Source organism: Thunnus thynnus, chromosome 23 (assembly GCF_963924715.1).
Source record: "Thunnus thynnus chromosome 23, fThuThy2.1, whole genome shotgun sequence".
Lineage (NCBI taxonomy): Eukaryota > Metazoa > Chordata > Actinopteri > Scombriformes > Scombridae > Thunnus > Thunnus thynnus.
Window position 1 is genome coordinate 10,574,598 of NC_089539.1, and position 60,948 is coordinate 10,635,545.

The 60,948-nt window shown below is 40.6% G+C and overlaps 3 protein-coding genes across 6 annotated transcripts; 1 reads left to right on the forward strand and 2 right to left on the reverse strand.

Annotated features, from left to right (window-relative positions):
* Positions 1-26,617: 26,617 nt before the first annotated feature.
* LOC137175595 (DENN domain-containing protein 2A-like) lies at positions 26,618-37,857 on the reverse strand. 3 transcript variants are annotated; one of them, XM_067581363.1, is made up of 20 exons: positions 37,696-37,857; positions 35,228-35,299; positions 33,642-34,754; positions 33,449-33,540; positions 33,087-33,181; positions 32,791-33,003; positions 32,373-32,466; positions 32,221-32,271; positions 31,946-32,139; positions 31,510-31,619; positions 31,083-31,152; positions 30,629-30,706; positions 30,377-30,517; positions 29,105-29,253; positions 28,200-28,377; positions 28,033-28,074; positions 27,790-27,898; positions 27,407-27,676; positions 27,235-27,321; positions 26,618-27,142 (listed from the first exon to the last, which is right to left on the reverse strand). In XM_067581363.1, the coding sequence occupies exons 2-20, from the start codon at positions 35,284-35,286 to the stop codon at positions 27,111-27,113; spliced, it is 3,177 nt and encodes a 1,058-aa protein (XP_067437464.1). In that variant the 5' UTR covers positions 35,287-35,299; positions 37,696-37,857; the 3' UTR covers positions 26,618-27,110. The 3 variants fall into 3 exon arrangements, with proteins under 3 accessions (XP_067437464.1, XP_067437463.1, XP_067437462.1); XM_067581362.1 differs by lacking the exon at positions 37,696-37,857 and adding an exon at positions 36,889-36,999; XM_067581361.1 differs by lacking the exon at positions 37,696-37,857 and adding an exon at positions 36,463-36,804.
* Positions 37,858-37,947: 90 nt separating this feature from the next.
* Positions 37,948-47,531, forward strand: slc37a3 (solute carrier family 37 member 3). Its single transcript, XM_067581365.1, has 14 exons — positions 37,948-38,067; positions 40,730-40,949; positions 42,023-42,137; positions 42,564-42,656; positions 42,888-42,971; positions 43,284-43,429; positions 43,892-43,988; positions 44,081-44,165; positions 44,369-44,577; positions 44,743-44,884; positions 45,122-45,223; positions 45,344-45,543; positions 45,661-45,726; positions 45,939-47,531. The coding sequence occupies exons 2-14, from the start codon at positions 40,873-40,875 to the stop codon at positions 46,029-46,031; spliced, it is 1,509 nt and encodes a 502-aa protein (XP_067437466.1). The 5' UTR covers positions 37,948-38,067; positions 40,730-40,872; the 3' UTR covers positions 46,032-47,531.
* A 289-nt stretch (positions 47,532-47,820) lies between these two features.
* On the reverse strand, positions 47,821-55,020 carry cdkn1d (cyclin-dependent kinase inhibitor 1D). Of its 2 annotated transcripts, none has more exons than XM_067581254.1 (3): positions 54,861-55,020; positions 51,061-51,557; positions 47,821-50,970 (listed from the first exon to the last, which is right to left on the reverse strand). In XM_067581254.1, exons 1-3 carry the CDS (start codon positions 54,869-54,871, stop codon positions 50,912-50,914), a joined length of 567 nt encoding a protein of 188 aa, XP_067437355.1. In that variant the 5' UTR covers positions 54,872-55,020; the 3' UTR covers positions 47,821-50,911. The 2 variants fall into 2 exon arrangements, with proteins under 2 accessions (XP_067437355.1, XP_067437357.1); XM_067581256.1 differs by lacking the exon at positions 54,861-55,020 and adding an exon at positions 54,412-54,589.
* Positions 55,021-60,948: the final 5,928 nt, after the last annotated feature.

A 60,948-nucleotide genomic window follows, 5' to 3' on the forward strand; every position in this document is an offset into this window, starting at 1 on the left:
CAGCTCATGAGCTGCCCAGCACAATGATAATAGCCTGATATTTTTAGTTCTGTAGTTCACTCTGAGGCCAGCAGTCGGTTAATTTAGCTGACAAGGCATTTCTAAGAAAACTGACATATCATGTTAATAAAACTAAACTACACAAGTGCACATCAATACTGAAAAGTATCTAAATGTCCACAATAACTTCATGCAGAAAATGTCGTAGTTTTGCTGACACTTGTTCACACCCTGAGTGGGTTGTGTTTGTTCAACAGAGGGGGTGGTGTGGATACAGAAAGAGATAGACTGTTGATAACTGCTGTCTGGTGTAGCAAACCGCACAGGCCTGTGAAACCACTGTTGAGGTCTGAATAATGAGGAACTGTAACTGTCAAGCCCCGACCCCCAGCACACAAACACAAAATCTAAAACCCTAAACAGCATAGAATATGTAAAATATATCGTCGGTTGGTATTAGGTAAAATCCCTTAGCAGCAACATGTAGATTAAAAAAAAAAGAGAATGCTTTGAACTAAAAGTTGGACAAGAAAATCCAGAAAGAGACAGAAGCATGAGGGGCATTGCATCATTCAGCTTGTCCTGAACAGCCCTTTCTACATCAGCCACAGACACCTGATCAATACTACACACACACACACACATCCTGCATGCTTGAGTGCACTCCAACACATGACTCAGTGCAAACGCTCACATGCTAAGGCCTATTATTAAAAGTGGGTACATGATGGACATGTGGTGAAAGAAATGGCAAGAGCGTGAAGGAAGAGGAGGAGAAGAAGAAGGAGGATGTCAAGGTCAATGGGTTCTTCCATGCTTCGCTTACTGGTCATACCACAGAATCACTTCTAGCTTCTCCTCCTCCTCCTCCTCGTTCTGTCTCTTCCCAACAGACATGCGGCCTTACCACACACTAACGGTCTGAGTCAGAGAGTGGGCCGCTTATGAAATCCAGGTTTGCCACATCGCCCCTCACTCGGTTAGATAAAAAGAGACATAAGTCATCTCCGTCTTTCAGCACTCATCCAAACTGCAGCACGGAGCCCAGTCATTGCCATTCTGTCAGTTCCTGCATGACAAAAAACAGACACAGGTGATGTGTGTGTGTGTGTGTGTGTGTGTGTGTACAGTATTCATGCTTGTGTGCATTGATGCGGGCCTGCATGCTTGTGGCCTACTTGTTGATACATGGACCATTTAATTTTCATGGTTCAGTTTGGTCACAACAAGCCAGTCGAACGACATGAAGCGCTTGGCAGATGTTCAAAAGCAATATGGGCTGACCTATATTATAAACATAAATGTGGCAGCACATATTACCACTCAGATCAAATGTTAAGCCAGGAATCTATGGTGGGAGAAGACATTGTTGGTAAGAAGGAAAAAAAATACCAGTGATCCAAATGTTTTACACAGAGACATGCAAGTAGTCCGTGCACAAAGTGGCGCATAGGGGGATATCATAGAACATAATCCAAAGCTTGAAGGAACATAGCACTGCTTTACACAAATAAAATAAACCAACCGCACAATTAGAGTCTAGCTTTTTGGGTTTCCTTTCAGTTAAATAAACACAGAAGAGTAACAGAGCAATGTAGCGGGCATAATTACACACAATTAGTTTCTTCAGAGTTTACATGTTGGTGTAGTAAAAGTTTCCCATCATCTTCAACATCCCCATTTTCCATTAGAGAAGGAAATCGAAGCCTGAGATTTACAACTGTGGTGTAAAGACATTGTTTGCAAATGAATTGAACAAGATGGCAATAAATAAAATACATAAGTCGCCACTGAGTCCCTGACACTGTTTAAAGATATTGCCTATGATTAACATACTGCTTAGGCATGCATGTATGTAGCAGACAGTTACCAGATGTATTTTAAATTTTGCCTTGAAAACTATAGCAGGGTCACATTACTTTGTTCACATGGGTCAAGACCAAAACAAAGTTGAATCAACACACTTTTATTGAGGAATTATATTAAAACCCCCAAATACAAAGTATAATGTGAGTATTTGTCAGTTAAACCCATATTATAACCCATTTTATACTCATATCATATTAAGTTTTATTAAGTTGTAGTTAATACACTTATTGACACATCTCAAAGCAACCAGTTGTCTTGGCGTCACACCAGCTCAAACAGTCCTCTAATTGATATGTGCTTTCTCCACCCACCACATCCCACTGCTCTTTTGACCTTTGCCCTCACAGAGGACAAGACACTAATGGCAAATGATAGAGGTGATCAGTTGCAGCTGAGTTTGAAAGGCTCTTTCAATGTGCATGTATGTTAACAGCATAGATTTTTGTGTCTGAACGCAGTGTACAAAGTACATGCAAATGTGCATGCAAGAAAGCACAAACAATCGAAATACAGTACATTATTTCCCAAAGGTTTCCTTTATGAGATTTTTAAAATTTCCATGAAGGAAACACAGGAACAGGGGAAATGAAAAAAGATAAAGGCAATAAGAGCCAGGCTTGCACCCTTTACTTCTGGTTTCTTGTAATTTTTTGGGATGCAGGAAGTGAAGCTTATTCCCCTGTTGCACAGACTGTAAGCTATGCTTTTACTCTCTATCGGATAAAAACAATATTATAACTAACTGTGAAATTAAATGACCTTTAACTTGTATGAACTCACTGTCCTAAGGGCAAGCGATGCTATATTCACTTCCAGCTTACTGACTGAAATGATTCAGCAGAACAAGACAAGGAAAGTTATTGATGTGAGGTTGCCTTGGGCTGAATGACTGACAGCTGGCACAACAACTAGCAAGTGCTACAACCAAACAACAATTAATGGTTTCTTTCACACTTTCTTTCTCTTTCAATGTCCTTACTCAGCACAGTTAAATACACAAAACAGGTACGGTAGGCCCGGTAGACTCTGTTTTTTGGGGGGGTTTTTTTGGTCTACTACAGCATACATATCTGTGATGTAAATCACTTGCCCTGTGTTCTCCTTTGAGAAAAGAAAACAGAAACCAAAAGGGAGAAATTTAAAATTTAAATTCTTTGGTTTCATGATTGTGCTTCCCAATTTGACATTATTTCGATAATGTGGCATTCAACCATAGACAGAGCACACAGTCACACTGAGCCTGATAGCAACCTGCTACACAGCACAAGAGCCACACTCTGAACAACAACCACAATAGCTCTCCTGCTTAAGTCTCCTTCTTATCTAACTTACAAACATGAACACACATCTTGTCCTGCACATTAGCTTGTTGAACGAGCCACCAGACAAACATTCACTGGGGAAAAGTGCACTGCTAACATCAGTTAGCAGGCTAGTTAGCAAATTAGCTGCTCAGCTGCAGTACATTGAACAGCATGTTCACACATGCACATGTCACTTTTGGACCCGTTAGATGCTGGTTTTGACATTGCTCTTCAAAATCCCTGTTAGCGACACAGTCCATGACTTATAGCTACAGCAGTTATTTTATTTGTCTCTGTTCCATACGGCATAACCTGCCAGCTAATGTCAATCAAACAAGCCTCCAACAAACCCCTCCAGCCTGCTGAGACAAAAAGGAGCATTTCTGATATTTCCCCAAATACTTCCTTATTCTAATAATACAAAACTATTAATAATACATTTTAAAAACAACAACAACAAAAAAAAAAAAACATGTTGACATTATTTGTGACTGCAAAGAGGGATGATTAAATGTGATTTCAGTTAGAAAGGCAACTGGCAATCAAAATTGTGATGCATGAATTTACAAAGTAGCATGAGACAACTTACAGAGTTACAAATCACTCCACACAGCAGGATAATTAATTAAATGAAAAGATTATTGACATGAGAAGGTTAACAGTCTCTGAAATAATGACAACAAAGGCCAAACACAGACACAGTCTTAAATACTTATTTATTTTATGACTGTGAGGTCTCAGTTTCAGGAAAACCAACAAAAATTGAGTTCAGGTTCAATGAAATATTGAACAGTGAAAGTGGGAAATGGTGTTTGTCTCAGCTAAATCCTCTCTTTTCTCAAGAAACCACTTCCCTGTTAGTTTTTTTACATTGCCAACATCATTTCCTTGTGGAGATGTAGTCAGGATTGGCAGGAAAAGCCTCATATGCTTTCAGATTGTGACAGGTTTACCGACTGACGGATATGTGGATAACAAGGCCTGACTAGCACCACCCAGCCACATCAAAACTACATCTGAGTACATGCACATTCATTTTTTTTTTCCAGAGAGGAAAGCGAAAAACACAAGGATCTTCTATCGCTGTCTCGCGGCCAGTAATTTTCCTTCAGGGCACCCGTGGGAGCCATACATTTTCACATATGGCAGGCTGAGCCTGGATTTTATGGGGTGAATTGTTTTGGGATTCTGTGAGAAGAGAAGGAGTAAAATTTTAACTGTCTGCGGCAAGACAGAGAGGGAGAGAGAGAGAGATGTTTTGATTCTGCAATTCTTCTGTTGTGACATGAAAAACTACTCAAAGTTATGGGCTATCTTTTAAATACACTTTGAGATGTAAAACTGTTATGAAAGAGAATACTCTATACTTTGATTAGAGTTTTTTCAGACTGATTGTGCAGCTCATTTCCAGAGAGCGTTCCACCCAAACACAAGTACAGTCCCGCACACACACACTTGGCATCACCGGAGGGTTGTCCCATTTAAATTCAGAGTTGCACTATGACTAAGGGTAAGCTCAGTTCACGGCTCCTGTTTGCAGAGACAACATAATCTCTCTCTCTAATCGTCACAATTTGATGCAATCTTTACAAACTGATTCCAGGAAAACAAATTGGTCCATTTGATTACAGAACATTTGAAAAAAAAAAACTCCTTGAAAGGCATGAATAACTCAAAAAATATATAGGATCAGTTCTTATCAAAGGTACTGATGGATAAGAAAGAGTCATAAATTAAAATAAACTTCCCTTGTCCACTTGAGAAAGTAGATGTTATGTCATTTTTCTTCAAATAGTGAGTTGAGGCCTTTTGACTTGACCTCAGTAGCTGTTCACCAAGCAGACAGGCTGGAATACACTGCCCCCTGTTGGACCTTCAACGGGTGGTTTAAACACTTTCTCTAATTTATCTTCAATGTGAGTTTTAAGGAGAGATTTCCTTGGAAGACTTAAATTTCCATGTAAAGACTGGAAGCCAATGTGTCCATTCATTTGGTAATCAATGACAGCAAAATAAACAGCAGAACACAGTGACAGTCACATTTGCTTGCACAAAATTCTCTCTCACACAAAGGCAAACAGAGTGAAAGATAAGCTAGATTTATTTGTCTTTACCTAGAATGACCTTGTGATAATGAAATCATAAATGCATTTCAAGGACAAGCTGGATAACATGCATATAGTGAAAAAATCCTGGCTAGTGAACAGCATAAAGATGTGAAAAAAGAGAGACAAAAGGGAAAATCTTCACTTCTGATTATTCTCCCAAAATTTCCTACATGACAGAAACAGTCAATATGCAATATTGGCTGCAACATGTGTCACCCCAGGGTTCAGTGTCTGAACTTTTTATCCAAACCTTGAGGTTCCTTCAACAACATGTGGAACTGGGCCTGGAACTGAGATGCTATGCTCGATGCCTCTCATGTTCCACACCCATGTCATATCCAGATCTGAACCGCCTCATTAAGAGTGCCATCTGTATCCAGACACTGTGAATCAGATAAGGCCTCAGGTTAACAAGACAACCTGCCCTGGTGGACAAGTTCTCTCGTGTGCCATGGCTAAGGCAGCTGCTCCATGCACAATGCACCCACCTTGGCCAGACCTGTTTCAGGTGAACTAAATTCCAGTTCTGGGATAGCATTGCTTCTCAGAAATAGCATTTTGGGAAGTAATGCTATCCCAGGGGTCATTGGTTCGCAGAATGCTGGGAAGCAATGACCCAGAATTCTCATAATCAGTCTGAAGTCTTGGAGTAATAATAGAGGCAGTCAATTGGAATGCCAGACTACATCCTGGAACAGGACTTTTGAAGGCCATAAATGTCAACACTTGCCAACACAATTGTTAAGTCACCGGTATCGATCAACAACCCTATCAGCACCCTGCAGGTCATATTATGTTCATTTCTCGCTATGGAGCCATAAAAATTGGACTTACTGCCCCTTTAACAGCTCTTAAGGAAGTTACTTAAGAATAAGTTTCTATTAATTGTGTCATTCTCTTCCAATAAAACCACACCTATGTATGGGAGAATAACGTCCTCTACTTCCCACTCACCCTCCTGCTTCCACACTCTGCTTCTTTGAAATCAAAATTAGATGTCCTCTGTCTTTAATGCTTCTCCCTAACTCTTTTGGTATATTGCTATGGAGACTGCTATTATGGGACCCAACAAAATGAAGGTTAAATGAAATAAGGTTCTACTCCCCCGTTCCTTCCCATCCGCCCTAAACAACCTGTAAACCTCTGATTTATTGTTATTACAGCTGAGCTGAATCAAAGGGTGGCAGGGGCACAGACAGGAAAGGCAGTGAGGAGGGAGGGACGAGGCCCAAGGCTACGATCCACAGACAGTACACGGACTTTTAAATGGAGTAGGCCGATATGGCATTTTAACATGTCTGTCGCAGCAACCTCCATTTCCTCATGTGGGCCGGTTGTCGTCTGGTAGGAAATCAAACTCATTTCAGAGGGTCAAGGACAAAGTTGGTATGTGCTGTGATAGGGATCCCTGCATGGGTTTGATTATGACAAAAAATATGAATGGTAATATAGAAAACAATCAGAGGGTTAAAGGAAGTTAAGTCTTTTGTAGAGGATTCAACAAACTTCTGGTACGTTCTTGATGTGATAGACCCTGTGTTCACCTGGACTTCCCTGTTTGCTCCAAAAATCCTCTTTTATTTATTATATTTATATTTTATTTTATTCTACTCTGCCTGTCAAAAAATGCCAAAAAACTAAGACTACTTCTGATGGATTTTGTCAGAAAGTCACAAGCAGTGAAGCCCAGACTATAACCATGCGTAATCATGTTTTTGTCTTTTTTTTTTTCCACATGGAACCTTTAGACCACTAGGTCGAGACCGATGGCACAGGCATCTCCGTGCCAAAGTCACATGATTGTTGTTCAAAAAGCCTGGAGAGCAGTAATTATCCAGATGTTTCATAGTTTTGACTCTCTTTCAACATGATACAGCTGTATACAGCCTTGCTGATTGACTGACTAATTCACTCAACAAAAACCTGCTGGGAATATGTTTGCAATCAAAATGTGTAATCTTTTCAATATGGAGAAGAAGGGATCAGTGATGTTTTGTGGCAATAACCCATAAGTTTGTATTTTGTTCACAGATGTAAAAGTTCATCAGTAAAGAGCAGTTAAGAATTTACTTATTCATGCTGAAAAGGCTTGAAAAGTTAGTTTTTTAGCCTTTGATTAATATAAATCGATACAGTTAGAGGTTTTATGTTTCCTGTAGTACTGTAGGCAGGTTAGTGTTCGGGTATAGGTTCTGTTTTGCCTGTGATATAGAGCTAAACAACCTTTGAGTTATGAAATAATGAAACAATTAAACTGCTAAAATGCTTCACACCATTTTGTCCAATGTTACACTACATCGGTTGGAATGCTCTCTTCTTGTAGGTGAATGTGCACAGGGGTCATGTTCATGTGGCTGATCTTTTATACTTGTACATAGTATAATTTACAACTTGCATAACGATATATAGTATTTTTTTTTTTCTATTTTCAAACCCAACTCCTGGCAGGATTTGGACCAGCTTTCTTGACAAGTTGTTATGATGTTGCATGTAAGCTCATTTGCAAGAATCTGCCACTTAAGATTACGTATTTTCTCAGCATAAGTTCACAGAGACGTTTATACGTATCTTAGCAGAAGCATAATTCCAGCCTAAACCAACAGAACTATAATAGACTACCATCAAATAGTGAAATATCTCTGATTGGCAAAGCTCTAAGAACCTCTTGAAAATATTTTTAGCTATGCTAGCCTAGCATGGTTCTTGGAGTGGCAATGTCAGTCAAATTTGGTCAGGTCTGTGAACCACTTTGGTTGAGATTGAAATGCCTCCACAACTAATAAAGAAGGATTGCCATGATATTGGTATAAAAATTCATGTCCTCCTCAGGAGGAACTGTAATGACTTTGATCTCTTAACTTTTCATATAGCAATTTGTCCACTTTGACTAAAGTACAGCCTCAGTCATACTTTGTGTTTAGGGCTAATTAGCAAATGTTAGCATTGTAACACACTATCCTAATCCTTCAGTATGTTAGCATTGTCACTGCGAGCATGTTAACACGCTGATGTCAGCATTTAGCTCAGAGCATTGCTGCGGCTATCTATAGACTCTCACTCTCGGTATAGATTTAAAATACATTAGAGCAGGAACTACTCGTGATTTGGCTGCACAGATACGAAGGCTGGTTAAACCGTTTCATGCATATCAGTAGTGTGTCACCGCTGATAAATAACTTGTCTCCAAAAATGGTTTAATGTACTAATAAAGTTGTCGCTATTCTTTTCATACTTGCATTCTGGAAATTACAGCCTGTGTAAAGACACAGGCTGTAATGACTTTCAATCAGGTGTGAATTATAAATCTTACTCAGCATACAGAGGAACATGTCATCTTTCAAGTCAGTGAGAAAATTAAAATCACAGCAGATGTGTTGAGTGTAACACTTGTACTGTGGCCCTCGACCTGCTGTTTCCTGCTTCCTATGCCCACAGTTTCACACGCTACGTTCCCACCATCAAGCCTCCATGTATCCCCCCACTACTTTTCCTCTCCTTTTCTTCCACTTACTGCCTCCTTACACACCTAAATCCCTCTTCTCCCCTCTTACCACCTTAACCCCCTCCTCCATCACGTCTTCCTAACGTATTCCCGGCTTTCACTTTCTCAGCTCTCTGCTCTTTCTCATCACAGTTGTTTCCCTCTTTGCTTTGGCCAGCTCTCCTCTCTCCCTTCCCTAATTCCTCCTGTTCTTTCTCCTCTTCATCTGGCATTTCCCACTGTACGCTTCTCATCTCTCTGACACCATATCTACCTTCCACCCTCCTCCTCAACCGTGAAATCCATGTCCAGCTGAGTTCTGCTGGGAGCCAGGGCTACCAGATGGCACCAGGCAGAACCCAAACATCTGCTGTAACCCTCTCAGCCCAAACTGGGCTCTGAAGAAAACTGTATACACAGCTTGTGTGTAAAAATGCAAGCAATGAGCCAAGCACAGGGGTCCTCACCAGGTCGCTTTGAAAAGAAATATTATTAATAATGATAATAATGACAGAGGAAATACCTTAGCTTGAGACGTGACCATGTGGCTGTGTGACAGTGGGGCATGGGAAAGATGACAGAGGCCTCGGGCTAAGATTAGTTATAGTAAACACACAAAAATATGCAAGGTTGAGTAAGTTATATTAAAAACATATTCTATTGCAGTTTTAGTTACATACAGTATAAGCACTTCTACAAACAATACTTAGAGGAGTAGTTTCATTTTTTTTTTTGAGGATTGAGGATTTCTTGCTGTGACTTACATGAGAAGATGGATACCGCTCTCAAAGTAAATTTGAAGCCACAGCTAAAAGGCAATTAGCTTAGCATAAAGACAGGGTGGAACAACTAGCTGGCTCTGTCAAAACATCACAAAATCCACCTACCAGCACCTGGAGTTTTATTGTCACCATGAGGTAGCCAAGCAACCAGCAGAGACTCCAGGAAGTCACTGTGCCCAGTCAAGAAATAGTCTGACACATAATTCACCGTAAAGGCACAATTTGTCACTTTTCAACTTCGATTTTTTAACTTAAAGAAAAAGCCAGACTGGCTGTTTCCCCTGCTTTCCAGGCTTTGTGCTAAGCTAAGCTAACTGGCTGCTGGATACAGCTTCATCTTAACATAAAAACATGAGAGTGGTATCTATTTTCTCATACAATTCTCTTCCAGAAGGCAAAAAAAGCCTATTTCCCAAAAATGTCAAATTATTCTGATCAAGATACAGACAAGAAAAACAATTTAAAAAAAAAAAAAGAATGTTGATGTTGAATCTAACTGGCCTTCTGAGAATTCCCTGAAGTACTTTTGTAATTTGCCATAGATAAATATCTGCAATCAGAATAATATTTTCAGGCAGAATGACAAAATTCTGGTTCTTGTTTTGCATTTAAAGTATGCAAAACTATTCATGCACAGATAGAATATGATGCCTCTCAAACTTTCTTAAGTGAAACTATGTATGGTATGAAAACTATTAGACCTGCACGGGCACACACACGTAAAGTACCAAAAAGTCCCCTCTGGTGAAAGTTGAAGCGAACACAAAGGCCAGGATGTAGTGCGACAATGGGGCAGCACACAGTACATAAACGACTAAGCCGAGCTAGATGAGTTTGGGCTAAACTAGGATTACCTACATGTAGACCGTAACACAAGTAACTACTCATACACGCCCTATCAAAATTCAACAATGGCCTGATCTGTCTTATGTCTGTTCAGTGTGAGTTATACATTTTGAAGAAACACAGATTTGGGAACTTCTGTGTTTGTGTGTGTTGAGTGGATTATAATATCTTATCTCACGGGGAGCCATTGGCCTATTCTCTTTTGCCTCAATCTCCAAAACAACACTCAGGCCCACTTGAGAGTACTCTGAGCTTGGATGAGCTTTGCCTCTGGCACAGAGTCACCAGCTCAAGAATCTGGCTGCTCTCCAAACACAATATTTGTCAGAGTAGCCTTGTTTCAAACCTTTACTGTTTATTACATTCTGCAGCCTGCACTTTAAAAAAAAAAAAAAAAAGAGATGGGGTTTCAGATTCAACCTTAAGATTCTGGTGAAAAGCCGTTTCATGTTTTTAATCACTCTAAAAATGTTCAAAGGGTAAATGTTTTTAATCAGTCTGCACAGCTGCACAGAGAGTGAAAAAAAAAAAACGTATTAATTTTTCATTCGCATCATATGGTTCAAATAATTTTCTCAGTATTCTTTGAGACTGTGACTTGAAGAGCTTCCACTTTGCATGTCAGCATAGTGGACAGGAAAGATGTGAGCAATCTGGATTTCAGAACAATTATGGACCACACTGAACTAAATCAACATCTCAACCAGTCAGTGAATGTCTTACGTTACGCCAGCTGGATGAAAAAAGTTCACTTGATTTGATTGAAACTCCAGATTTGGTCCACTTTTCAAGTTATGAATAATATAGAGCAGTCATTTGCTTTTATCAAAATCAATTCAACGTTTTTGGAAGTACTTTTATAGAATAAAGATGCAAAATTAATCTGAAGGGAAGAGCAGTCTTTTAGAATTGATAATGAAATAATCTGAACTCTCTGACCCTTGCTGCTGTTTGGTTGCACAGACATTTGGCTGGTGGAAGTAATTGGCTCCCGTTCAAATGAACAGGAATTCTTAAAAACTTCACAGACAATGCAAAAGGCTTTTAAGTCAACACTTTGGGTCGAGTATCAAAAGGCAGCATGCGATAGACCCAAATGTGCCCAGTGTTTAGAGCTGTCAGCTTCCTGCACCTGCAGGCCCAGCATATGGCAGAAGTCTGGACCTCCCGTGACAAGTAGGTCACAATATTGCAAAAAATACACTTCCCTAAAGTGTGTGTGAGTGCGTGTGTGTGTGTGTGTGTGAGTGTATGAAAGAGAAAGAGAGCATTTTGCTGCTCTTTGAGCTGCACTGAAACTACTTGACTGGGTTCCACACGTAATTTCAGAAGTCTCACCACAAATTTCAATGGAAATTTTAGCTGTTAAGTTTACAAGCAGTATTTTCTTGAAAATGAAGATTAATGGTATAACTGCAGTGAACTCTTCTTAAATTTTCTTTTTTGCTTTTGTAGCCATCTTCACTGTGAAAATAGGCACCCTCTAATTGATAAAACACACCACAGGACCAGATTATTCCGTCTTTTCACCAAGGACATCAAACTGCTTCGGAGATCAAAGTGGCGTGTGTGCCTTCACATCTGAGCGTGTGCCCTCGCATTTCTGCTTCAGTGCCAGTTCCTTCCTCTTAACTACGGCCTGTACATTGCGGATGGCAGGCAGCCATGGCTCAGGTTCTCCATCATAAAGCAACGGAAACCCCTTCTGTCCATTGTTTGAAAGCTCTCCCGATGGCACACCAACCACAGCTCTCAACAGCGCAGATTTGCAAATGTTCTGTGTAACGTTAATAGAAAATGAGTGCCGAGGTCTCCCTTGAATGACTTTCCAGCACATTAGTGCCAGGAAGCCGTTCATTTTAATGTCAGTGGTGTATTAGCGCTGCTATATAGTGTTTTGACTGTAACTATCCCAGCATTTACTCTAAATATACACATGGCATTCTTCTTCTGCCGAGCGTATCTTTAAGGCATAGTTAAGTAATTACTGGAGATTTTAAAATAAACACATCCGGTGCACAGACTCGGTTTTGTTAACAGGACGACGGTTACCACCCTTTCATGGTGTAGATCCAGCACTGTATAACACTTGAGTGGATGCCCGGAGAACATGACACATGAGCTCTCTCCAGAATGAGGTGGAGTGCTGCTCTGGGCTTCTGTCCTGCATCTCGGCTCTGGAGTATCCTTCATATTTCACCCTGTCTCAGTTTAAGAACTTCACATTTTTAAGGCCCTGGTGCCTGGTTACTCAAGCAGGCTGGCATGCATGGTATGTGACCACAGTGCTGTGCATTTAAATCTGGCCTATTTCATGTCCTTCCATTTTCTTCTCTTCCTGTGTCTCTTTAGTGCATGGATACATTAATAAAAAAAAATCTCTTTGGAAAAAGATCAGCAGACCTCAGCAGATCAATAAAAATGAAAAATTGCAGAAAAAAAGGGAGGAAACGCTGCATGCAGTAAATGTACTGAATTTCTTGGAGGGAACACCTGAAACAGACTATACCAGTGGGAAGTCTTTGTAAATATAGTAAAATCCAGATGTGATTAGAAGCAGTAGTTAAAATAAAAACAAAAAAAAAACTGATACATTAGCATCCACTAATATTCCACTAATTCACAGGAGCCTGTCAGGCCTAATTTGGCAAAACTGTACAGCAAATTAAAAAGGCGTATGTTGCATTTCTTTGAATTTTATGTTTGTCATATAACTACAAAACTGACCTGGCACTTAAGTTTTGTGTCTCTTTTTTTGGGTTAATTTTAGATCAGATTACCTCAACTCATTTTAAGGCTTTTGTCTAAATTACCTTTTGTCTATGTTACCGGCTCTGTACTGAAGCACAGCAGTGTTTTGAGCTAACTGCTAACATCAGCATGCTAACATGCTCACAATAAAAATATACTGGTGTTTAGTTTAGCATCTTAGCATGCTAACATTTTGAAATTAGCACTAAGCACAAAGTCGAGGCTGATGGGAATGTCATTAGTTTTGTGGGTATATGGTCATAAACAAAAATATTGGACAAATTAAAATTTTGACCTGATGATGGTGCTAGATGAAAAGTCAGAGGGTCACCAAAGTTACTAAATCTCAGTCTGAGGGAACATGAATATATGTATCAAATTACATGACAATCTGTCCAATAGTTGTCAGTGCATTTCACTCTGAACCATAACTGTCAACCTCATGGTGGCGCTAGAGGAAAAATAAGGGAATTACCAAAGTCATTAGGATTCATCATCTGGGGTCCATGACTATGTAAACAAAATTTAATTTAGTTTTTAAGATATTTCAGTGTTGACCAAAGTGGTGAACAGACCAACTGACAGACATTAAGTGTGGCTCTCTGGATGGCAAAAAGGGGGGAGTGGGAACCAAATAGCCCCTGGTAGAGTTAACATAGTATGAATTCTTTTCATAGGGTTGGGGTGTATATCGACAAAAATGATCCAACTGTTGGTCTATTCTGACAGGACAAAAGTTTCAGGCCCCCAGCTGCATAAGGTTTAATTACATTTATGATTTAATGCTGTATCTCCTTTGAAAAGATGGATTTTCAAGAGTTCATTGGTATCTGTTAAAGCCATTGTTTCCTCAGTCTGCATCGTCTGTAAATTCACTGTCTTGGTATTCAGCCTGGCTTCCACTGCACTCCAGCTATCATCGAGGCCAATCCCCACAGTCTGGCACCAGTCAAAGGTATTACAGTAACATCCTGTCCTCTCTTCACAAAGAATGCTTGTTTTGGCACAATTTTGGATGTGCTCTCCATTAGGGGCTTTAACACTCTCAGTCACTGCATTATCTGCACTCATTAATGACTGTCAAAACACAGGGGGGAGGTTACATTGCCAGACATAGAGCAGGATACTTGACACCACTTCTAATCTTTGCTTGCCTGAAATACCAAGCAGAAGTAGGTGAACAGAAGTACAGACAGAGAGGCAGATTGTTGAAATGATGATGATTGATGGCAGTGGTTTCAGTGCAACTTGTCGAGGAGTGAAATGGGGCCTGTGTAACCAGTCTGTGCGAGTTAAATCTGTATAGTCTACTTATATCTCTTCCTACCTTGGCCTAAAAATCCTAAAATAATTGTATTAATTGCTATTTTGTTCAGTGTTCTTTAAAAGAATAGTTGGCTTTGTTGCTGACAGTTAGATGAGAAGATATCACTCATGTCTGTACGCTGAATTTGAAGCTACAGCCATAACAGCCAGGAGGCGATTAGCTTAGCTTAGCATAAAGACTGGGAACAGGGGGAATCAACTCGCCTGCTAGTTCCCTAATTAACATGCTGTATCTGGTTTGTTTAATCCGTACAAAAAGGAAGTGTAAAAAAAAGTAAGCCTGTAGGCTAGCTTCTTCCCCCTGTTTCCAGTTGTTATGCTAAACTAAGCTAAGCTAAGCCAAGATAAGCTACCGGCTGTAGCTTCATATTTACAGACATGGGGATGGTATCAATCTTTTCCTCTACCTCTCAAAGTATTTTCCAAAATATTGACCTATATCTATAAAGCACTTTTTGCTGAAAGTATTTAGCAAGTCATTGGGAAGAAGATTTATCTCCTTCCAGGGTAGTCATTGTTTTTTAAACCCTACACTAGTTAGTACAATAACAACCAAAACTCAAAGGTGATGTGTTTAGGCAATATGAAATGAACACCACTTGGATGTTTCAACTAAAGCAGAACACAGTAAAAGTTAATACCTGTTCAGCTTTTTATGGAATTAACTTTATAAACTTGAGCACTTCGGCGTGTAATTTTGCCAAGAAGTGGTGAAGCACCCTGATTAAAAGACTCTGGAAAATGTGAGGACTAGGCCTCCCAGGCATTTCCTCTCAAACACCTGTGTTAAAATCTGTTCTTGATCAGGTCAGGTTAATTTGACCACACTCCCCCCTCCTAACATATGCTGCAGGTCCTTCCAGATCCACTATAACTGCCTATGATAGGTGAGGGGCGGAGCATGACATTAGCTGGGAAGTAGAGTGGTTGGGAGGGCGCATGGGGGCAGCTAACCACTAATTCTGATGGTAATAACCTGTAGCACCCTATGGCATATTCTAGCCTTTTGAAGTGTGTCTATACAAACTGTAAGGTCAGGCATTTCCTCAAATTCAATGTGAAGCTCTTTTGTTTTGAGACAAACTACCATAGCAGATGATACTGATTGGAGGCACACTGCATTATTACAATTCATTCTGCGAGCTCTGTTTTCTGTTGCCTTTATAATGAGCTGGTCCAGGGCCCAAACCCTTGGGAGCAGTATAATCACAGTTTAATGAGCTGTATCAGGACCAGCACCGAGAGCGGAGGGATTTGGAGAGTTCCTGATGAGGCTACAGGCCCTACCTGTTACCCCAAATGCTCCCATAACCAACATCTGGATTTAATGGCAATAAAACACAATTTGTGTGACCGTTATTTACGCCTCTATGAGGTTTGGCCAATCCAGCTCATATTTATTAGCAAATTTCTTCCAGTGCAATAAGGACCACTGTTCGATTGCTTAATTTATCTTTTGCAGCAGTTCTTCAACTGAACAAGCAACCAGGTATACAGCATTATGTAAAGTTTAATATTGTGGCATTCAATTACAAATAAGGATTGTTTTCATTATTAAATTGCCTTTTTACCCCCCCTCCCCCATTATTTTCTTTTCTTTAAAATGCAAATAGTCCAACTTTTCCCATGCATTGACTGCATACTTCTGTTGTATCAGATGTGTGCATAGTGCTGAGAAATAAGGTATTTTGTCGTGGTTGAAAAAGCAGACAAAACAGGACAACAGCTCCAACCAATCAGATACACCTCTTGACACTGAAGAGTTACGGTCACCAACTCTTGCTCCACAGTGTAGGCTGATACAATGCTACTAGCAATGTAAAGCAAGGTACAAGGTAATGTGATCAGGTTGACATAGCTGAGATGGCACTCAACAACTAAGCATGTGGTCTTAAAAGATTTTCTCTTAAAGTAAACTCGAAAATCTCAAGCAGCTCTATATCTTGACAACCTGTGCAACTCCAGTTCCCAAAGCAAAACAAAGCAAAGCACAGACACATACTGTATTATGTGTGCAGAGACACAGCTGGACTTGGTGACTCGGTCCCAATAAGAGTGACTTCTATAATGATCGACGTGGCAGATGATGCTGATAGGCTGCTACTAGAATGCATTAACATAAGCAGATGCTTTTCACAACAATTTAATTTGACCACAAATGTTGCTAGCTTTGCCAATGTGCTTGTCTACTGTACGTCTGGTATGATTTTGGGCGTGACAACAACAACAAAAATATGTCAGAATTTGTACAGATGATGTCAAGGCGATGACAAGTCCACAAGTGTTGTAGATATACAGATTAATGAGGTTGCCTAAAATACGATGTGGACACATTGCACCATCCTTGGCAACCTGTGTTGAACTCTGCTACCCAAGTTGTTCATTCTGCTTGACCAGTTAAACTGAACGTTCTCAATGTGTTTTTCAGTGAAACAGGCAGTGAAGATGTCCAACTGTTGCTATTTACCAGAGTCAGATGATTATCATTAGCTAAAGCTCTTAGTCTGACAAGATCACTGCCATAATAGTAGAGGTAAAAGCAATGGATAAATCTGCTTTAACAAACTAAAGAACCATCTGCACAAACACAACACTTTCAATATTGTGTACGACTTGTTCCTGGAAGAACATGGCAGCTGAAAGAACTGGAACAGAAGTTACCCGGTAGACCAATAACTGGGAGTGCATGAAAACTGGAAGAACTACAACATCTTTTAACTGGATCTTTTTTTTTACTAAGTATTTTCCAGTTGTGGTCACACCAAAGTGGACAAGGAACTCCCTTAATGCTTTGTCTCACACACAAAAATATAACAGGATCTGAACTGTGCCAATCAGAAGTTGGTGAACTTGTCACCAGATGAGACGTTGGTTTGAGAACGGAAACTGGGTACAAAGTCAAAATGAATATCCAGCCCTCTCATTAATAGCTTAGGCAGATATAGATGCTCTTTGCTACCACCTATCTTTGTTTGTCTGCTCTGATTGCAATCAAGACAAAACAACACTGCAGAATGGAGGCTGAAGCTAAGGTCAGATGAGATTAGGTCAAATTATACGAGTGAGACATTGGGTGACATTTTTGTTTGGAGGCTGTATAGCATTTCAGATTAAAAAAACCTTCACTTTTTCCTGCTTAACAGTTACACAATTCCCCTTAATTCATATAAATTCCTTCCCTTGTGAATCTGTCTCTCTTACATACACATAGTCTGAAATGTCACGCTCTCCGTGGCCAGGTCAGGATGTATTATGGTTCCTTCTGACTGGAAACTGACTGGAAGGAGACCCTTCCCCGGAGGCAGTTCTCTGAGAGACCGACAGCCAAGATGTATAAAAAGGACAGAGTCTGTGTTTGTACAAGTGTTTCACATAGGACCGGTCCCAGACATATTTCTGAATGAGGCTACGTGACGGACGATTTTCGGAATCACAACTTTTTCCTCTCTGAAGGGTCCAGTCAGATTCCAGGGTCTACAGACGCCTGCCTCATTTCTCAGGAATTCCTCTGCAGGCCTACTGTGCTACACCTGTGTCTTTGCCCACAGGTCTATTTGAAATTTCAACTCCTCACTGATTATAAAAGATATTGGAATGTAAGTTACTTTACTGGAGGTGGGGTCAGATTCTTCTGTTTACTACTGTTTACTTCTCTACATATCTTTGGGTTTGGAAGTGACAAGACAGAGAGCTATGAGCAATCCACTCCAGCACGTAGAGGATCTACTAATTGATAACATGTGTATGAGGAGGTAATTTGATACTAACCTAGCGTATGACCCAAACACAGGCCACCTGCTGCAATTTGGGAAAGAGCTGAGTTTATCTCCCACCACAGCAGAGGCCGTTCTGATTCAGACAGTTCAAATGAGGACACACTGGCCAGAGTCCATAAGTCAATCAATCAGCTTGTTCACTCTAAAGTCTAAAGTTGAAAAGGTTTGGCCAGACAGGGACTGTTGCCTTTGCAGCAGTAGAAAATGAAGAGCCCACTTTCAAGATGTCACATATTTATTTTACAAAGGAAAAAGACTTTTGGGGAAGGTCATCAATCACTGCTTCTAAAATAAAGGGAATCCAACATGTGAAAGTGTTTTGTCAATGGAGGAGTCAAGTTTTTTCACAATTTCATTGTGTGCTGTTTGGCAAGACAAAGTTTCACCTTTTTCCAATAATGGATATCTCATTTTGGCACAAAATGTTCAAATATTCAAGGGTTATTGCAGCCAAATTGACCCATATGTCATTTAGAGGATTTCATTAAATGTCTCTGGCCTCTAGTCATTTAATGTCTTCAGTTTGCTCTTTGGCCAAATGCAAGCTCATGAGCTGAGTGTAATTATACTGTACTTTCCTTTACAACATCTTTTCTCTCTCTGGACAGTTTTGTACATATCGCCTCATAGTACAGTTGAACATCCTGAGTAGAATAAGTTAAAACCTCTGCACTGTCTCTCAGACTCCCTCTGTTGTATAGAGAGACAGGCCTGAAGTCGCTGCCAGCTACCACACACACACAACTGTGCTTGTCACTCCCAGGACACGGCACAGTCAGTGGCTTGGACGGTACACAGATAAGATAACACAGAGCGCAGCCACTTCCCCCTTTCCCACATTTATCAAAATGAGGTCCAGTTACCTCATGTGAACTGTACGTACAAAACAGTGTGTCTACCGTGATGTCTGTCATCAGCCAAAAATGGCGTTATTGTTATCTGTAAATTTCCATGCACCTGAAACGTGATTATTTTCTATTAGAATCACTAACCTCAAAAACAAAGAGAAAAAAAAAACAGAGAAAAAATAGATTCAATATAGTTTTTCAACTGTTTTATTAAGTTTCAGAGACTTACTTAAACTGGTACTTAATCCTCAGAGTTCAGTTTGATGCAGGATTACACACATGCACCTGTGTAGTGAGTGAGTGTCTGTGTGTTTAGTATCACATTTCTGTGAGTAAATGTCCAAATCATCATAGCAAAAGTCATTTTCCGAAACTCAGCAGTAGATGAGACCTGGAATTTGATCAGAATTGCATTCAAAAGTGGCACAAACACACACACACACACACACACACACACACACACACACACACACACACACATACACACACACCTCCTCTTTATTACTGTACACTTCAATGGATTTGACATGTGCTTGGGAGCTGTCCTTGCCAAAGTTTTACTGTTCCTCCCTCTCTCTTTTCTGAACTTGTCAAATCAGCTAAAGTGAATACTTGTCACATATATTTAGTCCTTCGTTTTTTAAAATAATGGATTTTCAGCATTTAAAGCGTCGGTCGGAATCAAGTCACATAGCAACGGTGTCGTAAAAAAGTATACTTTAACGCGTAATAACTTATTCAATACCATCCACACTCTGCACTGTTGGAAAAAGTCCCCCATAACCTTTTCCAGAACTTTCCAGACTTATATCGGTTAAAAACCTACAGGAGCACAAATCACTATGAGGACTGACTGAAGTAGAAAACAAAGAGGACCCAAAATAAAGATGTTTTTTTCATCGCAGCATGTTTTCTATTACTGTCATCTTAAGTGGAGCACAGCATGCAGCCAAAGCATTACAGTAAAGATACAACATTTGGAGCAAAGCAATATACTGCATATCTTAAGAGACTTGATAGTATCTTGGCAGGATGTGCGAGAAACCTGTGGAAAGTTTCAAGGTTGCTTGGACAAAATGTACAGGGGGTATTAGCAGCTCAAAATGCAAGTCAAATACTGTTGAATAGTGGCCTCCTTTCAAGTCATTATCACTTCAAATCAGAAGGGAGGAAGATTTAAAGCATACAAAGAAGCAAAATAGGTAAATAATAAAAATCCTACACCTGAGTGGAGGTGTAGATCATTCTGGACGCACACGGAGACAGCAGCTAAAAGCACTCTTGTGACAGCTCTAGAGGAAAATAAACACGGCCACCAAGAGATAAGCATTTCTAATCCCCAGGAATAAATACACAGGGTGATGAATGGCTGAGTGACAGCTTAAAGACAGAGCTTATTTGTATGGGCGTACTTCCTCATGGCAACATTACTCACAGGCAGCATGTACAGTTGTCAGGCAATTTTCTCTCTCTGCAAATAGCACCGCTCTCTCAACACACTCAGTATGCTCCGCATGCCTGCAAATTAGATTGTTTTTAAGAACACCCTCAATTACTGCATTTGAAATCACAGTCAACATAACAGAGGTTAAGATAAATTGGATTATACTGCGTAAATAGGTGGATAATGTTAAGTGCGATGCTACCACAAGTGGCAAAATAATCCCCCAATTTCATTGATGCATACACACACAAAAACACATAAAACACAAACTCAAACAAAGGCCTGATGTTAATGTGAAAACCACGTGTTACTGTACTGTATATTCTCTGACTTTACAGCAAGCAGTAATTGTCAGTCAAGCTGTTTTATGTCATGCTGGCCACTGTAAAACTACAAGTGTGCCGGCGTGAGCGCCATCGCAGGTATCAAATTTCAGCCAGAATGTCATTTTTTGCAGATGGCAGACTTTGCAGGAAAAGATATTTTGATTGTTGTGGACTCTGACTGGCAGTCACTTTGTTAATGTTGGCAAGCTACAGCGGGCGGGACGCTGAGAAGGGAGGTGAAAGGTGAAGAAGGAGAGTGCGTGGAAAGAAATGTGTGCAAAGAAGGTACCTGTGTGCACATGCATGTATAGTAATGCATGTGCATACAAAACCAAACAAGCGTGTCTTTTTAGCCATGCTAGCAGTGTGGCTGGAGGGATGATAATGTTGTTTGGTCCATCTATCACTTAGGCCCAGACTGAAATATTGTAAAACTGTCTAATGGCATGCCAATACGCTAAACTAAGAGGGGGAGCCTGTTAAACATTAGCATGTTAGCATTGTCATTGGGAGCATGTTAGCATGCAGACATTAGCATTTAGCTCATAGAACCAATGTTTTCAACTACAGCCTCACACGGAGCTACATGCGTGACTGTAGACTCTTTTATGATGCAACCTCTTTCTTGAGTTGCAAATTTTCTGGTTAAATACTAAAAATAAAGTTTTCTGTCTGCCTGTTTAGTGCATTGTGCACCAGACTGAAAAGGATGACATATTAGAGTTGTAGGACACACACAACGTCCACATACACTAACCACATGAAGAGAGATGAGTCTGACACTTACAGACCAGACCACCCTGGAATTATTCTGACAAAGAGTCCCCTGCGTCTGGTCTATGTGTGCGAGAGTGTGTGTTTTGTAGTGTGTATGCATACGTGTGTGTCCACTCCACAGGCTCCAGACAGACTCCCCTTCATGCTCAACACAGACACAAAAAGCGAGAGGATGTAAGGTGAGATAGGAAAATGTTGAAAATTATGGGGTATGACCTTTTAAAAGGTCCAATTGAGCTGAATGAGTGAGAGACAAAGACAGCAAGAAAGAGAGAAGGATTTTAACCCTTGTCATCAGATGCCATGACTAATGGTGGCGTAATAGTGGTGTGGATAAACTTGGACACATACAGCAGACCACATGCAGACAGGCCTGACTGACGCACCCTCAGGCCTGGAAAGCTATGTGTGTGGCCTGAACTCCCACCCCCACCCACCACCACCACCACCCGCACCCCTTTTTCTCTCAAAGTTTGCCATTAAAGGCGGAGAGACAAGCCACAAAAAAAGGGTCAAACTCACAACCCACAATGGTTTTGCTCCCCTCAAACTACCCTTACTCTCCATGTCCACTACCCTTCCACTTCCTCCACCCTCTTTGCTGGCAAAAAAAGAGAAGGCTTTTCTTTAACATGTTTATACAGCAGGGACATGGGAATTCACTCTCCTTCTCTCCTCTACACTTCATACCACTTCACTTCTTTCCCTGTCCAATTCACCTCTCCTCTCCTCTCCCACCTCCTCCTGCTTGCTGTTATGTTCTCCATATGCTTTGATGGCTCCTACTCTAAGCAGGGGAAATGATTCAGGCCGCTGGCATGCATGGCAGGGCTGCAGCTGGACACTGCACCTGCAACTGTGAAAAACAAGCTGACGGGTGCATGTTCGGGAACCTTTCGGCGGGTTTGTGTGTGTGTGTGTGCGTGCGTGTGTGTGTGTGTGTGTGTGTGTGTGTGTGTGTGTGTGTGTGTGTGTGTGTGTACTGTACACGCACATGCATTTTAGTGTGTACACGTCAAGCATTTTTCTCATACATAAAACTCCCGCTCTTTTCTGTACCCTTCTTCTCAGTCTCCCCCTCTGTTTTACTTTCATGCTTTTTCTCCTTTGTTATTTCTTACACTTCTGCTCTCACACAGGCAGCTTCAGGCAACTTAAAATCAGTGTGAGATGGCCTTTAGAGGAACAGTGGACTCAATTATGGCCCCTAGGGTTCCCAAGTTCACATCCGCCAGGCACAAACGGCCTCTATGGGAACCTGTGGATACAGTATTTGTGTTTTGATGACAAAAATACCAAAGCACACTAGCATAATTCATATGAAATCGCATACAGCACCTGGGAGTTACAACCTCTATGACCCCCAAAGCTTGTTAGTAGATTAAACTTAGTGTAGAGCCTCGCCAAAATAGCCCTTTTGATTGAGGGGTGAGGGAGAAAAGGTATGAAAAATGACGGAAAATGACATTACACTTTTCATTTTGATTGATGGCAAGAGGCTGTTTAGTTACCGCACCTCCCTGCCTCCATAAATTACTCCATAAATCATGTAATTAGCAGAGGCAAAGTCAGGAGAGTCTCAAATGCAGTTCACAAGGCTTAAAATGAGGTCAGTAAATCTCTGGAGTGATTTTATAATTGAATTGGTGGTTGGTTTTAATGGACCATGATGTTTGTATGATTCTATTTCTGCTGAGAATAAGAGGCATAACTGCATGCATGCATTGCACTACCGAGCACTGCAGCAGGTTCTCACTTGTAGGTAACGTTTTTTCAATTACCTGCATAATGCGGTATCACTGCATAGCATTGCTTTAAAGGTGGAATCCAGTCAGGTAATAGGGACCTGTGAAAGGCACTTTGCAGAGAAGATTGGAGTTTCAACAAGCTATTGTTGTTTCTAAGAGGCAGATAAGAGTGCTCTCTCTCCCTGACTGGAAACACATGACATTTGTGTTTGCAGTGGTGAGAGATATTCCACAGAGGCTTGCTGTGGAAATACACCAGTGCAGAAGCCTCTGGGGGTCAACCCCCGCTGACTGGAATTAATCTAAACCATAATTACCTCCGCACTAACGAGTCAGTTGTCTTGAGCTGCAGCCAGGTGTTTAGCAGGAAACAGTATGTGACAATTTGGGTTTGGTGTTCACCCATCTGCACACACACACACACATAAACACACACGCACACACACAAACACACACACACACATACACTCAGGCTCAAAAACCTGCAGTAAGTGAGCAAACATTTCAGCGGCCGTCAGTGCTCGTCTTTCACCACATCCATCCATCTTCCTGAGACGCCTCCTGTCCCACAGCACCACAGCTTTCCCACCTTGGGAGCCAGATAGGAAGCTGCGGTAAGTTTTTCACATTTGTTACTCTGTGACAGCTTTACTGAACATGTGTGTTTTAGAGCAGTGGCTCCCAACTTTTTTCATCTGATGCACCCCACCAGACCTGTCAGATGAGCTCAGGTACCCCCTCCATCAATGCCACGCGTCATGCACCAAATGCGTTCATTTGAATTGATTGTAAACTGACTGTTATTTAACATTGCCAATTATTCAACACTGGATATTGTTCCAATATTTTTTTCATACAATTGAACTGTCAATTTTAGTTTAGGGTGGCTTGAAGTTTGCGTACTACGTTGGTGGCTGTATCATTTAGCTAATTTAACAGTGTATCTGTTACTTTTAGCTAACTATTTCAACTGTTTATTCATTACTTTTAGCTATTTGTTTACTTTTTGCTGTCTATTTATTCATTAACTATTTTTTTTAAATTCTTTTTAGCAACTGTTCATCCGTTACTTTTAGCTAATTACTTCAACTGGTTATTCATTACTTTTAGCTAACTGTTTCAGCTGTTCAACTGTTACTTTTAGCTATCTGTTTCAAATGTGTATCCATTACTTTAAAGGACAAGTGTGTAATATTTAGTGGCATTTAGCGGTGAGGTGAACCAACTGAATACCCCTCCCCCTCCCCTTCCAAGTGCGTAGGAGAACCTAAGGTGGCCACAACACGCGAAAGGCCCTCTCTAGAGCCAGTGTTTGGTTCGTCCATTCTGGGCTACTGTCGAAACATAGTGGTGCAACATGGCGGGCTCTGTGGAAGAGGACCTGCTCCTTATGTAGATATAAAGGGCTCATTCTAAAAGCCGAAATGCACTAAAAGCGATAATTGACACACCTCATTTGATGCGTGTCATTTGATGCTCTTATGGCACGCTGCAGGCATCAGATTTGAAATACCAACACCACAGTACCAACACAGATTTATCCTTTTGTTCTCTGTATTAACTGCTGCATTAGTTGGATGCAATGAATGAATTAAAAGGAGAAATGCAGAGGAGGAAAAACAAACTGAGAGCGTCTGTTTCTACAGTAAATCATCTGTTGAGTGTTTATTTCATGGCAGTTACGTTGTACAGCACAAATAAATAACCATCAATCAGAATATAACATTTTATTTCTCTCAGTGACTGGCTTTGTTCTCAGTACTGCTCACTCTCCATGCTCGACCACTGCTGCGCTGTCTGTCTCTCTCTCTCTTACTTGCTTACTTTTGTCGCTGGGTCCTCATTTGACACTCCGAAATCGAAAGACGGTTGGAGTTGGGGTGTCAAGGCAGTTTGATGCGCCTCATAATGCTTTCAGTGTGCGTTCAGCCTTTTAAAACAATAGGTGTACTTCAAAACCCGCCTGTCAGACGCTTTCAGTGCGTTTGGGCCTTTAGGTAACTAAAACACAACAATTCTTATTTTCATGGGATTATACACTATTTACAACATACTTACAAATATTGTATTCAATTTCTGCAAAGTCTGTTCCGAGTTCTGGATGCCACTAAATTCTACACACTGCACCTTTAAGCTACCTATTTCAACCATTTATCTATTAGCCTACTTTAAGCTATTTTAATAATCCAGTTATTAGGAGCCATAATCAGTTACTTTTAGCTAACTATTTATTATTTACACACATTTACTATTTCCATTAATATCCATTATTTTTAGCTAACCTTTTAAAATGTCTCTGTTCACTTCACAAGTTTTCACACACTCGCAATTGCAATACATGAGCTAGTGTTCAGGTGTTACTGCTGACTTGGTATGTGGATATGCGCTATATATTTAATTTTTTAATCAAATAATTTTTTAAAAATTAGTTTAGCTACTCCACAATCTGTCCACATACCAACAATTGCAAGCTCCCCTTGGGCTAGCAGTATCCCTGGTTGGGAATCACTGTTTTCTGCATGTGCAATGTGTTTGTGTTTTGTATGCTGTGCCTCCTTGTATATGCATCAACATCTGTGTCAGCAGGTGTGTGTGAACTTGCCACTAACAGGGTGACAGGTTCGGTACAGTGGGATGCCCTGGGGCCCACAAGCTTGCTCAGCAGACACAAACTGAGCTCACTATTCCTCAGACAATACACTACTATGCTCTGCTCTGCACCTGTGTTATCTTTTCATGCTGACAAAGATGTGCTCTCCTCTTTGTGGGCTAAAGATCTGCTTTGTTTCCATGACTCAGAGACTAAAATAGTAAAGCTGCCACCAACTTTGAACCGAGGTTCTTTGTAGTAAAAAGGGCAAATAACTAAGAACACACAAACACAGCAGTGAATGGTTAGCAAATGGGTGGTATGCGGATTACTCACTGTGTAAAACTGGCACACAAATGCTGAGTGAACACGATTCCCTTGGCTTTGATTTGCCTCTTAGGAGTTTCCAGTGTGTAACAAAAATCATATTGTAAAATGTGCAAAGTGTTATTGGATACATCATGTGTTTACCATAAAGTAATCTCGTCATTCATAATCTGCAAACTGTAGGATGATGATTTGCAAACTTTACAATAATGACTTAAACATGTAAAGCAATGATTGTATGAAATGTGGGCATTTGTTTTGATGAAGAAAAAAAAAACATGACAAGATGAAGACAATAACTCACAGCTTCAAAACAGGAAACAGAGAATATTTATTTACTTGTTAAACAATTGTGATGCTGTCACTGTTATGATGCATTATATGTCATTTTTGGTCAGTGATTGTCAGTGCCAAGATCATCCCATCAGAGAAAATATACTACTGCCCCCTAGTGGATTCAGAAAATACTGTGACCATGAACTTTCAAGTGAAATTACAGATTTACAGAAAAACTTTATTACACCTTTTGAGATCTGGTGACAGTGAAGGCCATAGTGTATGATTCACATCATTGTCATACTCATCAAACCACTCAGTGACCTAGAGGGAATGTCCCAAATGTCTTCATGTGAAATACAGCAGCATCTTCCTCTGAACTTATGATTCATTGCAGCCACCCCATGTCCTAACTAAAACCCTCAGTTTCACTCACTGGTGAGTAAAAAATGCTTCAAATGTTAATTTGGTAATCAGTCTTTGCTTATTTCAGTGCTTCTATTTGTCTCCTTTTATGCAATTCTAGAGGCATTATTTCTTTGACAGAAATTTCATTTTGCTTCCTGTAGAAAAGAAAGAGGATGACAGTGAGTAGAGAGCTTGCTTCATTATAATTAAGAATTTATGGCTTAGAATAACTGAGAAACATCCTTACCTAGGCCTTTGAGAAACCTGTTAACCCGCCGGTGTTCATTCTCATGGATGGAGTCTAGATACTCCTGCACCCTCACTTCAAACAGCCCTGAGGAGAGAAAAAGATTCATGAACCATGATTCATGATTATATCCCTGTAGCCGAACCCCTGCTTTCCACTGCCCCTCTTTTACCTCGCAGGGCCTGCTTGTGGAGCTCTCTCTCCTGGATGAACCAGCCAAACATCTGGGTCTCCATGAAGACCTCCAGGAAGCGACGCACAGTCTTAGACGGGATTGCTTTGCGAAAACCCTCATGCTGGAAGGAGCAGGGGACAGGGGAGGAGGACGAGGAAGAGTAGCCATCCTCCCGTTCGCTGATAATGAAGAGCGGATAGTGGCCAACCAGCTCCACGAAGAAACGGACGAAGGCCTCAGACACAACAGTGCTGAGATGGCCAGAGTCTAATGAGAGGAGAAGTCAAATTTGTCAGTTGCCTTTGCTCAAAGTTATGTAGAGTTAAAAGAGCTACAACCAGAAACTCTCATAGTATATTAAAGTCCTCGTTATGACTCACCACTGGGTGTATCTCCTCCTCTTTCATTAGCGAGCTCTCTTCTCCTCTCCAGAACGTTCTCTAGGGCTGATTGAAGCTTAGAGGGTAAGATGGAGTCCTCATCATCCAACTAAAAGTGACAGGACAGAAAATTCATATGTGGGTAGGAAACAGCTTAAACATTCTCTCCACATCCACACAGATCTTGTAGATCATGCACAACTGTGAAAAAAATAAATAAATACACTTTTATGAATGGCCTACCTGTCTAAGAAATCGACTACTTCCAAGATCCACAACCAGAACCTGTCCAAGAACATTGAAAATTCATAACGTACAACTTTATGGTATTGATCTTGGTGAACCAATTTACTAAATTCCAGTTACAATCCATCATTGCTATGTGTTAATGTGCAGCTCCTCTCACTGACCTCCTCCAAGGGCAGCTCAGTGAGCTGGGGCAGCGAGCTGGAAAGCAGGCCAACGATGAACGGGGTCGGGGTGCAGACAATGTCGAGCATCTCTGAGGGTAGTACAGGGATGTAGGTGTGCTGCCATACAAACGGGTAAAGTAGCGCCACTACTGCATGGCAGCATTGGGACAGAGTACTGCAAGGAGAGACGCAATCAAAAGCTATGAAATTACACCAAGGTTGAAGCTGCTTAACAATGATTTGTCACTTTTTTCTTGAGAGATGAGGCCAGAGGAGGAGACAAAAATGAAAAAAAGATGGAGAGACATGTGAAAAGAGAAGAAAAGACGGAGTTTGAAAAGAGAGAAAGATAAGCAAAGAGGAGAAAAAAGAAGACAAAAACACATTAATGGAATGGCTCCCTCGTTCTCGCCACGTGAGGGTGCTATGGTTTAAAATACAGGCTAAACACAGAGACTACTCCCTTAAGTAAGAGCATTTCCCAGAGAGAAAAGCAAAGCTGCATACTTCTTTCATTCACGTCACTGGACTTTGCATTCCAGTCGTCTACTACTCTCTCTGACCGCTGTTTCTGACTCCCACTGGCATTTTCTTGCAGAACAAACAAACACGGCCCCAGCACAACAATTCAACAGGCTGTACTCAAAATATCTCTCTGGATGTTCCCTGAATAAAATTGGGGCTGCCTTAAATTTATTTGGACCTGGACCACCCACATTTCTTTAATAATGAAAACATCCCTGATGTTTTCACCCAATATCTACAGATTCCATAATTACATAAACAGTTGAGGAAAGATATTTAAGACAATCTCGTGTTTTAAGAGCAATCAAAAGAGCTGTCACATAGAGAAGGTGCAGATTTCATTGTTTATTGTAAGTGTGAGGGGTAATTGGCTTTACCTGAGTTTGTCAGCAGTGAAGATAACCCTTCGCTCCAGCAGCAGAGAGCCAAACACCCTGAGAAGCAGCCGCAGACTCAGACAGGAGAACAGACACTCAAAGTCCACATGCTCCAGGCGGGAGTCAGAGGGACGACAGAGCTCCATCACCTGGGAAAGGGATGAACAAAAGGTATAAAACATCGACAGAGGTAAAGAACAGCATTACACTGAAGCTTTGGCAAAATAATGTTATTCCAAGCACAAGAACGAACATTCATGTAGTTTATTGGTTTTAAATAGACATTTAATATACTTTGTTCCATAATTACCTTTATTGGAAACCAGAAAGTTTGCAATAACTTACTAGTAATACACACTAAAAACTGTTTTAAAGTGCTAATTATCTTAATTAGATTTGAAAAAACAAACTTTTTTCCCTTTTTTTAACTTTCTGCTTAATACTCTTGAAAACGCTGAGGGCCTGAAAATTACAGTTGAAGGATACAGTATAAAGATGAATTTAAAAGGTCAAAGAAAAAATAGTGTCATGTTCCAGCTGAACATATTAAGGCAATTAAGTCTGAACAAGCAAGTTCTAATGGAATTGAACTTTGGTCAAAGCAGGCCATTTCCTGTCTTTAAAGGTTAAGGCTAGTGATTTTCTATATTTTTCTTATTGTCAGCAAATCTCATGTGCACAGCCAAACCATTGATGAATCAATCTTTTTTTTTTATTAGTATTGTGTGTGTATCCAAAGCCTGATATATGTTATTCCTCTGCGCCATAGACCTCGTTAATGTATTGAAAACACGTCATTTAGCCACACCGCTGCACTGGGTGACATGTTCCTTCACCACAAAGATTACCGTCACGTCAGTTTGTTTAGAAATGGCTCCAAAGACGAATAACATTTTCAGTCTATGGAGAGTAGTTCCATGTATGGTAAACGTCACTGCGCATGTGAATGAACCAATGTGTTTATTTGTGGTGAAGGAACACATCACCCAGCAGTGTGACTCATTGACGTTGACATAGTTTTTGGACAACAATGGAGGTTTATGGCACAGAGGAATAGATATATCAGGCTTTGGATACACACCTAATACTTGTAAGTAGATCAGTTCATTGTTGGTTTGGCTCTGCACATGAGATTTGTTGACAAGAAGAAAAATATAACAAATCGCCAGCCACATCCTTTACGCTTACTTTATGTTCTTCTTCTCAACAACCATAATATTTTTGGTGCCTACAGTAACATTTGCCTCATCTTGGTGCTCCAGTGTCACTCACCTCAGTGCCTGAGCCGGGGAGGAAGGTTTTGACGGTGATGGTTCTGCCCGGAGCTGGAAACTGGGCCTCCATGATGGCTCTCATGAACGGCTGCACCAGAGCAGGAGACAGAGCCCTTCGCCTCTCCACCTCATCCAACACCTACAGTACGCACATATACACAGACACAAAGAACTTAAAAAAATAAATACAGTTGCTGAATGACTTTAACGTCAATCAAATTATCAGTGAGGACTGGTGAGAGTGGTTTACCTTGGAGAACAGGTTGAAGCAGCCGAGGTGACTGACAATACAATAGACTTCTGGCAGACGTTTGCCTTTTCCACTGGGCTGAGAAAAAAAAAGACCAAGGTTAACTTTTTAGTAGCTTGAGAAATATAATGTAACAGGTGGTTTTAAAAGTGTTTTATAGGTCTAAAGATAGCAGAATTTCCCTAAACTCATGGAAAAGATAGAAGAAATATAAATCATTACTTATCAGTGTATTTCTGGTCATATTCATATACACTCATAATGCGCGCACACACAAACACATATACACACTTTCCCATTCTCACACACTTCCTCCCCAGACTCTGAGATGGACTGTTTTCCCACAGGCACGCCGACTATTTTGGCACGCTTATTTACTCAGCCGTCATTGTGGTATTTAGCCACTTCCTGTCCAGTAGCTGCGCACTTATTTATTATAGTCATTTCTATTTACCAGTAAACGCCGGCAGTATCCGAACCTCCTGCTCCCGTCCTCTCCAGTCAAAACAAAGGAGAACATCTCACTGGGAGGATATGAGTCACAACAAATACACAAATAAACCGGTGATTAGCATATTTTGAATGTACATATGAAAATACACATAAATGATTACTGTATATTGACATTTATTCTTTTTATATGCAGCTTACAGTACATGGACTTCCATGATGCATTCATATGTCATGTTACAGCCATGTTTACTGTAGGCTATACAGCAACTTTTCTAGTGTTTCTAGGATTGAATTTTCAGTTACAGCTATATTGAGTTGCTCTGGGAGACAAATAGCTCTGGGGAGAGTGCTCAAAATCATTTTCAGTTGTTAAAGTTACCTGTAATACATGTCACACAGTGGACCCCTGTGATGTGATGTGACCTCACCTTGGGTATTTCTCCACGGGCTCCCAGTCTTTAGCATCAGGGAAACAGAATTGAGGAATGATCCTCAGCTGATCTTCCGTCTCCCTCATGAACTTGAAGCTCCGCTCCAGCTGCAGCACAACAAAACAAGTGACACAAGTGGACCAAACTTTAGTAGCTACTTTCATGTATTCCCCTTTAACTTTGTAATATTTCATACATTTTACTTTAATCAAGAGGCAGAAGTTTGCATGTCAATATGTGTTCACATGAACAAATATCAGATTACTGTTTTGAATTAGATTAAAACTTATAAATAAAAACTTGCTTTTTTAGTTTCTTAGAATTCATCAATTTGTCCCAAATTTCCTGTTTTTGAGGCATTTGGTCACAAATTTAAGATCAAGATCACCACAAAAAATCTAGTAATGATTCCAGCAACTCCTCTACTCCTGACCTTAGGGGGGAACTGCTGTGTGACCTCCGGCAGATAGTGACCGCCAGCCTTCGACTTCTGCAGCGACACCACCAGGAAATATTCAAACAGCTGACGCTGTTCCAGGGACCTACTTCTGGTGTTGGTACCATTGTACTGAGTCTGGCTCGGCTGGCTCAGTATGGACTGGACTGACACCAACCGCTGACGATGAGCTGGAAGACAGGAAAGGAAGTGTGGTTATAAATTGAAAATGTCAGAAGAAGCAAAAACCTGAGGTGCTCTGCGGTAATTACCTTTTGCTCTTTCTTCCACCTCACTCTCAGAGTCACTGTTTTCATCTGTCACTGCAAAAAGAAGTCAAAAATCCACACTTGCATTTTAGATATTATGAAAAACAGCAGAATACAGTTTTGCTTCTAGGAGACCAACATTTCAACATCATCACCTCTCCCTGAGCTTGTCTCAGCATAATGATAGATCCGCCTTAGATGTTTCTTCCCGATCCGAGCTTCAAAGACGCTGTTGATCCTCAGAACAACCTGTTGGAAGAAAAAGCAGGAATGTGACTTAGTGGACAGAAATGCTACAGCATAATGTCTTTCACCAGGGATAAGAACAAAACTCCTATTAATAATGTTTTGGCAGCTATAATAGAACCAGGCAGCCAAACTGGATTCAAATTAAAGCAGAACTTAATCTTTAAATGTGATTAAAGATCTATCTAATGATGTCTTGGCAGTACAAAACGAGTATGGTAAGCATCAGGGGGTGAAGGATGAAAGATCAGTTCAAGGTTTTGGGATGGTGCATCAGAAAACACTTTTGCTTATACATGTACTGCTCTAACACAAACATACACACACCGTTGGTATCCTACGGCAGGTGCGGCTGTAGGGATCCCCAGTGAGCCATGGTGTGTGTTCAGGCCCAGTTGGGGTGGTGGGAGGGCTGAGCTGGGGTGGAGATGAAACACCAGCACCGCTGCCGGTGCGGTGGATCTGCTGGTTGGTTCTCCGCAGGTCCAGCAGCTTGAAGCTCCTACCTGAATTCTGCCTGAAGAAGCCGGGTCTCGAGACCTGTAGGCAGAAAATTCATAATTTTTCATAATTATCTAAATCAGAAGTTTTGTCTCTGTAAATTTTGTTTGTACTGCAGGAACCTTGGTAGTATCAGCGCCAGGAGAGGAAGGCAAAGACTGCTGGGAGCACTGACTCTCCACCTCGATGTCCTCATATGGGTTCTCCTTGGACGAGTCTGCAGGGTAACCAAAAATGGCAACGTTCAACACATGTTCATTAGCAATTTTCCTACTTTTATACATTAAAAATGATATTGGTTTACATTTAATATGATGTAACACACTAATTACACAAAATGTAACTCTTGGCAAGAAAGTGTATTTCCCATTTGTCATGCTGTTCCTTTAAAACAACTTCCTCTCTATTTAAACCTGATTTGTTTTATGTACATTTCTTCCTTTGGACTAGCACAGAGAATAAAGGAAGCATAGAGGTTTCTGACCCAGGATGTCTTCATAGTGATGCTCCTGAGACAGCGATCGAGAGAAGAGTGGGCTATTTGACCCTGGAATGTCTTCAAACTCAAAGGATTTCCTGTCAAGGTGAACAGAAAAGTACAAATTACACCTAAAGTATAACTTAATTTATTTGAGAGTTGGATACCTCATTCATTTTCTCTCTCTCTTTCTTTATACCTATTGATGTTGTCTCGGACTCTCTCACCCCGCGGCCTCCCGTAGACACCTAAAGGAGGTTTTGAGGAAGCTCGTGTGGAGATTGAGGGCAGTGGCGGGAGGTTCCTCTGCCTCTGACTCTTCCCCGTGTGGATGGTAGCTGGGTGCTGGAAGGTGCGTTGGGGTTTGGGGACTGGGTTGATGGGGGGCGTCCCCGGCTCTGTGTACACATTCTCCTGTAGCTGCTTCCCTTCTCTGGTCGCAGAGGATTTCCCTGAGCTACTTTGACCAGTAGATTCAGATTCTTTCTTCTTCACCTCCACCTGTTTGTCCTTGCTTGGTGGGGTGAAATAGTTTCCGAGCTCTGGAGGGGTTTTCCCATGGTTCTCTCCCAAAGCCTCCAGCTTTTTAAAAAGAGTGAACACGGCTCTCTTCTCCTGACTGGGTTGTTCGGATGTTTTCTTGTCATTGCTTCTCCTCAACGTCCCCACCTGCTGCTTCTCCGTCGCCGTGGGCGAACAAGGTCTTGAGTCGCCAAGCTTTTCTACATTCTCCTTCTCGTGATCTTGCTTTTCTTTGTGGGCTATTCTGCCACAATCCTCTCCTCTTTTATTCTCACTTGGCTTGTTAGTCTTGAGTGTCCCTCTTTGCTGTTTCCCAGTTTCAACTGGTGAGCAAGGCCTTGAATCTCCAAGTTTTCCCACATTCTCTTTCTCAAGATCTTGCTTTTCCTTGTGGGCTACTTTCCTGCAACTTTCTACACGTTGCTCAACAGTAGTTTTATTGTTGCTTTTTGTCAGGGACTCTGTCCTTTTTATGCACTGGCCCGAGGAACCTGAGGTAACAGGTGAATGAGCAGGCTCCTTTCCCTCCCACAGGGAGATCTTGTCCTTGATATTGCCTCCATTGGATCTGGGGAGCTTGTTGCCCACCAAGGGAGCATTCTCATTGCTGTGAGGGTCAAAGGTCGGCCTTCTGTGAGCCATCATGGGTGATTCCTCCCACTGGTTAGTCAGGTTGTCTAATGGGGTGAAGGGGAGTTTTGGTGTCCCCTCTTGTTTGCGCTCAGCCCCTTTGTTTTCCACTGAAGCAATATGGAAACCACTTTTCTCACCAAGACAGCCTTTCTTTAACCTAAACACATGAGGAAATATATTTTTTACAAATAAAATTGAATACAACATCATAAAATGTCAATGATATACTTAAAAAAGGCTATGGCAGCCTCCTGAACTCCCAGTACGGTCATTGTAACTACCAGTTAGGGGACACTCAATCTTTTTCTGGCGACAGTGGGAAAATGCAGCCTGAGAGTAAATGCCAGAGGACAAGCCTATGACCGAGCATCTTCTTCTCATCAGCCTCGCTAAATAAACACATACTTGGACCGGCGCCCATTTCATCAAACTGTTATGTTTTAATAAATAAACCAGCGGAAATGGGAAGCCCTAAGTTGAAAGACCTTTTCTGACTTTTCCTTAATGGATGAGCGATGAGCAAAGGGCAACCGAAACTGTGGATTTTATTTTTCTAAAGAAATTAGTGAGGAAAATGTCCATTTCCTAAAGGGAAAAAATGTTCACCAACAAACCAGTTCTGATACAGACCTGTTGATGGTGGAATAGATGCAGTCCGGCCCGGTTGTCATTCTCTTAGCGTCCGCCATGATCACTGTACACCTGAGACACAGAAACAAGAAAAAAGCTTCAGCCAATGTCTTCATTTCTGCTGAATGAAGTTTCGGTTTAGTTTTTACTGACACCCTGTCAGGCGCTTGGTTTCAGTTGACAGTTATTATCGAGTGAAACTGAATACCTCTTTACTATTGAATTAGGAATCATTTTAGGGAAATCTGATCATTTATTAGATGAATTTATAGTTTTCTTTGTGTCTTGAATCTAAACTGAAAAATAAAGTCAATTTAATAAATATTGTGAAATCTGTAGACTTATTTTTTTTCACAATATGAGGTTAAGGTCCTTGGTATGACTGACATTTTAAGTTGCGTGACCGTTCCCTCTCAGCTGGTAATGTACAGTATTCAGGGGCCAGCTGGGCAGACTCAAAGAAAAACATGACAGCCAGAAACTCAGAGCAACTCCCTCAAGCAGTTCATCACACAAACCGACATTTCAGCAGTCATTTGGGAGCCCTTTTATGATTGAATCACTCTTCTCTGCCTTCTCTTCCCTTTTGTATATTGTTGTATGGTCCTTGTTCTGATGCTTCCTCCTTCACAGGAGGCCTGCCTTTGACCCTCACAGCGACCAGAACGCTTCATGATTCTCATACTTTCACATCTCTAAAGCCAATGTTTCAAAGTTCAGTGGCCTCTAAGATGGAGCATTTCCAAGCTCTGGAGCTGTTGTCATTGTTTGTTTAGTTGATGTGTAGTCCTAATGATAGTGTGCATGAGCAAAGGGACTACAGTACATACAGATCTTTAAGCAGTACGCTGGCTGATTAGCCGTGAAACATCCAGATACACAGTTACTGTATACAATAATAGACAGCAAGCCGTCAAAAGCTGCACAGTTAATAAAAAAAAGTGCATAAGAGGTTGTAGTTTCCATTGTTCAAAAGGTTGTGAGTAGAAAATACATACGCCTGGGTGACTTCCCAAACAAGGTGTTATCTATAATTTTTAAGTTAAATACCATATTAGCATCTTAATTTTCTTATTTCACAATTATAAAGCTGTTCCTTCACCAAAGTTCATAATGAAAAAATAAGATTCTGCAGTAATTGTACAGGAAGAGATGAGCTGATTAAATGAGTGGGACAATACAGCCGAATGAAAACAGTGTATTATTAAATCTACATAAATAAATCTGTTCCTTACCTCCTTCTGTTGTACAGTTTCCATATGTTCATTAGTAAAATGGGAGCATATTGCCACAGATGCTGCTATTATAGTATCCATTGGTGCTGTTATGTCCAAGTTAAAGAGTCTGCAGTAGTTTTTCCAACTTGATTTGAGCCGAAAAAGTGATCCAGCCGATGTTTAATTGGGTGAGAATAGTGACATAAGAGCTCAAGCCACAATCTACTGGACTGTCCTCTCACTGCCTGTTCTCCAATCTCCAACTTTCATTCACTCTCTCTCCTCACACACCCTTAACATGACTTCCTCTCTCTCTCTCTCTCACTCTCTCTTACTCTCTCTCTCCCTCTTTACATCTGTCTCTATCTGCTGGCTGTCTCTCTTGCCACTGATACGTTGTGTGAACAAGGATGACTGACCCAAAATGAAATAAAAACTACTTACATGCCATACTCTTGTATACAAGCTCCAGGGGGAATTAGTGATACATGAGACAGACGTCATGGCATTACATTATTTCCCTCCGAATCTGGAGCTCGTTGGAATTCCCGTAACAACTGCTTCAGTACTACAGTTGCTCATGGAGCTGTAACAAAATATCCCACCCCCATTACCCCATGGCGTATTTCACTTCCTTACAGAAATAAAATAATTAAATCCTAATGAGTATAGATGAAAAACAGACATGTCAACTAATAAGTGACAATAAAAAGAGTTTTTCTTTCAGTGACATGATGCAGATAAAGTCACCAAGAGTTGACAAAATAATACCATTAAATTTCACATTCACTGTTTGAAAAATGAAACAGAAAGTATTTTATTTAACCTGTCATAATTTTTGTTTCAGTTATATTCAGACTTTATTAAGGACACAGCTCATAGAGGGTCCATGGCACTTTTTTAACATATGTACAGTGTACTTCTTTACATAAATCTTTTTTTATCTTGAATCTTTATCCTTTACATTTCCATTTTCTAGACCTTATGTTTTTAGTCTTTAGCTTTGGAGCATGCCTCATCCCATTTCACTACACATATTACTTCTGAATGTGACAAATAAACCTGTGAATCATTGTATATAAAATCTACAACATATCGGAAACTAAGCTGATGTTATATGATACCTTGTAATAGCAGTACCTTTAATCACAATGGGAATTCGGAATAGTTTACCACATCATTTACAATTGTACATACAGTTTAAACACATTTATACTAAACAAACTAATTTAATCATTGTTAAGGGCTTACCAGAATTGAAGTGCTGGCCAAGTTCAATGCTCAATCCCTGTTGCCGTGTCAGTGTTTAATGAAAGTATTTTTTGGCGGGTGCACTTTTTAATGTATGCAGAAATCTGCCTGCAGCCAATGATAGTTGGGCTTTAACCCCACAAGTGGCACAGTGACAGGTGAAGGCTGAGCAGCTGTCTCCTTGGTGGCTCCTGCTGTCAGCCCCAGCTGTGCTGTTTTTGGCCTGTAATTCCACTCCTGTCCTGCTGGTGGCAGCAGTGCGCCGCTGTGCTCTGCGGCCAGTGACGTCCGTACGTGACACCAGAATCCACAGTAAACACAAATGGTCGCTACACCGAGAACAAGCAAGCTAACGACTACCTGAGCAGAAAGGTAAGAGCGCTTCTTTCTGTTATGTTTTATTTAAGAATAATGTTAAGCTGTAACTGTTAGCTGTTTGTTCTTAGACTCAATTTTCGCTGTTACTGTGTAGCTAAAGGCTTTTCCACCATGTGACGTTACGTGCCTTGTCACTCAGAGAGGCAAAGATGGTCAGAAATGGCTTTGTAGGTATAAAAGTGGAAAATACTCTCTCAAAGAACAACAAAATGCTGGCGAAAATGAGTTCAGCTGACTGAAAAATGTGTGCGGGTATTGGTTGTAGAGAAAAGCAGAAAGCATCTGGTGCTCATATTTACGAACAAAGAAAATCCTTTTTTTTTTTAAACACACAGGTCGCAAAATAGTGATTTAACAGAGGCACACAGTGTAGCTCGCCTGTTCTGTAATCTACAGAAAATTGATGGCGTCCTTTGAACAGGACGTCCTGCTTACATTTCCCCTCACAATGCAGCATGCTGCAGACAGCCTACAGTTAATTATAAGTGTCCCACCTGCCAGATACTGTATGTGCAGGGACTGAAATTTGCCTCCAGCCAACTAATGCTGGCAGAAATTCTGAAATGCAAAGTGCAAGAAAAAGTATTTTTGCAATAACTTAAGTCCTATTTCGGTGGGTTGTGTGATTAATTACATTCTTGATGCTGACTAGATAATGCACACAACATGGTTAAGTATGTATCAATATGTTCTAAACTTATTTTTATTCTTGTTTGATTTATACCTAGAGTCAAGAGTGAGCAGGCAGTGTACACAATACAATAAATGTTGCCTGGCAGGTGCCCAAGACTTGGCTCTACACCTCCAACAGTCATGTGAAATATCAGCTGCTTATCAAATGATTGGTCAAGGGAATGAAAATGAGGCCAATGACTTTCTTTAATAGTATCTACTCGTGCCAAGCCCTCTCACAACAGTGTCACAGTAATTCAGTCAAAGTAGGGCTGCAGCTATTGCTTAATCTGTTGATTACTTTCTCGATTAATGGATCAGTTGTTTGGTCTATAAAATGTCAGAATATGATGAAAATGTCAATCAGTGTTTCCCAGAGCCCAAGGGGACGTCTCCAAATGTCTTGTTTGGTCCACAGCAGTCCACAACCCAAAGATATTCAGTTTACTGTCATGGAAGACTAAAGAAACTAGAAAATATTCACATTTGAGAAGCTGGGATTAGAGAATTTGGACTTTTTTCTTTCTAAAAAATGAGTCAAAACGATAAATCGATTATCAAAATAGTCAACGATTACTTTAATATTTGGCAACTGATGGATTAATCGACTAATCATTGCAGCTCGAATCCAAAGAATCTGACATACTCTTTTCAACAATATGCATCATTATTATCTATGATTTGTAACTCTAAACAGCTGAACTAACCAGACTAATTCAGATTTTATTGTGAAGTTCTGTGTTGCAGCAGAAGCAGACTGGTGCAGAACAGAAACTTGCATTTGACCGCAGATTACAGAGTGTAAATGCCAAGAGGGGACATTTGAATATCTCCAGTACAGTAGAGTTTCTGAACAGGGTTTGAAAGTAGGAACAGTGAACCAGTCGGACAAGACTACTCAACAAAATGTTTCCCAAACGTTTTCTGAGACCGATTAGACACCGGACCGGCAATGATAAATTATTAAGCAGAACGGGTTTAGGCTCTGATGAGACTGATCCACATTAAATACAGTTTCTTTGTCAGTGCCATTACAAAATGAAAATTTTCCACAGTCAGTTACTTGATTCAGTCACAGCGGGTTGCCAACAGCAATCCCTGGCCTTGTGTTCTCTTACATAAAAAATATTCCAATGATTTATACGGATTTTAAGTTTGGGGGAAAAAAACACTGGTAGTGGAATGAGATGACTATAACTAACAATTATTTTCCTTATCGATTAATCGTTTAGTCTATGAAGTGTGAAAAAATGGCATTCATACTTTCTCAGACGTCACCTTGATGTCTTCCCTTTGCTTGTTTTATCTGATTACTGTCAAAAATGTCATAATATTCAATTAGCTGTCATGTATGACAAGGAAAAACTAGTAAATCTTCACATTTGAGTATCTGGAACCATCAAATAAATAAATAAATAACAAAATAGTTGATGATTAACTTCCCCATGATTAATCGTTGCAGGTCTATGGATCGGTACTAAGTATCAGTAGATGCCTGAGTTGAAGTAAAAGGACAGAAAAGGCTGGATTAGTGCATCCCTAGATCTTAGTTGGTAGAGTCTTGTGTAAACAACATAGTCCCAGCTGAACAGGCTGGTGGGAGAGGTGTAATGGTTCTAGAGGAGCTCCATATACACTGGGCTCATTGATACCTGAACATGGCAAAACACAGGACAGATTCACCTCTTCATAGTTGCCCTTTACCCCTAAGGGGATGGATGCTGTCAACAAGAGACTGCCTGTCATATTCCAGGAATTATCCAGGACCAGTTTGAGGAACATTCAGGTAAAATTATAGAAATAATCAACTGGTGACCACAGTCTTGGGTAAAGTCTGAAAGAAACATCCATCCTTAAACTTTGGGATATTGCTTGAAACACAGTTTGGTCAGCTTTAACACTGGGATGTGTGGTACCTAGTGTGTCTAACGTGGGTTTTTATCTTTGTGGTCATTACATGTCAGCTCATTTTGCATTGCTCTAGTGATGTGCGTGTCCCATCTGGCGTAGCTTGGAGCCTTTAGCTGAACCCCATCCCTCTCCTGTCGCTGTTTCCCCCCAACGACCTCCACCAACGCCACCTCCTTCCTCGTCCACCTCCTCTTCCTCCCTCCGGCCACCCCTGTGATGCCTCCCTCGTGCTGTGGCTGCCTGTCACAGTACACCCATCATCATCTGGTTGCCTTCTGCCTCACCTTCTTTAGGTAATCTACACCCACTCTGCCCTGCTGCCTTACAGGTTTCCCTCAAACCTTTAAGCATTTTAAACATTTGGCATTTTGTTTTTGTCTTTTAGATTAATTTTAATGATGTATATGCTTTATTGTATATTAACTGGAAAGAGTCACAGGAAAAAAGGTGAAAATGAGATTTCCAACTCTTGTCACAGATTCGAGCCAAAAAAAAAGCTTAACTAGCCTGCTGAGCTTCACATGAACCACAAGAAAATAGCGGACTTGCATACTAGAGGATGCAGAACGAAAAAAAAATATCAGTGTAGCTACTGTAAAAACACTGAATGTGAATGGATGTAAGTTGTTCATTTAGGTCAAAGGTCTTGGGGGCAAGGTTAACCCAGGTCAGACATCAATGGGCTATGTATGTTGATTTCCAATCGACAGGGTTGCTACACGGATTGGAAAAGTCTTGAGAAGTAGGGAAACACTTAAAAGATAAGTGGTAACAGTAAAGAATATAGACAGTTTGTAAAATGTGGATTTGTGGAGATTATCTTGTTTTTAAAAATTGTCTGCATGAGGCCGTGCTCGCTTCAGAGCTCAAAAAAAGAAAAAAATCAGGTGATATTAAAACTGAGATGCTGCAGCGATATTAAACAGTGCATGAGTCATATGAGTCAGCTGGTGAGTTTCAAACCTTTCTTTGTTTAGGGCCCCCTCGGTCAGCGTAGTTAATCTTTAATTACAGTACTTGTGCGCCAATGTCACGACACTCCTATCAGGAGCAAAGCGAAGTGCCGTCCGCAGCAGTCGGTAGGGCAGAATGAATACTGCGGTTCAGCAGAAAAGTTGGAGCTGTATTGGATTTTGCTCCATTTCCCGTTTCTCAGATAAAGATGTCCGGTGTTTCCTGTCATTTCTCTCAGCAGAAGTGAACCGCTACTTCTGTGAAATTTAACCTTCGGCTAAAGAATAAAGAGCATCCCCTCAAGCTGAAGTATGAACTTTGACCCGGGCCATTCAACACGGATAGTTTTTAAATAGGTCCTGCCCTCAAATTGCTTTTACTTGCTGAGTTAAGTTCCTTCTGTCTCTTCCAGCTATGTGTTGCTGCATGCGTCCAGGAAGACATTCAGCAATGTGAAAGTGAGCATCTCAGCCCAGTGGACGCCATCCGCCCAGAATGACAGTGCGGCTGCTTTCTCCCCTGGTCAGGTACTGAGAACACAGTAGTATAAAATACAGAACAGTTCAATGCAGTCTGGATTAGATCAATCATAGATCAATCATAGTGTTTCTTCAGAAAAAATACAAACAAAATAAACGTTTTTTTATATTTTTCAAATGCAGATTATTTCATTCTGAGGACTGAAACGTTGTGTTTGATAAAGTGAGGTCAAGTGATGGACAGGGTGCGGGATTCTTTTGATCCTAAGCACCTGTCACTAAGACTTTATGGTGTTGTCAGGTGTATTATAACTACTACTGTACATTGTAGGCAGCTATAGTATATAGCACAATTCAATGTAAAATGGACAGCAACAATATTTTTCTCGTATCGGGTTCTTGGGAAACTTTTATGACATTTAAACCCCTGTCATACATAAACGTAATAAATTGTCTTGTCTCTGGCTGTTCCAGACATGGGAGGACAATCATCTGTTTGCAGATGAAAAGCAGGCCACTCTGTTCCTGGGAGCTCTGGACTCCATCTTCCTCTTCTCATACGCCGTGGTGAGTAGGGAACATGATTTTCTGTGTTTGATGAGCTTCTGACATCAGAGCTGTCGGCTACAAAAACTAACAGAACCGGTTTCACAGTGTGCCAAGTAGGAGCGGAGAGAACCTGATACCTGTTGAGTTAAAATTTCTTCTGCAGGTGGAAAAACTCTGAATATAAATCATGTAAACTGTGATGGATTGGCAGCCCGTCCGGGTCGTAACTCTTCGGTCTTGTCCACACAGGGTCTGTATTTCAGCGGTGTGATCGGGGACAGACTGAACCTGCGCTATGTGCTCTGCTTCGGCCTATGTGGCTCCGCTGCAGTGGTGAGTACACAGACCAGAAGTTGACTCAACAGTACACATCTAATCATTGATAGTGTGCCCATGTGGTCTCATCTTTTCTCAGAACAAGTATGTTTGTAAACCTTAGCTTTTCTGTGGCGTATGCATCTTTCAAGCGGTTATAAATGAAACCCCTGGTTGCACTTCTTGTTTCACACATGCAGTACATTATTCTCCATGATGATGCTTTTGAAAGAAGTCAAAACTAGATATTTGGGAAGTGAAAAATAAATGGTATCTATTAGGACAAAGTGATTGCTGGCATTAATATAAAAGCTGTTCATGTGTTTGCAGGAGTTTGTGTTCGGCACTTTGACTGAATGGCTCCACATCTACAACATCTATCTGTACTGCAGCCTGTGGGTGCTGAACGGCCTGCTGCAGTCCGCCGTCTGGCCCTGCGTGGTGGCCGTCATGGGCAACTGGTTCGGCAAGACGGGGTGAGTGTTTGCAAAACCTGTTTTTATCCAACATTACCTCTAAATTTTACCGGTGGATATGTTTAGTCACAACTGCAGCATCCATCCAGCTTAGAAATACTTAGTCAAGCCTGTGTCTTCCAGGTCGAGCTCTATGATACACGCCCACACACGGAAACACAGGAAACACACACGCTCACACTCGCACAATGACACCCATTCACCGGTGCTGCTGCCCCAACATAGACGCCATTTAGACTCAGTTTTCCTCCGCAGCAGAACTTGTAAACATAACTTGTTGAATATAAAAATAGCGAGTCAGTGAGCCATCTGTTAGGTTGCATTTAGTAAATTATAGCATGTTTTGTTGTACTTTTCAAAGTGTTTGAAGTAGTTTTGAAAAAGAGAGATTTTTAGGAAATTATTACACCGGTTAAATGTTACATGAAGTAGTTGGAAAGTATTTTTTTCCTCATTTTCCAGGCGTGGCTTTGTGTTTGGCCTGTGGAGCGCGTGTGCCTCTGTCGGTAACATCCTGGGCGCCTTCTTGGCATCCAGCGTGCTCAAGTATGGATACGAGGTGAAGCGCACACACACACACCTGATCGATGCCTTGTTACCATGGCATTCTCAGCATCTTAATACTAACATATTGCTTTACGGTGTATGCAGTATGCCTTCCTGGTGACCTCAGTGGTGCAGTTTGCTGGTGGGGTGGTGGTGTTCTTCGGCCTGCTCACGTCTCCAAAAGAAGTCGGTAAGCACTGCAAGGAATATGGAAATATCCCATATAACTTTAAGAGATTAAATGTTTTGATATATGTGTGTGTACTCGCATGGGTCATATTGCTACTTTCAACTGTGGAAACTGCGCCTGAAATAGAAACATTTCAGTGTTTGTATTACCTAAACTCTCGATTTGAATTCAGGCTTCAGCTTTTATGTTTATGTGCGTGCCAGGTCTGAGTTTGGAGTCAGAGACTGGACTCAGCCCTGTGGAGACGGACACAGACAGCCACAGACCTCTGATGAGCGATGAGGATGATGAGGTGGAAGCGGAGGCGTACGCCAGACGATACCAGTCAGTCCAGCAGCCGGACGAACCTCCGGCCGAGTCCCCTCAAGCTGTCAGCTTCTTTCAGGCTTTCTGTCTGCCTGGAGTGCTGCCTGTAAGTCTGCAGCTCCAGCATGTCAAGACAAATGTATTTTGACCATGTATGTGCTTTAAAGACAATACATGATACAAATACAGCTACACTATATATATGTAGTAGATATGGTCATGGATACTTTTTTTTTCAACCCATATTAATGTCTTTCTGTTTGTACTGCAGTATTCCCTGGCATATGCCTGTCTGAAGCTGGTCAACTACTCCTTCTTCTTCTGGCTTCCTTTTTACCTGAGCAACAACTACGGCTGGAAGGAGGCCGAGGCCGACCGTCTGTCTGTGTGGTACGATGTCGGAGGAATCATCGGTGAGCGGCAGGCTTAGCCCGTCAACAAAACGACATTTCTGTGTTTTCTGTTTGTTATAAAAAATAATCACTTTTTTCAGTGGACATTGGTACGGGGGAAAAACTGGACAATATATCTATTATATTTGTTTGTATGCCCTTATCTCTTTGATACAACATTAAACATCCTTAGATGAGTGTTAACTGTCTTTTTTTTTCTCTTTTTGTCTTTTTTAATCTTGTTTTTTCCCGTGTCAGGGGGAACACTTCAGGGTCTGATCTCTGACTTCATGGGAAAGAGAGCACCGGTGTTGGCCATAAGTCTGGCGCTAGCAATGGGAGCTCTGGTGGGATACAGCCGTGAGTACACACACGACACATGACATCTTTAAGAGTATGAAAGGTCAAAATGAAATAATAAATTTCCACAGTTGTCATTTTGCATTTTGACTCCCTCTTCTTCTCCTCCATCCCTCTCAGACTCGCCTAATGACCAGGTGATTAACGCAGCACTGTTGGCCACCACCGGCTTCTTTATCGGCGGCCCATCCAACATGATCAGCTCGGCCATATCCGCCGACCTGGGGAGACAGGAGGCTCTCAGGGGCAGTCAGGAGGCTCTGGCTACCGTTACCGGCATAGTGGATGGAACTGGAAGTATAGGAGCTGCTGGAGGACAGGTAAAAAAAAAAAAAAAAAAATACAGGACATTTCATGCAATGCAACTTGTAAACTCATTGTGCTTTTCATGAAACAGTACAAAAGGAACAACAATTTATGTTTCCATCATCTTCTAGTACCTGGTGTCCCTGATTGAGAGCAAGCTGGGCTGGATGTATGTCTTCTACTTCTTTGTTGTCATGGTAAGATCATTTCCTGAAATCACAATCACAGCTACAGCATCTTACTCGACAGTCCTGACTCAGTATATTCATGTCTGTGGGATTTTGCATCGATGTAAAATAAAAATTAATTTACCAGCTGATTTCTTAATGTTTATATGATGTACTTTTCTCTTCATTTGTCTTTCTGAATGGATTGAACACCACAAATGTGTGACTTTTTACATTTACAGACAGGGGGCAGCATTGTGTTCATCACTCCGCTGATCCTCAGGGAAGTGCGAGCCATGTGGAGAGACAGACGAGCGCTGCACCGCCAGCTGTGAAAGCCTCAACATCTGCCAGGCATAATGTTTTCTCTTATCGGGGCTTATCACAGCAGGGCTGCTCAAGAGTTTCGAGATGCGGAAAGCCACGATGGTGAAGGTGCCCTGGAGTTTTCAAGAGCCGTAGGTTTGTCTCTTAACACCCATGTGCACAGACCAAGACTCTTTGAACACAACACTGACGTCTTATCCACTCACTAAAAGCCTAAAATGTAAATGTACACCTCCTGTAGGATGAATGCAAGGATTTAGAGCTGAAGTGCCTGATTGAAAGAAGCTTTCAGGCCTCGCAGGGCCAACACAGAATTTACTCGTGTATATATTTTAGGTTTTAAACGGTTGTAAATACTTTTTACATGCACTATAGTTGTACTTGAATCTAGATTAATCAATTTAAACTTTTAACCCAGAAGTTCTTAACTTCAGGATCAGGCCCTTGGGAGATATTTTGGGGTTCAGAATTGCCTAAAGAATGTGATTAATAATTGTAATGTTGAAATATATTGTCAACTTTTGTACATATGTATGATATTTTAGTTGTTTTTGGTTGAAATGATGAATATTGCACTCTTGAAGTCTTACGGTAATTAAGCAAAGTCTGAAAAGATTTTAGTGATCAGCTTAGGTCTCAGCTGGGTTTTGGGAAACTTTCGCCTCACAGCCACTTTCTTTCTCTCCTTTACATTTTAATGTAATCAGGGTCAGAAACTGTACTGTTAAGTGTTTTCTTCGGGGGGCAGGGTCCTCTCATTACTGTGTATGTGTCAGTCTGACTTGATAATTTCTCATCATTCCAGTTTCACTTTTTGTTCACTGGAATGTTTACTCCTCCGTTTTTAGTGTCTTTATCTCTCACCTTTGGTTTACAGTGCAGCGACACATTTCAGTGTGAACTACACTGACTCTTCAGAAAAAGCTTTGTCTGATTGTAGCAGAGGCTGCACATTCGTTTGTTTGATGAACTTGACTCAGTCTGTCTGTTAGTTATTACATTTTAACAACCATTGAAGGTGGAACAGTTCTCTTTTTATGGTGTATTTACTGACATATAAATGGTGGGAAAATTATCGTACAACACCAGCCTTATGCTAGTGAATGTTTGGACAAGTTATCTACTTTACGGGACACTGTGGTCCATAACCAGCCAACATTTGGAGAATGATTGCTTTTGGTTCAAATCAGTAAAACTGTAGAATTTTCGACACAACAGGTCATTTGTTTCCTTGCACGGAGATTCACAAATCATCATGTAAATTGCTTTTAAAATGTGGGAAGAGGGGTATTAGGGCATGTTTATATTGTTGTCAAACCTGGAGAGACGGAGCTTAAAGTGAGACTTGCCAAGCTCATGTAACAGAATGTAAATTGGAATGTGTTACTCTACCTGTGGTGTATTTTTAAATTTGTTTTATTTTTATTTATGTGTACTTTTCAAGTTTTAACCAATGTAAATGCAATTTTCCTGTGAAATAAATGCAAGTTACATTTTGCAAAATCCGAGTTAAGTTGTAAAGCACCAAAAATATATGTGTGTGTGTATGTATGTATGTATGTATGTATGTATGTATATATATATATATATACACTATATTTTAGTTTTAGTAGTTTCTAAGCTACATTTAGCCACATTATTGTTGTCAAATACACTGTAAATACATAATAACCCTTAAATAACAGCCTACTTTGATAATAGGATGATTTACATACAATGTTACTTCAAAACCACCAGGGGGTGCTTTTAATACTTATAACAGTTAAAATAGGGTGAAAAAAATACTTCATACCAGTCTTTTGTGGTTTATGTCAATATCAATCATGAACATTTTATTATTTTGAGCACACTTATATGAAATCAACATCATAAAGGGCAACAGTGCACCAACAACCCAGCAATGGAATCTCTTTACATTTTCTATACAAAAAATCACTATCAAAAAGGATATGATTCTGAGCCCATACAATTACACTTCTTACATATGTTGCAAAATGGTATACAAAGATTATCATACATTCATGCATATACAGAGTAAAAAAATACTACACTGATATAGCTGCGACAGGTCAATTAGGAAAGCAATGTTTGCTTGGGCACAGTGAGAAATTTACAGATCCATCTTGGCATTTTTATTTTAGTTTTCCTTAATTTTTTTTTCCCCTCCCAGCAGACTTGAAGAAACCCGAAGAAACCAATGAAGAAATTCAAAAACTGAGTCCAGAAATTTGACAAGTCTAGTGGGAGAGGAAGTTATTTAATTGTCAAGAAATTCCTCATCTGTGCCACAGTTTCTCAGTGAAGATTTGTATGTTGTTTTTTTTTTAAAGATTACCATAAAAAAATAGTTCTCTTGTCAACAATGTTTAAAGTAGTGCAAAGATTATAGTTTCAGAAATAACACAGTTAGTTATAGCAACAAAAAAAAATAGGGAATTTATAATTATTTCCCTACAAACAAACAATACAAACTCAAAATAAGTTAATATAGACTTTGAAAGTTTCGTCTTAAACACGCTGAGAAAGTAGGTGCACACGAACATCTGTCTCTCTCTCACACACACACACACACAATGACAAAAATAAAACAAGTAATCCTGACGAATTTAAAATAATTTCAAATAGTTTGCTATTTTTAAAACTGTGAAATATAGTCTTGTACAACCATGAAAAAACCCGACATTGTGTTAACACGATTGTGAACGACTGCTTTCATGCCAATTTTTCGCAGAGACTGAGGCGGTTGGTTCATGAAAGAGAGACCGAGAGACTTTTTAAGGGGGCAGACAAAAGCCTGTCTGAATCACAGGCCACTTGTCCGGCCGGAGGAATCCTTTGATCCAGAAGGGGTCTGAGACATTTTCTCTATTAAAGTAAGTCCCTTTTCCTCACCCCCCCCGCCCCCCCCCTTTCCCCCTTCCCCCTTCCCCCTCCTCCACTCCCCTAGTCTGTCTATTTCTGGGAAAGCTGTCAAAGCAAAGTGAGGCAGTGAGAGAGCGAGAGACAACAAAAGCCGTCTGGCTCCCCCGAGAGACCGGAGTTTCCTCTGTGCGGAGCTGGGCCCCGCTCTGACACACTGACTCTTTTACCTGATGTGAAAAGAAGCTTTTTACCACAACAGAATAATAAGCCCCCCCTCCTCCTCCCCCCTATTTCTGTCTCTCTGTCTCTCTTTAGTGCCTGTGGACACAAACAACCTGAGCTTTTTTTTTTTTTTTTTTTTTGTATTTAACTTGTGTTAAACTTATTTTACTGAATCACTTGACGAGGTAGTAAGAGTGGATTCATCCAGATTATGGCTTTTTATCCATTTACAAATTAGAATCACTGTAGGAAAGGAAACAAGAAGCAAGCACATCAAACTTGAAGATTGTGCAGTTATGGATCACAGAAAACTTTAAAAACACAGTGACTTTGTCATTTTTTTTTAGTGTGTTTTCACTATATAGTTGAAGATCTATGCAGGTTTGAGATCTTCTGTGACCCGTAACTGATCAGTCAAGCTGTGAGCGGCTTGTATAAATGATGTGTTGCTAATTAAATGGCACAGTAATTCCTCTTTGGTTCAACTGCCTCAGCTGCCACAACTTTAACAACTGGTGGGAAAAACCTCAACACGAACACCAAACCAACACATTCACACACAAACACTTACATGCTTATATATACCCAATGCAAACACTTGATGACTAAATGTGACGCGGCTCGACTCTTCATATAAAATCACCAGAAGCGGAACCAGTGTTGATTCCTCTGATCTGAGCTGCAACACAGTGATTAAATGCTACATTCCCTTCAAGGAGAAAAGCATATTTAAAAAGTTGGGACATCACATGAAGACAAAGAGTGGGAAATGCTACATTGTTAAAAGCATAAAGCTGAAAAAAAAAAAAAACCCTAAATAAGGTATGTTCTGGTCTGCTGCCAAAGAAAAGCTGATTTTTACAACCCCGTTATGCAAATATTACAAAGCAAAAAGTGAAAATAGTTGGAAATTTGTTTTGCTATGTTGCGATTGTGTAAATTATACATGGCCAATGTTTTTAAGTGGCAACGGTGGAGTGTATGTGAGCCATAATCAGGCATAATTTGGGGGCAATGGCACAGGGTTCCACAAACACCTTATCTTACCTCGTTTTACACATTGCTCGTCTATTCTTTTTTTTCTCCATTTTTAATTTATTTCGACGATGATCTAGCATCGTGAATAATAAATAAATAGTCACATATGAAACATTATTATTATTATTACTCAGAATTTAAGCCGCATTACCTCATCGCTGAACCTCCACCGTTGACCTTTAACCTGGAGCTAATCATGGTCGCGCTGCCAATTTTGAGGTTTTGACCCCTCCTGAGCTCTCGGAGCGGTGGGGGTGAGGCTAAAGTCTGTAAGCATGGTGCGCGGCCAGGAATAGTAACTCATCTAATCAAAACCTCTTATGACTTTTAGCAAGAGGGAGAAAAAAGGTCGAGGACTGAGGTCAGGACCTTGACGAATACTATCTGAGACCCGTTCAGAAGAAAATTAACCTCCTAGAACAAGAGCTCATTTTCTGTTATTTCCTGAAAGAGTGCATTCAAAATCATTTCACAGTATAGTCTAAAGCTGAGAAAAACAGTATATAAGATGTATATAATATTTATAATTATCCACAAAAACCGTTGTTAAAGTCTGAGCTTGATTAACTAGCAAAATCGTAGCTTCCTTGTGCTGAAAGTTTAAGGTATGTGGTGTCAGAGGAGTTTTTAAGCCCATGCTGCATGAGCTTGTGGACAGTCTGTTACATAATGCTACATATATACATAAGATACAAGATCTATGTGAGGTGACGTGTAGAGGATGTCGACCACTAAGTGATCCTCCTCTGGGTCTCGTTGTGCTTTTCTACTGCCGAGAGGATGCTTTGTAGTGGAGAAGCTTCCTCTTCTTCACCTTGAAGAAATCTGGAGAGGGAAAGAGGACAACGTCAGGAAAAAATGACTTAAATCTGTTCTCTACGTCGTTATATATATCAGGATTTTTCATAAGCTTACCTGTGATGGAAGCCTGTCTATGTTTTCCCAGCCGTTGGATCCTGTAGCACCCCCTTGTGGTCACCTCCAGGTACTCATCCCCGGACCCTGACGAGCTGCTAGAAATTGGCGAACCCTCGCCTGACGAAGATGACATCCGCCTCTTGCCCTTCGCCGCCCCGCCTCCAGGCCGCGCCACTGGCCTCACCGTGCAGCTGCGGTAAAACGTTGGCACATCCTGGCACCTGAGTTCCTCCCACTCGATGTTGGAGGCCTGTCCCGGCACGTCGCTCTGGAAATCGAAGTTCCAACGCTTGTTGGCCACCTCCACGCTCATGCAGAGCAGCCGCTGGAAGTCGTGCTGCAGCTGCTGGTGGTCCACGGGCCCGAAGAGATTCCTCCGCACCGGCCCCACCTTCAGCTTCAAGGCCTCGATGCCCCCGAGTCGAGAAAGCTCCGAGTCAGACGACATAGCTGGTCCTGCTGTTGCTGTTGATGAAGAGGCCATCTCCATGTCCCTGTCAGAGAACAAACACATGCAGACATTCAAAGTGGGAAAAGGGCAGAGGTTGAGCGTTGGTTCTGTTAGGCCTGCAGAGTTTCAATGAGGTGTGATCTGGGTTTTTATTGGCTTGGATTACACACACACATACAAGCTATTAAGGCCTCAAACCCCCCCCACACACACACACACCGGTATCTGCCCTCTTGGGCGCCTCTTGTGTTTTATGTGATCAAATGCATGTGTGCCTTAACCTGCCGAGTAATTACTTCAGCAACAGGTAACTGGACGAACACCAAATAAATCTCCAACAACATTCACTGCCCTGCCGCGGTGTCAAAATGAACCTGATTCTCCACCTGCTCTGGTGTCTGGCAGCCAAAGGTCGACAGTAAAGGTTGGCAGGGTCACACAGAGAAAAGGCCCGTATGGGCTACTTGTGAGGAATGTCTGCAGCACTCCCCTGCTGCTATCTGACAAAGTTAATTAGAGCAATACTGTTGAATTCTGAGGGTAAGTGCTGCGCTGCTCTTTGAGTTTCAACTTCATCGTATCGCCACCTGCATTGTCTCTATATAGAGTCATAATATTTTACATGGAGGTGGGTTATATAACCACATCCCTTGTAGACTCTGAGCCTATGTTTGACTCCCACTTGACTACTCAATGCTTTATCAGCTGTGTGTAGGCAGTAAAACAAGATGAGCTCAAATGATATACAGTGCAGCACGTGTCCTAGGGATGGACTGTAACTATTATAGAGATATTGTGTTACTACTGATGTAATACTATACTATATAAGGCCTAAAATGTTGTGTTTTCCTGATATTAAAGGCTGCAAACTTTTGCATTTCTGAACTACAATAATTCTTCTAGCTGAGTGAAATCAATAACATTTCCTCTGAGTGTTTGACCAACATTTAAACATTGTTAATGCACTGCTAATGCTCTACTGCACTGGGGCCCAGGCACTGCAATTAGTTTACTGTAATATGATTAATTGCCAGTTACTTTGGTAATATGCATTAACAGACAAACTATAGTGGTATGGCTAACTCCTGCATTTTTAACCTGATCTTGAGGCCCCATCTTGCATAGGGGCCCTGTGACAAAAACTTAAAATACCTTTAATACTTCAGTTAATAGTTTGCTTATGATGCAATACGTTTAAATGTAATATAGTTGTCACAAATTAACTTGGAGACAAGGGGACGGGGGAGCTGAATAGGGGCCCCACAGTTCCTTTTTTTACCCTGGGTCTCCTGTGGTGGGTTAATCTCACTCTGTCCAGTAGAGTTAAAAATAACAAGAGTCAAATCCAAGATATTGCAACAATCTTGGCCTATTTACTCAAAATAAAGTAAAACCTGATGTTGCCTATACCTTCATCTCTGCTCTGAACAGCATTAACAAAGATACACTTCTTCCCGAGAACATAAAATAGTTACAAGTTTATTTAACAGCTGTGTTTTGTTTTGGTGCAGCAAAGTTTTATAGCAGTGAGCCATTCATTATCTGCTTAATTAAGTGAAATTAACTGAAATGTCTGTGGTGAGTCACAGTTAAAACACCGAAAAGGGAGAAACATAGAAGAAACTACCATTTCAGCCTGAAGTAAGGCAGAAGAGGCCCGCTTGAAAAAACCCCTGAGAGGGGGCTGAAGGGGGGAAGCACTGCATTGCGCAATTGTTTGACACTTACAGAATATATAGCTATGAAGAGCACTTTTACAAGTCAAATAGCCTGTCATTTTATGATGTCTGTCTACCCATATAAACTGTTAAAAACATGTGTTTGAAACCAAAGCAGGCGACAAATTCAAACATTTCCCTAAGTGCATACTTTAGTCTAATCACTATTAATTATAGATTTAACCAGCACAACTTAACTTTCCTCGTTTTTAATTCCTTCATAGCTGGATAAATATGAGATAAATATAAGACTTGTTGTAACAACATTAAGAAAAGGGGGGAAAAAAAACATTTGGCTTTTTTCATGCCCGTGTCTAGATGGTTACCCTAGATTTTTGGACTCTCGCGAGATTTGTTTCTTCATTGTGAGCGTTGTGCAAAATAATTATGTTTTATGATGTGACAACGCTGTAGTTAAGGTCTGGTTATGTTAAGGCATAGAAAACATTTGGTTGGGGTTAATGACAGATAATGGTTTGGGTGAAAAATGATTATTCTCGCGAGATCTTTCACAAATCTAGGTTAACCATCTTGACACGACCTTCTTTTACCGACAGGGCTGCTGCTGCTGCTGCTGTCTCCGAGTGAAAGTTGTTTGCGTCGAATATGAAGTGGGCGCGGTATGCAGATCAGGTTACCACTCACTGTGGTCGGTGTGTCCCCCCATGCACTTCCAGAAAAACACCGAGAAACCCACCAGTATTTTCCACCAACTCACTAATAAAAAACCCCACAGTTAAAAATGCACCTACTGCGTGTGCAAAACCAGCACACAACTGTGCAACGCTGAATAAAACAACAGCTGAGAGGATGCTGAAATGTTTTGTATAATAACCGAAAAAGATTTCGTGACGCAGTTATTGAGGATGTGGGTCAATGAGATGCGACACACTAAAACAGCCCGCATATTGTAAAGCCACTTCCCACTGATATTACACACATAGAAGCCACATAATATCCATTCAAATATAACAAACAGCCAAATATAATCATTTTAAAGCAGATAATTATTAATGATCAATTTTAACAAAAGGACAAAGCGATTCAACTTTTCCAGAAGAGCGTCAACTTTCCATTCAACCGCACCAAAGACAAACTTCGACTTTATAAGAAAGACAAAAAAAAATGAAATAAACTCTAATGTAAAGCTAAAACCAGAAGAAATAAAAATCATCTTACCATCAGCGTCAATTAGTAGTCAATGAGTAATCAAAAGTTTCTTGTAGAAATTACGCACAAGTCATCCAAGTCAACGTTAGAATAAAAAGTTGAAACAAACACTTTCGCGTTGAAAGTTTGAGTGGACACTAATAGGGAGGGTCTGGTCGTGTCCCCTTATCTGCGACTTGTTTGTTATGGACTCAGGGGGACGTCCTATTAGAGAGGTGGGTCACGTGTGTCTCGATCAAAACAGTCTTGTTGGAGCGCAGCCAGGATGTAAACATCGCTATCATAAATCCCTACGACTATTAAACGCAGCGCACGCACAAGCTGAAGTTGCATAAACTGCAAAAGCTGCAAAAGTGCGCAGAAAAATCTCAAAAATGCACGACAGGAGAAATGCATTAAAGTATTTTATTGCGTAGCATATTTATAAATGTGTTAATAATGATTATAAATATTCTTACCCCGTTATCATGATGCAAAAACGCACTGATTCTCTGCGCGCTCCTGCTGCAAACCTGTTGCTCCTGCGCTCTGTTGCGCCCTTGTGCTTCGCCTCCCCTTCAGAGCGACTAGAAGTAGGTCAAATATCTTGGCAATGGCGGCCATTTCCCCTTCTTCCTCAAATGTGACACACATTCTCGTGTAGCGCTTGCATCACGTTCTGTTTTGGAACCGCGCCCACATCCTCAAGTCACGTTGAGTTGCAACGTGAGCGGGACAGACAGCTCCATTTTGACTTCTTCTGTAAATTTGCTACATCCCTGTTTGGATATGTTGTCTGCTTTGGTTTATGAAGTGGGAAAAAGCACTGAGACGCCCGGTACATGATCATGTACATTTGACATCTTAACTGACCTGCCATGTTTAATGTATAATGATAGATATGTAAACATGTATGATGATAAATCAGAATCAAATGAAATTAAAATGAAATTAAAGTTTTTACTGGTCAAAGACTAATCTGATTTTATCTAAAGTCAAAGGCAGGTTCTTTTAGTATGTTTACAATATAATTATCATAATGGAGCCATGTGAGGAAAAATATTACAGCCCTTTTTACACTAAGACTAAGACTTTCTGCTGCTTTTAATGTACTTGATCATTTGGAATTAAAAACTACCTGGATGAATACAATTTGAGTCAGCAATCAAAAAAGTAGACTTATAATTAACTAAAATTAATAGAACTGAAATTATTATGATATAAAATGTTGATAATTATTCAGATTCAGCTTTATTGGCCGACACACATGGATTTTCCAGTGGTTCTCAATGTACTCCCAGACAAGTCAAGTCAGTTCTATTTGTGTAGCCCAATATCACAAATCACAAATCTGCCTCAGGGGGCTTTACAATCTGTGCAACAATACAACATCCTCTGTCTTTAGACCCATGATTCAAATAAGGAAAAACCCTTCGACGGGGGAAAAAAATATACCATATACAATGTATCATACAAATATACTGGAACATACACATACAGAAGACATACAGTTTAAAAAAAGCACAGAAGGCTTACAGAGACATAAACACATAGCTATTGTGTACAGACATGTGGGTAGAAACTCTGTAGAGTAGAGTAATCTGTAGAGTAAAGTTCATCAGCAACAATGTACCATTGGATAACCAAGTCATTTTAAGTCATATTTTTAGCAAAATATGACAAACATTTCCCAGTATCAGCCTCAGTATCAGTACTTTTTAATAATAAACTGAATGTCTTTGGGTTTTGGACTCTTCATTGGACAAAACAAGACATTTCAATATACCAGTTTGGACTCTTGGAACTCTTGATGGATATTTTTCAATAATTAATCAATTAATTGAGAGAATAATCATAAGATAAATTAAATTAAAAAATAATATATTTACAGCCTCTCTTTAAAGTGACGAGGGAACTCAGTGTTAAAATATTATTGATGATTTTAAATACTACATTTCACACCTCTTTTTCTTTTTTTCAAACTCTACTTCTAACTCATGAATGACTGCTCAACAGCCTTTCCTCATTTCATCACTTTTGCTTTCTATTACTATTATGACACATCTCCATCTTCCCATTCATTTTATTATGACATACAGTAGGTTCTCCTCTCTTATTGTCATTGTGCAACAGATTCTCCAATTTCCTATTATTACACAGGCTCTCACAGGTTACACGTTTTCTTCAGTCATTACAACAGCCTTGTTGTTGCATAGCTTTTCAATGACACAATGTAGGAATCATCTGAGAAGCCTCTGAACTGGCCAACGCCCCTCACTCAGAAAGGTTATTCCAGGTTTTACACACATACTTGCTATTTTTACACATTAGTCAGCGCCTTGGCTGTCTCATAAGTAACGTTCTCTCTGCAAATGCAGGCAATGTGTCTGCAGCGGTTTATGAGATGCACTGCTTTAATAAGCAGGTAGCAGTGATCATGGAGCGGTCATTGTTTGTGTGTGACAGCCGTGGACTAGAAGTAAGTATGTCACCACTGTGGAATGTTTCTTGGTTAGAAAACGCTGTTTTCACATGTGGGGCTTAGCAAAAGTTCAAGGCAGCTAAGCGCAAGGCTCAAAGCAAACAAAACTATTTGAGTTCCACAGAACACTATAAATGTCAACCTCGGACTTCATTTACTTGGATTCTGAATGGTAAGGGACTGTAGAAAAAAATATTCGGGTTGGTGGAAAAGAAAGTATTGCAGAGGGTCCCCAAGGTAATAAATATTTGCTTTGAACCCTTCATTGACTTAGAAAAAAATTGCAACAGCCCTAATATCTTAATGGAACAATGATTTTTACATAGCCCAAATAATTACACATCAGAGGTGGAATTACCACTTGCCAAAACATAAGAAATAGTGTTTTCTGTTTATTGAGCATTCCAGCTGCTCTCTATTTATGAACCAAGAGCTACTGAATGGACAGTTGTTACCACTGTCACTGAATAAGTGAACAGGCCACAGGTTTCAGCACCAAAGTATTTTTGCTTCATCCCTTAGTAGAACATGTTGGGTTGTGTTCAACATGCATTATGTCAAAGGTTAACTCTGTATGATACACTTCACTTTACTGTAGTTCTGTCTTATGAAAAAATGGTGTGCTCTTTATAGAGATAATCAGAATCAGCTTTATTGGCTAAGTATGCTAACAAGTACAAGGAATTTGACTCTGGTTTGTAGTGGCTCTCAATGTGCTTAAACACAAAGATCATCAGAAAGATACACGAGGAGACTGTAAACAGGATACAAATAGTGCAAAGGTGTGTAAGAGTTCAAGGAGTGCTGAAATAAATATTGAATGGTAAAAAAAAAAGTGATGAGACTTTATTTACACACAGTAAATGGTTATGTGCACTATACAGCATGTGTACTGTTTCTCAAAACTCACATTTTGGTTCTACTAGCTAGTTCTGTAACTGTGAGAGTGGAAAAAAAGTCCAGATACAGAGATAGTTGTCCTCTACATATGGCAAAACACACTTTAGTCCTTTAGTAACAACTATTCTGTCTTTTTTAGTAAATCTCAGAAGTGAAATGTGAAATAAAATATAAATCTGGGTCAAGAAAAAAACTAAACACCCTCCCCTGATGTCCCAAAACAATTAGACTACCCTCCCTTTAGCAAAAAGAAAAAAATATTTAACCTCTCCCTTTTCTGATCCCACCTCCCCTCCTAATAATTTCTGTACAGTCCCTAAATGGAAAAAAAAAGATGTGATGATATTTTCTGGATGATCTGCTCCTCCACTGACAGCACAATCATCTCTGTTTCTTTTCTTCCCATCATGACACATAATGGTCAGTTAGGATGGTGCCCCACTTCCCTAATACCCCACTAATCTGTGTGTCAAGTGGCCTTTGTACACTGTCATATTTGAGGGTCCGTCAGCAGACAATGAGGCCTCAGCAGCATGATCCCTCACTGTTTTGTCAGCCCTCTTGACCTGTATTTACAGTCAGCTTATTGTTCTACTTTAAACTCCTAATCCTTTTCTTGTTGTCTACAGTGTGTTGTGTGTTTTGGTGTGTCATCCCAAGCCCTCCCATCATTAATCCTGTGCTGTTTGTTACAGTTGGCTACGCAGTCATTAAGACCATTGTCTTCCCTCCACGGTCAGTGCCCTTTGAATACATTAGCATTCCTGTCAAACAACAGTCACATAGTACAATGTGACTTGGGTCATAAGAAGATGTGCTGGGGAGCTGTCATGGTGGGTCTTGTGCTTTGCAAAAAAAATTGAATTCCTCAATTGGTAATGATGTGGAATGTAATGGTTTTGGAAGCCATTTATCAGATTAGAGGGATAATTATACAAGTATAGCTTGACAACGCCTTGTGAAAGGATGCTGCTCAGAAAATACAGTTGTCATGAATCATTTTCATCTAGTCCTGTGAGGAAAGTTTATGAGGAATTCAGTTTAAAACAAAGCAACAACACAGAAAATGAACTTAAGACTATTTAAAGGTAGATGTAGTCAATATGAAGTCCTCGACATGCTTCATACTTTTGTCCTATATACATTTTATCTTAAAAAGGACATTTTCTTCATTTGGGTAGTCAATAAAGAGACAGAAGCATGGAACAAAATGCAGTTCAGATGTACTGTGAGTGAAATGTGATGTTAGTTACTGTGATGGCACATCTACATCTACATCTGCCAACTGAGATAGTGTTCTCTTCTTTGAAAATACAACTGTAACTTCGCTGTTTAAATGCCATTTGGTTTCACTCCAGGCGTGTCAGAGGTTTCAGAAAGCCGTAGGTCAAAGGTCATAGACTAAACCAGAACTTTGAAACCGAGAGTGTGCTGCTGAGGATGTTTTTCACCATAGTGCTCATGAGACTCTGAGAGTAAACCGAGAGTTGTTGAAGAGGATGTATCACATGTACCATATGGCGATTTGAATTCAGCAGGAAGTCTCTCTGGTGAAGGGGAAGCTGCAATAGAGAGATGGAGGGCAGAAAAAAAGCAGAGGAAGTTGTTGGTTCACAGGTGCAGTAGGGGGGGGGTTCCCACATCCTTCTGCCCTTCAGTTGCAGAGAACAAACAGAGAAGAGGCTCACCGCAGACAGCAGATTGTTTACGTCAATCATTATTTACTGACGCACCACAACAAACCTCAAGAGAGAAGAAGAGCCTGGCTGCAAACTGTAAAGGAAATAAAACAGAGTAAAGGAAACAGAAGAAGTCAGAGAACCTTTCAGAGCTGTCTGCTAACTGGAGATTTAAGCCTCACACTTGCTAATTTACCTCTACAAGTGACTTATCACTTCTCATCCATATACGCTGACATGCACATATGCACATGTATACATGCAAACATTTACACAGTAGATACAGATCTAACCCAGAACAATAACATTACCTGTAGGCTATAACAGTGGAGAAGCAACATGACTGTATATTAAGTAGTTGTATGAAAAATTGACATGGATTTACAGGTTTACAGGTAATAACTGCTGAATTTAATTAAAAAATGAACTATATTACATATAATTGTTTTAAATGCATTTAAATGACTATATTTCAGTGTGTAGCAGGTCCTAAGTATACACTGAAATATAGTCATTTTAATGGTGCTAAAACAGCAGTTATTTGTGAGAACTGAAATAATTAGTTGATTAGTCAATTAGTTGAGAAAATTAGTTGACAGAAAATGAACTGGCAAACTATTTTGATTGTTAATTAATCGTTTTTTGTCATTTTTTGAGCAAAAATGCCAAAAAAATGTCTGGTTCCAGATACTCAAATTTGAGTAATTGGGCTTACTGAAGTTGTAATTTGTATTGTAATTTTTTTTACTTTCTGCTGTTTCAGAGACAAAATACTTAATTGTTCAGCTAATATGTAATCTATGCATCTGCAATGCTTTTCTTTTCACCAGTTTTAACTTAGATTTGACCTTCAAATCACCCAATCTATTCTTACTGGGATATGAATACTGAATGTGGGGTAACTTTATTATAAAGGCTGAGATATGCAAAGCTTCCTCTTATCTCCAAATGCAAATCATTTGTGCAGTGTGAACTTAATTGGGCTCCTTATCCTTTTAGGGGGAGGGGTGTGGAGAAATATGCAGAGGAATTAAAATGGCAGTGAACCCAAAACTGAAGTCACACGTACATAAGTACTCCATACGTAGATGGGAGGAGTTTCCATGGGAGTATTCGCCCAGCTGTGGAGGCCACAGGTGGGGTTGTTGGGGGGAGGAGGAGTGAGCTGTGCTCTGATTTCATGGGCTGGTTGATGCATGTATGTGTGTGTGTGATTGGGGGGGGGGGGGTTGTGTGTGTGTGTGTGTGGGTCAGCAGAAAAGTTTGGGGTGCAGGGAGAGCGAGGCCGCTTGCTGGCAGCTGGATATTGTCAGGGGTTCACCAGGGGAGCTTGCGTGTCAGGGTGAACGGGTTTAAGATGAAATGCGCCCAAGGAGACCCTGACTCACTGTGTTTGTTTTGGGGGGTCCTCAGGGGCTGGCCTGGGGGGTGCCGGTGTAACATACAGATTGGCGTCTCACATTTATTTTCTTTGAGCACTGGTGGGCTGTGCAGGTATTTGAGTAT

Bases quoted from the DNA above. Each gene is read 5' to 3' on its own strand.
- LOC137175595 (XM_067581361.1), bottom strand. From the start codon at position 36,494: ATGAACATATGGAAACTGTACAACAGAAGGAG. The intron at 34,755-35,227 runs GTCTGTATCAGA...TCATGTGTTTAG, and splicing joins ATCTATTCCACCATCAACAG to GTTAAAGAAAGGCTGTCTTG. The intron at 27,322-27,406 runs GTAAAAGAGGGG...TTCTCTCCTCAG, and splicing joins CCACAAGCAGGCCCTGCGAG to GGCTGTTTGAAGTGAGGGTG.
- slc37a3 (XM_067581365.1), top strand. From the start codon at position 40,873: ATGCCTCCCTCGTGCTGTGGCTGCCTGTCACAGTACACCCATCATCAT. The intron at 43,430-43,891 runs GTGAGTGTTTGC...CTCATTTTCCAG, and splicing joins AACTGGTTCGGCAAGACGGG to GCGTGGCTTTGTGTTTGGCC. The intron at 43,989-44,080 runs GTGAAGCGCACA...CGGTGTATGCAG, and splicing joins TGCTCAAGTATGGATACGAG to TATGCCTTCCTGGTGACCTC.
- cdkn1d (XM_067581254.1), bottom strand. The intron at 50,971-51,060 runs GTAAGCTTATGA...TTCCCTCTCCAG, and splicing joins TAGACAGGCTTCCATCACAG to ATTTCTTCAAGGTGAAGAAG.